Consider the following 70,913-nt stretch of genomic DNA (forward strand, 5'->3'; position numbering starts at 1 on the left):
GCAATTGGGGGTGTGCCAAAGCTACAACACGGGTTTCGTGTGAGGCTGTTCTGAGTCTTTCACTCACTGACTTGTAGCAGAGACTGCTGTATGTATGCTCAGCCCTCTAGGCTCCTCAGTCCATGGGATTCTCCAGGCAAGAATACTGGAGTGGGTGGTCATTTCCTCCTCCAGGGGAATCTTCCTGACCCAGGGACCGAACCCTCATCTCCTGCATTGCAGGCAGATTCTTTACCCACTGAGCCACCAGGGGAACCCCACAGCAGAGACCACTAGTTGTCCCAAAGCATACTAGTTAGGATAGGCTTGATTATGTCACAGTAATAAATTATTAATAGCTCCAAACAAATTAAAATGATTTGACGTATTTCATGCTGCACGCAGACTGTCAGGGCAATTCCACGCAGTCTCCAGGATCCAGGCTGACGGGGACCCCTGGGTCTTAGAGCTGCATCACCTACAACATACGGCTTTCTCGGTTGCTGGGGCAGGAAGAGCTACTGCAGAAAGATGTGTGGTCTTTTCACCACATCACCGCCTCCTCGTAACTAACTGGCTAGAACTTCTCATGTGGTCTTACTAGGAGGCTGTCTTCCTGCCCAGATGGGAGAATCAGATAGTCATGTCTAACCGCAGCGTGTATCTGTTCTTCTTTCCTCAACAGCAATAGAACTCCGTGTTAGCTGGACATGGGGCTGCCACTCTGCCAATGAAGATTCCATTTCTAAATCTAAGGGGCTGTCGGGTGTAATGTGATGTGAGGTGTAGGAAGTGTCCTCAAGGAGAGGTGTACCCTTCTCTCTTTTCGTCCTGCTTGCTGGCTAGTATACAGACACATGTCCGGGCCTCTTCTGGGTTCTGAAGAGACCTTGGGATTGGAAGCCATGCCTGAAGGAACTACCTGGAAGGAGCCCTGGTCCTTGTCCCTGTGGAGGCCACACCAGCCCTGACCATCTGAAGTGACAGATAAACTGCATCTTTTATGCCACTATAATTTGGGGGGCTGTTTCCTGCTACCTGCAGCTGAATTTAATCCTAACATGGGTTCCCCAATGCAGAGTCTGTTACGGGTTCTTTTCCCAAGAAGTAACCTCCCCCCTCCTGTTCCATGCTCAGAATTAACTGATAGACATGGGGGTCTGAGAGATGGAGGTTGCAGTGGCTCTATCATTATTAATAATGCTGATTGGAGACATGGCTTTACAATGGTGGACAAAGGTTGTGCAATTTCCTAAAATCAGAGAACAATGAAGTTGACTCTGGCTTTCATAATGACTTCTCTGTAGCAGGCAATAGTATTTGCTAACGTTTTACCCACAGTAAAGTGTCTTTCAAAATTGCCGTCGAGCTTCTCAAACCCTGCTGCTGCTTTATCAACTAAGTTTATACAATATTCTCAATCCGTTGTTGTCTCTTCAATTTTCACAGCATCTTCACCCAGATTAGATCCCAACTCAAGAAATCATAGTTTCATCAATAAGAAGTAACTCATCTATCAAACTTTTTTTTATAACAAATGTTAACAATATGAAAAAAATTGACATACTGCAAGAATTACAATGTGACACAGACATGAAATGAGCAAACACTTTTAGGAAAAGTGCTCATGGACTTGCTGGACACAGGGAGGCCAAACCTTCAGTTTTTAAAAATCACAGTATCGCAAAGCATAGTAAAATGAGGTATGCCTGCACACAGAGATGGGCAGTGCTGTTCAGGACAGAGTGGGGAGGAAGAGCCTGGAGGCCAGGTTTAACGATGTTTAACAGTTGTAAAAAGAAGAGACAAAACACCAGAAGTTGGAGTGACAAAAAAGATTCGTTTATGTAACATGCCTATAATTTAGAGGGCTTTCGTTTACATGATCTCACTTTACTCTCAGAATGATTTGCAAAGTAGAACACTTTGTCACATTTCACAAGTAAGGAACTGCTGCTTAGAAAAATGCTATCACCTGTGGCCATGCTTCCTTTGTGGGTTTTGGGGGCATCACCTTTTTTAGCCATTTTTTCCCTCCTCCTTTTTCTCTCTCTTGGGAAAGGCTTTTTCTTTGGTGAAAGTGTTAAGTTGCTCAGTTGAGTCTGATTCAGTGACCCCATGGAAATCTCCAGGCAAGAAACTGGAGTGGGTACCTCCCCTTAAAATAAATGCTAACGGGCCTTTCCTATTTTCCTCCTGGAACCCTCTCCTTAGGTGGCCTCATCCACTCTCATGTTTAGCCATCACACGTAACTGACAGCTGCCAAATCTACAATGCAGAGCCTGGAATCCTCTGCAGAGCACTTGACCTATACACACTACTTCTGCCTCGTGGCCAAGGCCTGCAGAGGCAGCTGGTAGAACTGTGAGGAGGGAAGAGGCTGGTGTTCAGCTGAGGGACAGGACTGCAAAAGCCACTGGAGCTTGGAAGTGTGTGAATCCTAAATACTAGGCATGATTTTCCAGCATGTTGATTTTTTATTCCTAAGCTCTTTTTTTCTACATGGTCCTAATCACACGTTGCTTCATTTCTTTGAAGGCAAGAAAAGTTTAAAATATGAATCTGAATGATATAAGAATCTTGTATGGTATGAGCCAAGTATTATCAGTCTAATTCTATCATTCATTCACTCACTCACTCACTCACTCACTCACCCACTTATTTGTTCAAACATTTATTGAGTGCTTTTCAACTGCCAGGAGTGGTGCAAGGCGCTGGGCTTAACAATGATTAAGACAAAGTCCCTCAAGGAGCTCACAGTCTAATGGTAAACTACTGAGTCAACTGAGGCACAGAGTGGTAAGGACTTACCCGATGAGGTAGAAAGAGCGAGGTGCTCGGGAACGTAGGACTAGAGCTGGATAGAGGGCAGGGGACCACTCACTCATTGTAAATAAACCCCTCTGGTTGAGAAGCAAGGCTGCGTATAGAAACGTCTTACAAAATCTTGCAAGAAAGGTTAAAATAGTTTTCAACTGTCACCATAACTGAATTAATTCATGCCTTGCATGGAATTCAGTCATGAGCTGATGGCATTTCTATACCTGTCTCCAAAGCGCGGCGCATGTCACCAGTCTGCTGGGACACAACGACTCTGTAGAGAGCCTGAAGTCCAACTTTAGCACTGGGAAACCATACTGAAATACTTGCATTAAATCCACAAACTTTTAACTGCACACACACATTTATGGTACTTCTACACGTAGAAGTTAGGGAAAAAACTCTCCTCTAACGCTCATTCAGAAGATTCTAATAAGTTATAGACAGACCACAGAAATTAAGAGAATATGTCTGTTTCTTTCGCTATTTACATTATTTTGGCTGTACAAGGGTGAACAGTCTCACTCAGACGTACTTCACAAGTGATCTAGACATTATACAAATATGTACAAAGACGTCACATCAGGTGCGTGCGCACACCCGTCCACGCAGACATGACCCCGTGTAAGGCAACTTCTTTTGTGACGACGACACATGATCTGTGCGGCAAAGGGCAGCGTCCACGAGGAGCTGTCCACCCCGCCTGCCTGTCTGTTTCACAGTTGTGTGATTCAGTAATTTCAGTAGGCAAGATGACCGCTTCACTGGCAAAAAAGCAGTGAATAATTATAAAAAGAGCTGCTTTCAAATGCAGAAACCGCCATTATCCAGAAATCTAAGAAGCAAAGTGCTTGGAGGCACTCCTGGCCTTCTTGTGGCTACCAAGAATGAGAAAATGGCAGGGATGATTTATTGCTCTGAGGATCTTTGTCCACATAGGAGTCCAAGAGACTCAATGCATGGACCCTCAAACACCATCAGTTGCTCACTTCAAGCACTTCTTCACTTTGCTGTGGAGGATTTTCTTCTGAAAGATAACAAACATGGGAGAAATCTTCCTAAATGATGGTCTCAAAGGCAGGCAGCTAAGAGAACTTTCGAGATAAAATAGGAAGACCTCAGTCAAGAACCATATTCTTACGTGAGTGGCATAAGGCTAATGTTTCCAGTCTCACAAGAATAATAAACCAGGACTCAAGCATGAGCCTGAGGGCCTGCCTGGGTCAGAGGATCAGACAGCCTGCTCTACAGAGACCACACTCCAAAACCAACAATTCTAACTTTTCACGGATATTAAAATTACATGGATATAACAACAGGGTTGTTAGAAACAGTAAGCAACTATAGTATAATTTTTAACTCATGTTTTTGTAGCTAGGAAGAGTAAAAATACCTCTAAGGCCATAATATTCATTTTATATTATTAATTTTCATATTCACAACATTCATTTGTAAAACTATATACATTTTAAAAATCGTTAGAATCTTAAATTTTCCTAATAACAAAATCGGCCTGTTTACCTTTCTCAGGTTGAGGGTGCTCCAAAGGCTTACTTTTGGATGAAGAGGTCCCTACACTGTCTGAAGTTTTATTACTTGAGTGGGAACCCTGCTCCACTTCACATAAATAGACATCAATGGGTCCTTTGGTGCTCCTGATATGTACTGTGATAGAATCCTAGCAAAAGACACAGAAAGCATTAAGATGAACGAGAACATTCATGAATTACATTTTTTCACTTATTAGAACTGTTAAAGTTTCAAGGGACACTTGGAAATTCTCATCCAGGTAGTTTCTTTGCTGTCATATACTTGAGAATATCATGTACTTGCTTAGACTGAACCACAGGAAGCACTCACTAGGAAGTATCACTTCGAAGTCACAATTTGAGTGTGACTGGAATAAACAAAAGGTGCTCCTTAACTGTCTGTCATACACTGTCCAGTTAACAGCTAGGGTCTCACGTGCACTGTGGTCTTCTGGGGATAAAAGGGAAGGTGGGTAGGAGCTGCTTCACTGAGGGAGGTTAAGTCCCCTATTGCAAAGAAGACGACACGACTTCAGTACTTCAGCACGACTTCAGTCTATCAGGCCATCAGCACTCCATCTGTCCTGAGAATGGTCTCACTCCTTGGTTCTGATTCCACCCTGAACACGCGTCTTCAACAAGTATCTTTCAACACAAACTTTCCTGTAAGCAGTGGACAGTATTTCCACACACGTTAATTTTACTTTTCATTTTAAATGTTTAACTTAGTGTCCTCCTTTCTCTGTGAGTCTTTTATGAGTTTGGCTAGTGAGCTAACTCCCCAGAGCCCTGTTTGACACTGGATCTTAACACTGAGGCCAATTCTTGGTGATTCCTCTAAGAGCCCATGATAGTATGATGGCTAAGAACAGACTCTGAAACCAAACTGTCTGGGTTTGAATTCTGTTTCTCTCACTTACTGTATGATGGTAAGAAAGTTTATCGTTCTGTGCTTTAGATTTCTCATCTGTAAGAGGACAATAATCATGACTACTGAGTTTCTGTTACTCAAAACACATTAAACACATTAAAATGGGTGAAGAGCCTTGAGCTGTGGATCAGGGATGCAGCTAACATGCACACTAGTTATTAAGTTACTGGGACTGCAACAACGCACAGCCGACACAGCTGGCTTGCCTGCCTTTGTTGTTGTTTAGTCACACAGTTGTGTCCAATTCTTTGTGACCCATGGACTGCAGTCCACCAGGCTCCTCCGTCCATGGGACTTTCCAGCAAGAACACTGGAGTGGGTTGCCATTTTCTTCTCCAGGGGATCCTCCCAACACACGTACTGAACCCACATCTCCTGCACTGTAGGTGGATTCTTTACTGCTGAGCCACCAGGGAAGCCCGTTTCCCTTTAAACCTTCTTAGGAACGGGAGTGGGGGGTGGGGTGGGGTGGAGAATTCTTGCTTGGAGAATCCCCACGTACAGAAGAGCTTGGCGGGCTAAAGTCCATAGGTGGCAAAGAGTCAGACGTGACTTGAGCAACTAAGCACAAGCACACACACACAAACATGCATGCACGTAGGTGCGCGCATGCACACACACACAAAAGCAGGGCTACCTACCTCTTTGGGAGCTGGAACATCCAATCTGGTTTCTGCCGGCGCTTTAACTGCAATTACAATCTGTTCATGGAAGGCTTGGATGCTGTGAATGTCTTGATATGTCACATATGCTAGTGTAAAAATCAGTTAAGGGTCTCTAAACAGAGGGTGGAGATTAAAAAATTATTTCATATGTAATTCTTACTATTTCATCAACGATCCTTAGGATTTTATGAAGTGTTTTACAATATAACTCAGAAGAATTTCTTTTATCCTACTGTGATAGTGATGACACTTTCTGGAGAAAAAATAGTAATAAAGTCTGGGTGTTTAAAACAAAGACACCACACGAAGGTATTCAAATCTCCCTGTACTTTTCCCTATCATTGCTACATCTTATGAGAACCTCTAGGGGAAAAAAAGTGTTTTGATGAGAATCTCCTAAAATGTAAGGGAGAAAGAATCTGTTTGTTAGTAGTAGAAACAACTTAGAACCAGTTTTTCAGGACTATCACGTACTCATGGGAGTGCTCTCATCCCAAACTATTTTCCATCTTGCTACCTGAATTTTTCTCATTTTATTGTATTGCTTGAAATTTTACCATTTACCTGATTTAAAGGGTTTCCCCAGCATTTTTTTTTTTAACTCCACAGACCTTTTTGACTGAGTCCAGTGACAGTATTTACTTTCCTTCCAGTAACTATATTGTGGAAACAGGAGTTTTTGACTGGTGTAGAACCTCAGTAAATTTGAAACGTGGACTAGCTCAGTATCGGTGCCACCTCAGAAAGGTGCTGCATGGGGAACACGGCAGCAAAACTGTCTAGGAGACTAGAGGGGAGATCAGAATTAAAGACAATCTCCCCCTTTGGTCCCAGAGACACTAAACTGAAGAGCATGACCATCCAACTGCGTCAGGCTTGGTGGACTGGAAAGGCAGTTTCAGTATCATTTCTATAGCAGTTCATTCACTTCTAAAGCTCTGGATTTGTATCTTAAATATATTAATTAAATTTCCAAGCTGAGCCTACTATTTAAGGTAATTGCTTTGGGAGATTATTTTTTAGGGTACAGATTAAAGGATATCTTTCATTTTCTTTGTCATCTGTTAACTCAAACAACTGCTGAGCACAATCCTTGATTAACTCATCCAGGGCATCTTCCATTGCTGATAAGTCAGATAGCTCCTCCTGCAGCTTCTTCTGTTGGGGCACTGCTCCAAAATTGCTAAGATCAGATCCTCTTTAAAAGAAAAAGATCACTATCAACAACATCTGGGAGATTACAAATTAATACAAGTTAGGTTACTGGAATGCTCCAGAAGTTTACACCTGGTGTCTCCCTCAAGAACAGACAACAGGTAACAAACTCCACTCCTGTTCTTCTGTTATTCTAGACAACCATTACTTCTCTTTGGTTTTTGTCACTATTTCTATTCTCTGACACAGAAACTTTAAAAACAAAACCAGCATCGTGACCCTCTGGAAATCAGAAGTTCTATGGAAAGCTTACTAAAGTTCAATGAGCAGTGAACTGAGTTAGCAGCAGCCAGTTTCAGCCCAGCTCTACTTTCCACAGTGTAACTTTTGACAAGTTCCTGTCCATCCGTGTTTGTGCTCAGTCATGTCTGACTCTTTTGCGACCCTTCGGACTGAAGCCTGCCAGGCTCCTCTGTCCGTGAGATTTTCTAGGCAAAGATACTGGAGTGCTATCTCCTCTTCCAGGGGATCTTCCTGACTCACAGATCGAATCAGCGTCTCCTGTGTCTTCTGCATTGCAGGTGGATTCTCTACCTACCGAGCCACGGGAGAAGCCCTTTTGACAAGGTAGTCTTTTAACCCTTCAGTTTTTACACATGAAAAATAGCACATACTGGCCAAACGACAGTTCATCTGCTAAAATTCTGAGTCTTAATTTTTCCCTACAGTGCATATTTAATCTGGTTCTACCTGAATATGATATTTTTTAAAGATTTATTTTCTTTATTACAGTCTGCCCCAATATGATGTGACTTGAGCAGCTACTGATACTCATTCTTTTCTTCGATCTTTATAGAAAATTAAGAGGGGAGAGGCTGTTACAACTTTACCTTTTGCTTGCTAGTTCTCAAATCTGGTTCTAATTAATGATTTAGAACACAATCCAACATTAGCCCCTAGAATGTTAGTTATTATTCAGCAAACATGTTCAAATTAGAATTCAGTTTGCATTTCTGTACTACTAAAAAAAATAACCTCCTTTTTGAACCCCTTTCCTCTAATAGCAAAGTTAACTACTGAGAATCATTTAATGATCTTTGCTGGTAGATTTTCTTTTGCCTGCAAGGTATCTAGGTACTTATATGCTGGAACTGTTTCTTACTGATTCAAAATACTTGTGTGTTGTTAAGTATAACAGCTCCCTTCCTTTGCGTGTGTGTGTGTGTCCCCCACACTTATCTATACATAATATCTACATTTATACCATAAGGTCTTCTTTCCCTGAAATCCTTCCTAATCATATGCTAAGTCTTTACCAATTGACTCTGAGATAGGCAGCCTCCTGAATTTTTTTTTTTTTTTTTAATATTCAGGGGATTGTGTTTCCAAGCCTGACCTGCACCATAACCACTGGGGGTTGCTGTTAAGAAGGCGGGTATCTGCCTTCTCCCAGAACTGAATTAAAGCTCCTTGGGAGGAGGCCTCTCTGTGTTCACACTCCAGTACAAGAACCACTGTTTTACCGCCTTAACTGATTTATCTCCTGGTATCAATGATCAATGGAACTGAGGAAATTTTTATTTTTTTTAAATTCCTACACAATCAGATGCCCACTTATCTTGAAAAGTGAAATTCCTAAAACTAATCATGGGACTTCCCTGGTGGTCCAGTGGCTAAGAGTCCGCGTTGCAGTGCAGGGGCCACAGGTTCGATCTCTGGTCTGGGAACGTCCCACATGCCACGGGGCAGCTTAAGCCCACGTGCCGTAGAGCTGGTGCTCCAGAACAAGAGAAGCCCGAGCACCACAGCAAAGAGTAGCCCCTGCTCGTCCCAACTAGAGAAAGCCCACGTGCAGTGATGAAGACCCAGAGCAGCTAAAATAACTAAATAAAAAATTAAAAAAAAAAACAACTAATCATGACTCCACTCAGCTTTTCCATAATATTGGGGTGATATTATATGGCCTTTAATTGGCACCAAGTAGAAAAAAAAAACAACAACACTGATAATATCTAGTTTAAGCACAGTATTGTCACTTATTGAGGAGGAAAAAAAAAAAAAAACCCCATGAAAAGTTTGAAAACAACTCACATCCATCTAATATGGTTCTTAGACTTCTTTTCAACCAGGTCGATTCCATCCAAGACGTTGGTGATGTCGTACACTCTTCGTTTTCGCACTCCCAGTTTCGTTGCAACCTTGTTTAAGTCAAGAATGCCCCCAGGAGCAGATCTGACAAGATCCATAAATTTTCGAGTTAAATAAACCAGTGATACATCAAAACGAGGTCTCTTCACTTTTAGTGCTTCTGGGAAACAAAACAAACACAATTCGTAAAATTTTAAATAGCATTTCTTTCTCAATTCATTAAAAAGACCATTTATTCCTTCTTGATCAAAAACTACAGACACCTACAGATATTCTACCCACTGACCAAATCATAGCTAATTTTTACAAAATCGACTTCTCAAAGTGGATGAAAACTTACTAGCCTAATCCAGGCAAACAAAGGCTTTAGACTTAAAGGAGTATTTGAAATATGCAACCAGTTTCCACGGAGTATGTCAATCTGAACGGCATCATACCAGACATAAATGGTGAGCCTGCATTTGTATCCATACCACTCTCAGGAATAGGATTAGAAATGATGTTTAGAATCAAATTTCTCATTTGGTCCTCAAGTCAAGAAATTCTTTATGAAGCAAAGTTAGAGATTTAGCTTTAAAAAAAATGTTTAACATGTCCCTATACATGTTATAGCCTAAACCAACCTGATGAAATCTGGAAAGGACTCAAATCAGTCTTCTAATTAGCATGGTTAGAACATACCTTGAGGGAAAGTGGCGTGACTATTTTTTAAAATATTCAGTACCCTATATTAACAGATAAGCAAATGAATAGGGAAAAACCTCTTTAATCCCCTCATTTATTCATTACTATGGTTTTCTAGATACCCCGACACTATGCACACACTTTCACATGCTCACGTAAATATGTAAATATACACAGTCTTAAAAAACGAGAATAGAAACATACCACTTTTTAACATATTGTTTTTTAATTCAGTATTATGAACATTCTGATATGTCAACAAATTTATTTCAACTTTATTCTTTATGGCTGCATGTTTAACTGCACGGATATTTGCTCAACTCGGCTCAATGCTGGAAATTCAAATTATTTCTAATTTTACTATTTTGCACAATACTTCAACGAATCCCCTAGAAGCTAAATTTTTGTATGCGTCTTTGTTTCCTTTAGATAGGTTTCAAGATGTGGAATTGTTAAGTAAAAACGTATTTTTAAATACTGCCAAACCTGCTATTCAGGATGTGGGTTCTATCAGTTTTACAAAGTTTAGAAGGGCCTCCTCTCTTACCCTTGCCAAAACTGAATATTATCATTCTTTCCCTCTTTCCCAGTTTGATACTAAAATAATAGTTCTTAAGGTTTAGTGTGCAGAGGAAATAAATTCTATGAATAATTAGCTGTCCTCCTGGTGTGGAATATGTGATTACACTTTTTTGCCTACTTCATAGCACACCACAGAATCCTTCAAAGGAAACAGTCATCCTACCTTTAATCAGAAATGCTCTTCTCCAGAACCTCTATATTCAACTTAAAGACCACTGGTGGTTACTCCAAGAAACAAAAGGACATATTTTATAACTTAAATGTCTTCTATGTGGAGACTACTTCTACACTTAAAGATTGAACAGGATTAGGTAAGAATTAAATTTTTTTTTTTAAAGTAGAAGATAGTCACCATTCTATAAAACCATGCAAGTTTACAAATGAGAAATTCTGACTTTAAAAACATTTACATCTGACTCTTGACCAAGGCAAGAGTTAACCGGTGTATAATTTATAGAATTTGAACCCTATCTGCAGATTCAACCAACCCGTCTGTTTGGCTAAGTGAAATCACCATTGTGTTTCTGGGTTAGAGAGACCCCATGGGCAGCAGGGAAAGCCTGGCAGAGATGACCAGAGTGGGCTGCGCAGGAAGCAGAACCTGACCCAGGGATAAGACTGCACGCTCAAATCTGAGCAAGGGGATGAATCCTGACTGGACAAGTTACTTAATCCCTCTGGGCCTCCGTTTACTCGTCTATTGAATAGGAATAATAATCCATACCTTTACTTTGAACGGTTGCTGGGATAATCCAAGCAAAGAGCTGAATACAGGCCAGGCACTGCATGAGCTCAATATACGTGAGACATGAGTCTAAGTCATGGCATGGGGCAGACAAAGGAAACGCTTCCAGAGGAAAACTGGGGGCCAGATTATTGGTGGGACTGTGGGGGGTGCCGAGGAGAAATGAAAGCTGACGTTAAGATTCATACTGGGTGTCTAGGCACCGTCTATCCCCTGAGATTAGGACAGGAGTAGATGGAAAGAGCACAAGGAACCCACAGGAAACCAGGAGGGCAAAGACTGTCCTCACATTTGTGGCCAAACCTCCTTCAATTCCACTGATGACAATAACTGCTCTCAGATCTCTGGGAAATATCCCTAAACATGGACCATTTAGAAAAAAAAAGACATTTCCTAAGTAATGAGGAATAAACTGGCATTTGTGCAGTTTTGTGTGCACTGACAGCCTACAGCCTCAGGAGTTTTTGCCGAAATTCCAAGCTTGACATTTCAGTCTACAAACAGTACATTTTATTTAAGTTACTCATCAACTCAGGTACCTTTAAAATAAATCACTGAAATCATAAAACAGCACAACCTAAAACCTATTCAGGAATCAACTTACTTCTCATGGACACATATTGTACATTATCTTCTAAATTAATCCTTATTTTTGATGGCTGGAAAAGAGAAGATACAGAAATTTAACTTAGTAATTTAAATACAAGCAAATGAATAGCAAAAAAAAAAAAAAGGCAAATGAACAACATTTTACTGGATAACACAAAGGTTTGTCTTTTTTTTCACCCTGGGAAATAATTATGGTGTGAGGAAACCAGTCCTTCTCCTAAACTACATTTATGCTGTCATCACATCTGACAGTGTTTACACACTTGCATTTCTGAAACTGCACAGGCCTCCACAGGTATGGAAAGTAGAAGTGAAAGTCGCTCAGTTGTGTCCGACTCTTTGTGACTCCATGGACTATACAGTCCATGGAATTCTCCAGGCCAGAATGCTGGAGTGAGTAGCCTTTCCCTTCTCCAGGGGATGTTCCCAACCCAGGGATCAAACCCAGGTCCCCCTCATTGCAGGCGGATTCTTTACCAGCTGAGCCACAAGGGAAGCCCACAGCTATGGAAGCAGGAGTTAGAGAGATGGGGTAGGGAGAGAAAGGAAGGGTGGTGCCAGTAGAGGAGCACGAATACTGGCATTTATTACTACATGGACATTAATTTATTGACTGCATCAGGTACTGGGGATAAAGGGGAATTCAGAGGTGATCAGGACTCTGTCTCTGACTCTGGAAGGTACGGGAGAGATCTACACCCAAACTAACAAATGCTCACCCTTTGCTAACTCATTGTTAAGTGGCTCCAGAGAAATGAGCTCACAAACTTTCATTTTCACAAGCAGCCATGCAGTCCCACGATAATTAATATAAAAACAGCATTTCTAATCATGGAAAATAATGCATGTAATGTAACTGGAAACTTCGGTGTTAGATTAATAAAACACTTCTTGTAAATCCCTGAGGCAACCACGAAATTAGTATAACAGGGGCTCCACTGCCAATGCTCATCATTTTACTAGCTACCTGAAGGCTATGAAAGCTTACATAAACTTGTAACGTTTGCAGTACATTTTAAAATTGTTTTTTGCAAAACATATAAATTCTAACCATGAGGCTAATAAAGAAAAACCCATATTAGCATTTCGCTTAAAACAAAGTGTAACGATGTCATGTGTCTCCAGACAGGCTGTGGGCGGGTTTAGCTTCCGTTTAAGTGAAAAAACTGCCCTCAATGGGGGCCCAGCAAAACTGGGGGAAGAGGATTTCATGAGCAGCTCTAAGAGAATAGTCACCAGAACTCTGGGTGTAGCCAGGAATTCTCAGGAGGGACCCCCAGCCAAGCCTTGGAAGACAAGCCAGATTTTGCGGAACTTGTGGGAGGTTGGGGAGAGAGGATAAATAATTCTTGGTGCAGGAAGTGATGTGACTAAAGGTATGGAAATACAAACCACCTGGTCCCTTTCGCAAGGCAGCCTGACTGGCTAGTGTGAAATCGACTTGTCACTGAGGTTGGAAGGGCCTGCCAGCACCATGCTTGACATGGAGGACTATGAAAGTCATGCCCTGGAGTTTGGCCTTTAGGTTGTAACCAGCGCAGAAACGCCACAGATTTCTGAGCAAGACATGACATCCTTGGGCTCATGGTTCAGAGATCCAAGCACGGTGGCAATACAGCAAAAAGACTGAGGAATGGGGAAGCCTGAAGGCGAGGTGAGCAGCTAAGTAGCTCTCTCCTTGCTGGTGTTACTATACAAGCCTTGGCACAATGGTTCCCTTACCATTCATGACAAAATGATGGCATCTGTCAGCAAGCTAACTTGATATGGAATAACTCCTCTGAAGCAGAATTCCACTGTAAAATTAATTCAGTTGTCGGAACTTGAACACCTGCAGGTATATCTGCTGGGTGCAAAACCAGAGTGGGGGGAGTCCATCAGGGACTCTGCCTGGCTGGCTCTCAGCGCAGTGCTGACAACAGGGACACACTGAAACAAAGTGAAGTTCCTCAGTCGTGTCCAACTCTTTGCAACCCCATGGACTGTAGCCCACCAGGCTCCTCTGTCCATGGGATTCTCCAGGTAAGAATACTGCAGTGGGTTGCCATTTCCTTCTCCAGGGGATCGTCCCCACCCAGGGATCGAACCTGGGTCTCCCACATTGCAGGCAGACTATTTACCCTCTGAGCCACCAGGGACACGTTGAAGGGCAGTCCTATTGAAGCCAACCTTCAGACCAGGGTGACCAACTGTCACTGCTGTTTTTACATTCAACCCTTCTGCTAAAAGACTATGAAACAAGAGTTGAACTATTGATGCAAGATTCTTAAAAGAAAAAAAATCCATCCTCATCACAGGGACCTGAAACACCCATCAACAAACACCCTAAGTTGCTGCACCACTTCAATCACTATGGTGTCACAATCAACCCTGAGAATGCACATGGACCGGATTAACAGAGCAGCAGCCCTCGGGGTCGTGCTGCAGATGAGACTCCTGTTCTCGGTTCAGAGCAGCAGGGCCCAGACCCCCACCTGGACTACCTTCCCTATCTGCTCTCCGCATGTGCCCCTCGGGCACCTTCCCTGATCCAGGCCCCTCCCTCTGGTCTCCTTATCTAGAAGGCTGCTATTCATGGCTTGGCTCGGAGATGGCAGTACCTCAATTAGTAACAAGAGAACGTACAACTTTCTTTCCCCCACATTCTTTGCTATAAACCACATATTGGCTATATTGAGATCTGTGGGGAAAACATCATCCATTCGTTTTGGTCCCCACCCCCCCAACCGAACAAAGAAACCCTCTCTCTTTATTCTGGAGGACTCACGATAGCATCATGGCCTCTCAGGGGCAGACCTCCCAAGTAAAGATCGTGTAAATCCCACAGACCTACAATTCAGGAGATTTCTGATGTGTCACAGCAATGACACATTCATCTCATTTACACTCAACAGTTCTTGGCTTAAGATGGGGCTCAGGACCACCAGGACTTCTCAGGTACTGGGAGACTTCTCTCATCTGTAACACAGTGTAAGGACAGACCTCTATTAGAGCCCACTTTCCAGCTATTGTGAAGATCAAATGACCAATTCTGTAAACTGGAAAAAATCCCAAGAAAGCATAAGAGACTATTATTATTGTTGTCCTGTTTGAACCAGAACAGTTCTTGGCACATGCAGGCACGTGGTAAACATTTGTTAAACTTATGAATGGAAGAGTGAAATAGGATCTTGTCACAGATGACGTTAACTGGTAAACAACACTGTGTATTTACAGACATAGGGACACTGGGAAAAGACGCCCTCTTGGATACCCCATCTGTAAGGATCACTGAGACTAGGAGGCCTCATGTTCTGTTTTCTAATACAAATTTATCACCTGGGGAGACAGTCTGACAATCCTGGTGAGCCTTTCCAGCTATGCTAACTCTAGTGAACCACATTCGACAGACAGGTGAGGAGCTTTTCCTTGTCTCACAGGCCTAAAGATCTGGAGGAACTATATTTGAGGCTATACTTAATGAGCTACACTGAAGGAGCCTGAATTCCTACCTTATTCTGAGCATAAAATCTGGTATTTTGAGGTTCAAATTATCCCAGATTCAGCCAATGGGAACCTTTTCAAAGCGGCTCCTGCACAGGACACATCTCTTACCTTCTCGGTGTCTCAGGGACGGCAGTCCTCAGAGGAACATCCTCAGACTTCTATGGCACTAGATGCTGCTGCTTCTAGTGCAGACAACCCACCCCGGGGGGCACTGTCAACATTTCTGTTCCTTCATGGAAGTCTGCCTGAGAGGCCATGCTCAGGCATTTCCCTGAGGACCTACCCATGGACAGCCTGCTCTGCTCAGCAGCGTCTCACTCTCTGTGACCCCCCAAACTGTAGCCTGCGCGTCTCTGTCCATGGGATTTCCCAGGCAAGCATACTGGAGTGGGTTGCCATTTCCTCCTCCAGGAGATCTTCCCGACCCAGGGATCCAACCCGCGTCTCCTGCATTGGCAGGAGGATTCCTTACTGCTGAGCCAGCAGGGGAACCTAAAGGAGAGCCTGGTAACAGCCAAACCTCAAGACTGGGCTTCCTAAAAAAGCTTGTGGTTCAAACACTCAAAATGCTCTTCTCACTTGTTCGGGTCTATAGTCTGCTTCCATCTTGGCAGAGCCTCCACCTGAAACCACCGAGGCTGTCAAATACTCAAACTGCCCCTCCCACTTGTTTGGGTCTACTAGTCTGTCTCCATCCTGAAACCACCGAGGCTGCTCTAGGCGCACACAGCTCTCTAGGAACCAGCAGCTCCTGGTGGGCCGGTCAGCACATTCCAAGTCATTTCACTGATGCTCCAAGTTTCAAATCTCAAAACCTACACTTTGCAATTTGAGATCTCAAAGGAGAAAGAAATAAAAGGTGAGTTTTAGGGGCTAAAATCTTAAACACTGCTTATAAATTGGTTAAAAATGTCTCTATACAGAGATGCTTGCTTGTCCGAAACAGCCTGTTTGGGGGAAGTCATATCCCTTTAAGAGCTCTGCAGACACACACCTTTTTCCAGGGGTCTGCTCTCTAGTCACACGTGCAAGTTTTCCTTATTTTTCAACGTGTAGACTAAATTCTATCTCTAATCATGTTGTGCCTTCGTAAAATTCCAGTTTTCAAGCCATTTATCTCGGGGGGAACATCAAATTCTCAGCTGAACACATAACTATTTTTTTGCATAGCATTTAATAATACATAGTCTACTAAATACTTCTAGTCATTATCCAATTTTTCTCAAAAATGCTGAGAGAGGTGTTGAAATCACCATTTCAAAGCCAGAAAAATAAACATTCATGCATTCAAACATTTAGAGAGTACCTACTTCATTCACTTAACAGCTATTTACCAAAATAGCTTTTCTGGTTTTGCAAGAAGCCCCAGATATGCTGGGGACGTACCAATGAAAGGCCAGAGCTGCTGCCCAGGGCGTGAAGTGCCCCCATGCTGAGGAAGGAGTATGTAGGAGGCTCACAGGAGGGCCCAGCACAGCCCAGAGGCTGGGCCAGCAAGTCAAAGTGAAGTTGCTCAGTCGTGTACGACCCTTTGTGACCCCATGGACTGTAGCCCACCAGGCTCCTCCGTCCATGGGATTCTCCAGGCAAGAATACTGGAGTGGGTTGCCGTTTCCTTCTCCAGGGGATCTTCCAGACCCAAGGATCGAACCCAGGTCTCCCGCATTGCAAGCAGATGCTTTAACCTCTGAGCCACCAGGGAAGCCCGGGTCAGCAAGGCTGCCCACAAATGACCTATAATGGGAACCATGGGAGGTAAAAAGGGAAAGTGTGCTCTAAAGAAAAAAATTTTTAAAGGTGGAAGTGCAGATATACAGACGTCCAGAAGAATACAGACATATGGAAAATTCAGTAACCATAAGCAGTTCAGCAAAGATAAACTCAGGAGTCTGATGACATTAAGAAGTTTCTCCTCTATGATGAGAGCAGCTGGGAACCATGATAGATTCTTTAAGCCAAATGACGTGATCATAAATACACTTTAAAAAGACCATTATGGTTAGTTACTATGTAGAGATTATATAGGAAAATCAGGGGCAAGATGAGAAGCAGAAAAACTAGTTGAGAAGATAGCAATCTAAAAGGCAAATGACAGCTAGAAGTGGCAAGTACAGGTGACTAATTTCTATTAGACAGGATGGAGGGGGTCCATTTGGAAAAGGTAAAGATTATACGTAGGATACCAGCTAAGGCAATATGGAGGGTGTGGTACCATTTGTTGCAATATGAGATCGAGAGTTGTTGCTTAAGCAAGACATGAATTCCACTTCAGGTGTTGAGTTTGAAATCTAGGTAGAGTTGTATAGTAGACAATTGGAAAGCTCTGAGCCCAATTTACAGATTTGGGAGTCATGACATGGTAACCAAAACTACCAGAGCAGATTGTTATTGTTTAGTGGCTAAGTTGTGTTCCACTTTTGTGACCCCATGGATGTAGCCCACCAGGCTCCTCTGCTCATGGGATTTCCCAGGCAAGAATACTGGAGTAGGTTGTCATTTCCGTCTCCAGGGGATCTTCCCGACCCAGGGGAATGAATCTGTGTCTCCTGCACTAGCAGGCAGATTCTTCACCACTGAGCCATCAGAGAAGCCTGACCAGAGTGGATAAGACTCTCTGAAACTCCAAGGGATACGTGTATCTTCTGACATTAAATGCAAAATAAAGTTTTTTCTATAGTAAGAGTTCATAGCTTTTATCAAATTCTAAAATAATGAGGAGAAAGTCTATGATAAACCTAGACAGCATATTAAAAAGCAGAGACATTACTTTCCTGACCAAGGCCAGTCTAGTCAAAGGTATGGTTTTTCCAGTAGTCAGGTATGGATGTGAGAATTGGACCATAAAAAAAGCTGAGCACCGAAGAATTGATGCATTTGAACTCTGGTGCTGGAGAAGACTCTTGAGAGTCCCTTGGACTGCAAAGATATCCAACCAGTCAATCCTAAAGAATATCAGTTCTGAATATTCATAGGAAGGGCTGAAGATGAAGCTGAAGCTGCCAATCCTTTGGCCATCTGATGCAAAGAATGGACTCAGTGGAAAAGATGCTGATGCTGGGAAAGATTGAAGGCAGGAGGTGAAGGGGACAACAGAGGATGAGATGGTTGGATGGCATCACTGACTTGATGGACATGAGTTTGAGCAAGCTCCGGGAGTTGGTGATGGACAGAGAAGCCTGGTGTGCTGCAGTCCACGTGTGGCAGAGAGTCAGACACGACTGAGCTGAACTGAAAAGAAAAAGACCACCAGTACAAACAGTAACAGAAGTCGCAAGAGTGCTGAATGACACCCCACATGAAGCAACTGTGGAGAAGGCTGAAGAGCCGAGTAAGACCAACATGGAAGGGATGGGAAAAGGCAGAGTTTACAAAAGAGAACACGAGAGGCCAGAGAGGCAGGTGGAGTGCTGAGAGTATGTCCAAGGGGACACAATGGTGAGTTTCCAACAGAGTGAGTGGCCCATCGTGTTAAAACCACATCCGCTGGACCTGACAAGGTTGCTGACGACCTTGTTTAGGACAGTCGTAGAGTTGTGCTTAGGGCTGAGGTCCCCCAGCAGCAGGTCAAGGTGGTAATGAGATGTGAGCAAGAAGACTCAGAGTGCAGACAACTTTTTCAAAGAGTTTGGCTGTGAAGGGGAAGTGATATAGTAGGCAGAAAGGCATAAGGGATTAAAGGAGGGATCTCTCAAGAGGGAAATGGGATTTAGAACATTGTTGGGTCGGGAAGATCCAATGGAGAAGGGATAGGATACTCACTCCAGTATTCTTGGGCTTCCTTTGTGGCTCAGCTGGTAAAGAATCCACCCACAATGCGGGAGACCTGGGTTCAACCCCTGGTTTGGGAAGATCCCCTGGAGAAGGGATCAGCTACCCACTCCAGTATCCTGACCTGGAGAATTTTGTGGTCTGTATGGTCCATGGGGTCGCATGAGCAACTTTTCATTTCACTTTAAGTAGTTGAGAATTTACCATCTGGAGTCAGACACTGGGAGGTTCAACCCAGGCTTTTCTACTTACTAACCACAGAAAAACCATTTAACACCTCCAAGTCTATCTTGACAACTGTCAAACAAGAATAATCCCTTAGGACTGCTGTGCGGAATTAAATGAGATGGCGCTCATCAACTATTTTGGAGCACTGAGTCCTCCTTGTGTCTGGATAATCTGACTTCAGGAAATGTTTATTTACTAGTAATGGGAAGAAAGCAGCAGAGAGGTCGAGAATGCAGGGAGAAATGGGGACTGATGGGTTCCTTCCATGGAAAAGTGCTGATAATCAAGAATACACTGCATGCAGTCCAGAGCAACAGAAGAATTGAACGTTTCACAGAGAGTCTTAATCTCCCTTGCGTTTTCGCTGTCAAACAGGATGGAAGACGTGCTGAATGGGGGGAGCTGTGGGGTGGGATGTGTGGACACGGTTTTAAGCGGCTGCAGCTAAGTAGGAGCAAGGGAGAGGAGGCTGCAGAGAACACGAAAAGAGAGCTTGCAGACCCACTGAGATAAAGATGGGCGAGCATGCCAGTGTCAGGCAAAGCGGTGCAATTTTCTCCAACACTGCTTTGTGGCCGGAAGGAAAGATGGGGAGCTGTGGGGTGGGACGTGTGAGGTGTGGACAGGGTTTAAAGCGGCTGCAGCTGAGTAGGAGACGGGCAGAGGAGGCTGCAGAGATCCACTGAGATAAAGATGGAAGAGCACGCCAGCGTCAGGCAAAGCTGTGCAATTTTCTCCAACACTGCTCTGTGGCCCGAAGGAAAATTCGAGGAGGCTGACAACGTTGTTTTGGAGCACATGGAAAGGATAAGGCAAAGGGTTTCAGCGGACGACGACGGCTCTGGTTCAGAGGACGTGACAAGCAGCGCGAGAACCCGGGAGCCCGAGGGAGCAGCCCCGGGGCCACCCTAGAGCCCGAGGACCCCTCACGCGCACGCCGTTCCCCGCCCCCAACCCCGGGGGGGCTTACCAGCAGGCCCTCCACGTTGATGGGGTCGCGGCAGCGACGGCGCACCGCCTCCTCCGCTGGGTCCACGAGCAGGCTGGGCAGCTTCCGCGCCGGTCGCTGCTGACTCATGCTGACCGGCCAGTCGCTCCTCGCCTCGCACCCCCGAGAGCTCTCCCGCCTTCTCCCGCTCCGCTCGGACGACGCACCCCCCAACACACCACGCCGGGTCCCGGGGGCTGGGGGGGCGGGAGGGGAGAAGGGGGCGTCGTCAAGCACGAACCGGGCCCCTGGCCGGCTCAGAGGCGCCGCCTAACTAGACCGGCTGGCGGACCAGACGCGACCCCGGGACGTGGGACGCGGGCGGGCTAAAGAGCACCGTGACCCGCGCAACTCAGGACGCCAGTCCCGCCATCTTCCCGCATGCGCAGTGCGCCGCCGCTCCCAGTGCGCAGGCGCGTCCCCGCCGCCGCCGCCTCTGCCTCTGCCTCTGCCTGAGCACTCCCCGCAAGCCGCACGCGGCCCTCAGCCGGGCGGGACGAGGGAGAGCCCAGGAAATCCCGGAGGGCGGAGTCCGCGGAGAGGACAGCACCGCGAGAGGAAGACGCTGCGCGGGAGGTCCAGACGGAGGGGTCGGGGCGGGAGGCCAGGCTGCTGGGACAGCTCGCTTGTGTCCCTCGGAGTTCTTGACACTAACCACACTAATAACTGAAAGTTCTCAGCGCGCAGGGAGTTAATTTACATCTCAGGCACTTGCCCAGTGCTGATGCTTTTTCGTCAGTGTTGGACCGTCGTGGAATTATTTACTGATGTGCACCTTTTTTTTCTTCTTTTTCTTCTTCTTTCTTCCTTCCAAATGAAAATTTGAGAAATAAATGATTCCCTATGGTGTCGGAGATCGTGCTGAGCACAGGAGTTACTCCTTTGAATTTGGCACAATCTCCAATTCCAGTGGAGGAGAGAGATAAAGGAAATGTTTAAAGCTGGAAGAATTGATGCTTTTGAATTGTGGTGTTAGAGAAGACTCTTGAGAGCCCCTTGGACTGCCTTAGCCAACAAAGGCCCTTCTAGTCAAAGCTATAGTTTTTCCAGTAGTCATGCATCGATGTGAGAGCTGGACTATAAAGAAAGCTGAGCGCCGAAGAATTGATGCTTTTAAACTGTGGTGTTGGAGAAGACTCTTGAGAGTCCCTTGGACTGCAAAGAGATCCAACCAGTCCATCCTGAAGGAAATCAGTCCTGAATATTCATTGGAAGGACTGATGCTGAAGTTTAAATTCCAAAACTTTGGCCACCTGATTCAAAGAACCGCCTCATTGGAAAAGACCCAGATGTTGGGAAAGATTGAAGGCAGGAGAAGAAGGGGATGACAGAGGATGAGATGGTTGGATGGCATCATCAACTCAATGGACATGAGTTTGAGTAAACTCCAGGAGTTGGTGATGGACAGGGAGACCTGGTGTGCTGCAGTACATGGGGTCGCAAAGAGTGGACAGGACTGAGTGACTGAACTGAACTGAAAGCTGGAGCCACTTTGCTCGATAGCAGTAGTTAATACAGTGTTGCTTCCCAGGTGGCACTAGTGGCAAAGAACCTGCCTGAGGAGGCAGGAAACTCAGGTTTAATCCCTCGGTTGGGAGAGATCCCCTGGAGGAGGGCATGCAGCCCTCTCCAGTATTCTTGCTTGGAGAATCCCATAGTCAAAGGAGCCTGGTGGGCTACAGTCCATAGGGTCATAAAGAGTCAGAGATGACTGAAGTGACTTAGCACACAGGCATGTAAATTAACTCAACTTCCATTACAAAAAGAAAAGAAAGTGTTTCAATAAGAAAATTTATATGTGCCACAAATCCAGGAAGCAGGTAATAAAAGGTGGAGTTAAAATGCCTATATAAATAAATGATAAAACTGGAGCCAGACGATGTGTTTTCTGATCCTTGCTCCCCGTGCTTAGAAGTTTACCAGACCTGAAACAAGCTGTTTAATCAGTCCCTGCCTCAATTTCCTTATTTGTTGATTGGGATTAATGACTACTTTGGAAAAGACTGTGATGCTGGCAGGGATTGAGCGCAGGAGGAGAAGGGGATGACTGAGGATGAGATGGCTGGATGGCATCACGGACTCGATGGACGTGAGTCTGAGTGAACTCTGGGAGATGGTGATGGACAGGGAGGCCTGGCGTGCTGCGATTCATGGGGTCACAAAGAGTCGGACACAACTGAGCGACTGAACTGAACTGAATGACTACTTACCTCCTAAGATTGTTGTGAGGATTAAATGAATGAATGAATGAATGTAGCCTACTTAGAACTGGGAATAGCTAGGATTTGATATAAAAAGGCATTTATTGTTGTTGTGTAGTGGCCAAGTTGTGTCTCACTCTTTGGAAATGCCTTGGACTGTAGCCCTCCAGGCTCCTCTGTCCATGGGATTTTCTAGTCAAGAATACTGGAGTGGGTTGCCATTTCCTTCTGCAGGGGATCTTCCCAACCCAGGGATCAAACCTAAGTCTCCTGCATTGGCAAGCAGATTCTTTACCATCTGAGCCAAAGACAGCCTAAGGTAGGGCAGGAAGGCTTCTAGAGGAAGGTGGTTTCCCAATAAACTTAAAAAATTTCTTGAGAGCGTAGATATTCTTTAATCTTTGTACCTCTGGCATCTAGCACAGTTCCTGGCAAATAGTAAGTGCCCCGTAAGTGTTTGCTAGATGAATGACTTTAAATGAAGGATAATCTAGAGGAAGTCTCTAGAAGAGTGGGTTTTATTGCAGAATGGAGAATTTCCCAGAGTAATTAAGTGACACCTTCACCAACTGCAGTCTCTGAGAAGGCAAGCTCTGGAGACCAGAAATGGCTGTTTTTAATTAAAAAGAGACACAATCCAGCATTTGCTCTGTTTTGCATTCTGCTAAATGTTTTATCACTTCATGGGAAATAGATGGGGAAACAGTGTCAGACTTTATTTTGGGGGGCTCCAAAATTACTGCAGATGGTGACTGCAGCCATGAAATTAAAAGACCCTTACTTCTTGGAAGAAAAGTTATGACCAACCTAGATAGCATGTTGAAAAGCAAAGACATTACTTTGCCAACAAAGGTCCGTCCAGTCAAGGCTATGGTTTTCCCAGTGGTCATGTATGGATATGAGAGTTGGACTGTGAAGAAAGCTGAGCGCAGAAGAATTGATGCTTTTGAACTGTGGTGTAGGAGAAGACTCTTGAGAGTCCCTTGGACTGCAAGGAGATCCAACCAGTCCATTCTGAAGGAGATCAGCCCTGGGATTTCTTTGGAAGGAATGATGCTAAAGCTGAAACTCCAGTACTTTGGCCACCTCATGCGAAGAGTTGACTCATTGGAAAAGACTCTGATGCTGGGAGGGATTGGGGGCAGGAGGAGAAGGGGACGACAGAGGATGAGATGGCTGGATGGCATCACTGACTCAATGGATGTGAGTTTGAGTGAACTCCGGAGCTGGTGATGGACAGGGAAGCCTGGCGTGCTGTGATTCATGGGTCACAAAGAGTCGGACATGACTGAGCAACTGAACTGAACTGAAATGTTCTGTACACATTTCCTTATGTCAATCTTACATCAAAACTGAAAGATATGTATTTTTCTGCCCAATTTACAGATTAGGAAAATAAAGATTAGCAAGATTTGCAAAAATTACCTGAAGTCCTGGCTAGACAGTGGCCGAGGCAGGATTTGACTTCATAACTGATTGATTTAGTATGGATCCTTGGGAAGATTCTTGAAGGGTGACTAGATTTTCTACAGCCACAGGTGGGGTCAGGGAGTGAAGGTGGGTGGGTCAGGGTAGGGGTGGTCAGCACTGCACTTCAGGCTCAAGGCAGAACAAGAGTCAGGGCTGTGACTCTGCCCTGCAGACACTTAACAGTACCTGTGACTTGGCTTTACTTGTAGGGAACAAGGTATAAAGAAGGTTGAGAAGTGCTTGCAAACGAGACTCTCAACCAGGGCTGAACATTCTTGCAAACGAGATGTTCTGCCCAGTGTAGGGAACTAGGTTTAAGGAAGGTTGAGAAGTGCTTGCAAACGAGACTCTCAACCAGGGCTGAACATTCTTGCAAACGAGATGTTCAGCTAAGAATCCTGTTTGTTCCCGTGGAAAAAGAACATTTCTTGCACACAAGGATGTTTCTCTGATTCCTCAAAAGGAACAGACCCTGGGACAAAACGGATTCTAAGTTGATAAGGAAGTTCCCCAAAACAAAGTCTTAGCTGCAGTAAGTAAGTCAAGGTAAAGGTTATTTTGCCCTGCGCCTGCGCACTGTATAGTCTCGGAATCATAGTGCTTGGCAGCTTGCCCTGTAGGTTGTTGTGCAAGGGATATAAAATAAAGCCGCTGTAAGAAGCAAGTCTTAAAAATATAAAGATTTAAACCACTCTGCAGTGTTGGTGTTTCATTCCATCGCCGGCATTTACTCAGTCTATATGTACGCATAAAAGGATGGATGGGTGATGAACAGTAGAATAGAATGGCTTGAGAAACATAGTATCTGGGGTTCCACCAGAGATTATATTACCTCTGCAGTCCATGGCTACCCCACAGTGTCTCTGATGGACATATCCTCATATGAGAATTGTGGAAAGAGGAGGGTATATAAAACATGGCCAAGGAGAAATGGTGGGAGTAGGGACCATTCCCCATTAGTTTTCTATGTCATAGAAACTTAAGCAGAGAAAAAGTTCTTGGGGATGATTTAGTGAAAATTTCTCATCTCACAGGGGAAGGAAACAAGACCAGAGAGGCTAAGTGACTTGCCTAAGATAAAAATAATGGTGTCTATGATTTAAAAAATGGGCAGAAGAACCGAACAGGCATTTTTCCAAAGAGGAAATGCAGATGACCAATAGGCATATGAAAAGATGCTTAACATACTAATCATCAGGAAAAAAAATCAAAACCACAATAAGATATAACCTCACATCTGTCAGAATGGTTATCATCAAAAAAGAACACAAGTTAGAAATGTTGGTGAGAATGTGCAGAAATGAGAACCCTCATACACTGTTGGTGGGTATATAAATTGGTGTGGCCACTGTGGGAAGCAATATGGAAGTTTTTCAAAAAACTAGAAGTAGAACTACCATGTGACCCAGCAATTCCACTCCCAGATATAACCAAAAAGAACAAACACATTGACTCTCAAAGGTACGAGCCTCCCAGTGTTCATAACAGCACTATTTACAATTGCCAAGATGTGGAAGCAGCCTAAGGGTCCATCAATAGATGAATGGATGAAGATGTAGTGTATACACACACACACATATACACACACAATGGAATATTACTCAGCCATAAAAAAAGGATGAAATCTTGCCATTTGCAGTAACATGGATGGCTTTACAGGGTATTAAGCTAAGTTAAATAAGTTAGACAAAGACAAATACTGTATGTTATCAGTTATATGTAAAATCTAAAAAATATGACAAACTAGTGACTAAAAAGAAGAAGCAGATTCACAGATATAGAGAGCAAACTAGTGATTACCGGTGGTGAGAGGGAAGGGGGAAGGGGAAATAAAAGGGTTGGGGGGGAAGCGTTATTATGGGATGACATGAAATCATGTGCATGAAATTCTGAAAACTCTAAAGCACTCTAGAATTTTAAGAAACTTTTATTCAATAATCACCATAAAAAAAGATGTTTTCTGGTCTTCTGCTTTCCAGATCAGTACCTTTTTTAGGGAGGTGATGTGGTGTCAGGACAAACATGTAGCAGCAGAGGATTGTTCTAGAGATGGAAGGATGCTGAAAGGGGAGCGGTGGGATGGAAGGAGGCACAGGCAGTGCTGGGCTGGAGTGAGTCCTGCAGCCCTCATCAGACTTGCTGGCAAGCATCTTAACCTGTAGGACACTCAGTTTCTGTATTTGTAAACTGAGGGTAAACCTACCTGCAGTTCTGCTGTATTAGAGATAAAGGACGTCCAGTTTCTGCTGCGTTGAATCCATCTTCAATGATAGTACAAACTTCTTAATTTCACAAGGGCTGTCTCTAACCAAGTCTCAAAGCTCCCTACTCCAGAGACTAAAAATGGGTCTCAAATGACATCAAATGGAACAAAGAGCCGGGCGCTGACTCTTTGTTCTGAGGTTTTGTTCAGAACTTGACAAGCCTTCCTGAGAGCTCCCGGGAAGCTGCTGGCCCACAAAAGCTTTCATTGGTCCAGACGAACGGATTCAGTCTCTCCACTTAGCAACAGTATTTGCCTCCTGCTTCAGAAAAGGAAACAAAAAAGTAAGCCTGCAGTTAAATACACCCACAAGGGCAAATCCCCATGAAAGCCTGTCAAAAAAGAGCTGTGGGAAAGATGAGCTATAGCTCTACGCCTGGGTGAACTCCAATGAGGAAGCCACAAAGGGGAGGGAGGGTGGGCACACAGGCTTGTCAATTCCAGCCCCCCAAGGGTTTCAGCTCTTCCCTCCTCCTAACTCCTGCTGCCCCACCGCTGCCCTCACTGTCATTGTTCCAGAACTATTTTAACTGCTTCCTAATTCATCCCCCTGTCCTTCCATCTACAAGGCATTCTATACTATCACTGTCGAATTAAACAGCTGCCTTTTAGGGGGTGGCTGTTGACCTCACATGGCAGGAGAACTCTTTCTAAAGTGCGGATCTGATATCATCACTCCTCTGCTTAAAATCAGTCTGTGTCCTTTGTCTGTATTATGCTCCAGGTTAATATTGTCCACTGCTGCTGCTGCTGCTGCTAAGCCGCTTCAGTCATGTCCAACTCTGTGCAACCCCATAGACGGCAGCCCACCAGGCTCCCCCATCCCTGGGATTCTCCAGGCAAGCACATTGGAGTGGGTTGCCATTTCCTTCTCCAGTGCATGAAAGTGGAAATTGAAAGTGAAGTCGCTCAGTCGTGTCCAACTCTTAGCGACCCCATGGACTATAGCCTACCAGGCTCTTCCTTCCATGGGATTTTTCCAGGCAAGAGTGCTGGAGTGGGGTGCCATTGCCTTCTCCGGTTTTCCTCTGGGCACTGGTCATTTGTCTGCCTGGCTGTCTCCAGGAGGAGACAGACTTTTGGAGGGAGGCCAGGGTTGGGTTGTGGGGACTCAGGGGTCCCTACCATCTTATCAGAGCCGTTCTATGCATCGTTTTCTCTGGTGCAGTCACACTAATCTTCCTTCGATTCCTTGAAAGCCTTCCCTCACTGCTCAGTCTTCTCACATATTGTTTTCTTTGCAAGATCATTATCCCTTTGATGCTTCCCCTAGCAAGTGTTTCTTCCTTATTTTATACCTTCTCCCCCCAGAAAGCGTTCCCTGAACCCCTAGATGCTGCTAGCACCCCAGCCTCATCCCCTTGTGTTGTCTGACGGGCCCACAATGTGGACTGATGCCCTTAGTAATCTTTTACCACCGGTAGGTATATTACATAAATAGCATTTGGAAAAAATGTTGTCTTTGCCATGTTGACTTTGAAATGTAAGTACTAAAGCAAAACATGACAACCCAAAATATAGAGGTAATATTTTGTCTTAAATCTTCGAAGCATACCTTACAATGGATTTTCGTTTAATTTGGCATTATCAGATTATTGATGAGTTTAGCAACTTTTTCCTTCTACCAGATTTTAGGATGCATGATACTAGTGTTCTTTGTAGGTCTTGAGTATTGTAGATGTATATTAGTTTCATTTCAGGGAAAGAATATTCATTTTATTAATTGTGTTATGAATTGTGCTATTGTAAAAGCCATTTGTATTAATTGTGTTGGAAGGAGAAATACAATCAGTAAACTTAAACTTTTTGTTTTATTAGGTAGTTACATATTTTTATAATGAAAAAAATAAATTACAATACCTTCCCCTAAAAGAAAAGAAAGCTGCCAGATATTAGAGAATAACCACATTGGTTTCAGTTCAAAACAGTTCAAAAACATCATTAGACCTTTGAGAAATTTTACTTGACGAAAATTAAGCAGAAAAAACTTAATTTTTTGAAGAGTTTCATTTGTATGACTCAAAATTCAAAAGGTACCAAAGAGTAAACAAGAATGTCTCTTCCACTTCCACACCTGTCTCTCAGTAGTAAAGTCCTCTCTTTGAGGCTATTGCACTGGTTTTGTATGGATTCTTGCAGAGATATTTTATGCGTAAATAGACATCTATGTTTCTTCCCTGACTCTTGTTTGAACACTGGTAAATCATACTATTTCTCAATTTTTTTGAACCTACCAAAATATCTTACAGACTGTTCCCTAACAGCCCAATGAAAGTTTTCCTTACTCTTTTTTTTTTTTTAAATGTCTACAGAGTATTATATGTGTATATGTGCTATAAATCACCCAAGCCTTTCTCTGAGTCGAAACAGTTGGGTTATTTCCAATACTTTCCAACCATAAACAACACCGAATACAGAACAACCGCATTCAGCCTTTCTTTCACATAGGTGGGATAATCTAAAAGATAAATACTTAGCAGTGAATGATGAGGCCAGAGGTGATAGATAGTCAAATTACCCTGCAAAGAAGCTGAATCAATTTACCTCCCCTTCAGCAAGAGCTAAGGTGGGAAAATATGACAAATCAATTTTCCCTTGGCCTTTAAGAAGCAGCATTGCTTCCTCTGTCTTAATACATTACTTCAACAAAAGCATCATTATTCTTCAGGATGGTAAGAAACTACATCAAGAGGCTATCAACTGCTAGCACACTAATGTTTGTTTGCAGACGCTGTCAAAGTTTTTTCCAGTCATTTTGACTAAAAGGCTGACATGTTGGTGAGATATACGTATGAATTTGGGAACACATCCCAGTAATCCAGGTCTGCCGTACATTGGTCTGCTAGAGGCTTCCCTGCTGGCTCAGATGATAAAGAATCTGCCATTACAGGTCTGCTATGCAGGAGACCCGGGCTCCATCCCTGGGTCAGGAAGATCCCCTGGAGAGGGAATGGCTACCCACTCCAGCATTCTTGCCTGGAGAATTTCATGGTTACACTATTACATTCCTGGAGGAATGAACTCCCAAGAGGAGTTTTTTGGGGAAAAAGACAATGTGTGTGGTTAGTTGCTCAGTTGTGTCCAACTCCTTGCAGCCCCATGGACTATAGCCCGTCAGGCTCCTCTGTCCATGGGATTCTCCAGGCAAGAATACTGGAGCAGGTAGCCCTGCCCTCCTCCAGGGGATCTTCCCGACCCAGGGACTGAACGCAGGTCTCTTGCATTGCAGGTGGATTCTTTACCATCTGAGCCACCAGGGAAGCCCAGGTTAAATGTGATGGCTATGGTGTTGTTGACATTCTTTGCATTTATTCAGTCTTACATAATTTTGTTCTGTAAATGCCATATGGGATTATGAAGGTGGTCCTTAAATCTTGTTGCACAATTGGCAGGTGATTTATTTCTATACATATTATCAGACAAAGGATCTTCTCCATCAAACTTTTATATAATTTTATCCTTTCTGGTTATGAAGGGTCAGTGTTACATTGCTAGTGTGTGCTATGTTGCAGCCCGATTATTAGGGTCCCATGAAAGTGGAACTACATTTTATTTCACCTGAATTTTTCTATACAAATTCAATTTAGTTTGTTTGCTGATGTGTTACTGTTAAATGTGTTCGACTCAAAAGTTCACCTCCCATGCACTATCGCTATGAAATACACTGGTTACACCAAATTTGTTCTGCCCCTCTGTTTCTTTTCCCTTGTTTATCTGATATTTAGTACCAGAGTGCTAGCTGCCCTATTACAAGCAGGGCTACCCTTTGCTGGCATGTAGTGCCTTGACATTCCACCAGGTGGAGCACTTTCACCTCAGGGAGAGCAGTGAGTAGGATCTCTGAATTTGGGGTGGTCTAGAAGGCCCTTGGACTGCAAGGAGATCCAACGAGTCCATTCTGAAGGAGATCAGCCCTGGGATTTCTTTGGAGGGAATGATGCTAAAGCTGAAACTCCAGTACTTTGGCCACCTCATGCGAAGAGTTGACTCATTGGAAAAAACTCTGATGCTGGGAGGGATTGGGGGCAGGAGGAGAAGGGGACGACAGAGGATGAGATAGCTGGATGGTATCACTGACTCGATGGACGTGAGTCTGAGTGAACTCCGGGAGTTGGTGATGGACGGGGAGGCCTGATGTGCTGTGATTCATGGGGTCGCAAAGAGTCGGACACGACTGAGCAACTGAACTGAACTGAACTGAGAAGGCAATGGCAACCCACTCCAGTACTCTTGCCTGGAAAATCCCGTGGATGGAGGTGCCTGGTAGGCTGCAGTCCATGGGGTTGCTAAGAGTTGGACATAACTGAGTGGCTTCACTTTCACTTTTCACTTTCATGCACTGGAGAAGGAAATGGCAACCCACTACAATATTTTTGCCTGGAGAATCCCAGGGATGGGGGAGCCTGGTGGGCTGCCATCTCCGGGATCGCACAGAGTCGGACACAACTGAAGTGACTTAGCAGCAGCAGAAGCAGCAGCAGCAGCAGCAGCAGCATGTCCACCTCACATGCAAGCAAAGTAATGTTCAAAATTCTCCAAGCCAGGCTTCAACAGTATGTGAACCGTGAACTTCCAGATGTTCAAGCTGGATTTAGAAAAGGCTGAGGAACCAGAGATCAAATTGCCAACATCCACTGGATCATTGAAAAAGCAAGAGAGTTCCAGAAAAACATCTACTTCTGCTTTATTGACTACTCCAAAGCCTCTGACTGTGTGGATCACAATAAACTGTGGAAAATTCTGAAGGAGATGGGAATACCAGACCACCTGACCTGCCTCCCGAGATATCTGTATGCAGGTCAAGAAGCAACAGTTAGAATCACTCATGGAAAAACAGACTGGTTCCAAATCAGGAAATGACTATGTCAAGGCTGTATATTGTCACTCTGCTTATTTAACTTATATGCAGAGTACATCATATGAAATGCTGGGCTGGATGAAGCACAAGCTGGAATCAAGATTGCCGGGAGAAATATCAATAACCTCAGATATGCAGATGATACCACCCTTATGGCAGAAAGTGAAGAAGAACTAAAGAGCCTCCTGATGAAGGTGAAAGAGGAGAGTGAAAAAGCTGGCTTAAAACTCAACATTCAGAAAACTAAGATCATGGCACAGGGTCCCATCACTTCATTGCAAATAGACGGGGAAACAATGGAAACAGTAACAGACTATTTTCTTGGGCTGCAAAATCACTGCAGATGGTGACTGTAGCCATGAAATTAAAAGACACTTGCTCCTTGGAAGAAAAGCTATGACCAGTCTAGACAGCATATTAAAAAGCAGAGACATTACTTTGCCAACAAAGGTCAGTCTAGTCAAAGCTATGGTTTTTCCAGTAGTCATGTATGGATGTGAGAGTTGGACTATAAAGAAAGCTGAGCACCAAAGAATTGATACTTCTGAACTGTGATGTTAGAGAAGACTCTTGAGAGTCCCTTGGACTGCAAGGAGATTCAACCAGTCAATCCTCAAGGAAATCAGTCCTGAATATTCGTTGGAAGGACTGATGCTGAAGCTGACACTTCAATAGTTTGTCTATCTGATGGGAAGAACTGACTCATTGGAAAAGACCCTGATGCTGGGAAAAACTGAAGGTAGGAGGAGAAGGGGACTACAGAGGATCAGATGGTTGGATAGCATCACTGACTCGATGGACATGAGTTTGAGCAAGCTGTGGGAGTTGGTGATGGACAGGGAAGCCTGGCGTGCTTCAGTCCATGGGGTCCCAAAGAACTGGACATGACTGGGAGACTGAACAACAACAATAATGTTCCTGGTAAAATGGAGGTGGAGAGTGTGGGATGCAGCTGAAGTCTGAAGTTTCAAATGAGCAAGTGCCACATCGAGGTCTCAGATGCATCACTGGTCCAGGTGAAGTTCAGCATCTCTGTGTGAACCACCTGTAGAAACAAGTCAGATCCTACTGTTAGGGGCTGAATTGCATTCCCCATTCCTGCCTCCTTCCAAATTCACACACTGAGGTCCTAAACCCCAGTACTTTAGAATGTGACCTTATTTGGAGAGAAGGTTTTTGCTGAGACGATCACACTAAAACAAGGTCACTAAGGTGGGCCCTAAGCCAATATGATTGGTGCCCTTATAAGAAGGACATTTTGGACACTGACATACCTAGAGGGAAGACAGCCATGGGAGTCAGAGAGAAAGGCCTGGAACAGATCCTTCTCGCACCACCCTCAGAAAGAACCAACCCCACTGACACCTGGGTTTTGGGTTTCTAGCCTCCAGAGCTGTGGACCATATATTTCTGTTGTTTAAGTCTCTCAGCTTGTAGTATTTTTGTTATGGCAGCTCAAGAAAACCAACATACCCCCCCTCCTCACATTTTGGGAGAATTTAAGTGAGCTGAGTTTAAGCATTTAATAGGCTAGAGAAGTATTTGCTCCACAGAAAGTAAGAGCTAACAATGTAAACTGAATTATACTTTACAGATATTTATCAAAAGTGAATAAACTTGATGTACAGAAAGCCATGCAGAAATCCTCTTCATATGGAAACAAGCAGTAAGCTCACAATAAGTAACTCTATATTGCTTGACGCACACAAATGGGAGCTGCTAAAGGCTCCAGCCAGCTCGTACTCCGTGGCATTTTAACTGCACTGCTGTGATGGAGGTGAAAAGAGGAAACTGTGCTTAGGCAGGAAATTAAGGAGATTGTGTATATATTTGTATGTGTGATGAGATAGTTGGATGGCATCACTGACTTAATGGACATGAGTTTGAGTAAGCTCCAGGAGTTGGTGATGGACAGGAAGGCCTGGCATGCTGCAGTCCATGGGGTCGCAAAGAGTTGGACACGACTGAGTGACTGAACTGAACTGAACTGAACTGAACTAAGATAAGCAAATATACATATCTATGAAAACCCATGAGAGAATGCATTTGGGTCTGGGTGTAGTCGTGTGAAAATATGTGTATGTTAGAAAGAAAAACTAGAGAAGAGTTGGATTTGTAAGAAACAGATATGGGAGTAAGGAGAATGTATGTGCTAAGGGGAGAGATGTTTGTGTGACAAGTAGGTAAGAGAGAGAAGAGAGAGAGGAAGAAAGAGAAATCTTTAGTGTTGGTGGAAAGAAACACATGTGAGAGACGTATGTATGTGAAGAAGAGCCACGTGCGTATTTTAAGTGTGTGCACTACGTGCATTTAAGGAAGCAGATATGTTTGTAAGGAATACATGTGTGCAGCACAAGCACAGACGTATAAAGCAGATATGTGTGTGAGTATGTGTATGTGAGAGGGAGAGAAGACTGTGCGTGATTCTTTGGGATACGCTGGTGAAAGAAAAAATATGCCCAGAGCCATGTCTAATTGCCTTCCTGACCCCATGGCCTCCGCGAACCTTGCTTACTGAATGAGCTCCGAGATTGACAGTGCCTTTGTAAGTCTGAGGTTGGCCACCATAGTTTTTTAGTTTGGTCCTGTTTTTGTCAATATTTTAAACTAGGTTAGAGTCCCCTCATGTAAGAAAATTTCTTGAAATTACTGTTTTCAAGTTTTAGTTCAAGTCCAGTAAAGACAAAATAAGTAAGTCAGGTTCATTTCAGGAAGAAAAAGCTAATTATTTGTATTTGTGTGCTCGTGTTTAAATCAATGAACTAGAAGCAGAGAGATGATTCCATCAGACAGGAAAAAAATACACAACAAAAAATAAAACACATTCATTGAGTGTCATTTCTTATCTAATTCTTAATTGATAGGAGTCTTTCCATTTCTAGAATTTATTATAGATTTAAAAAATAGGATTCAGTGGTTTCCTCAAAGTCATTGTATCAATCAGCTGAGGCATGGGACATCTTCCGAAGAATTTTTCCCTAGCAGGAATCTCATATTCACTTCGATTCTTCTGGTGAATCAAATATTTTTGTCTTTATTAAAAGTGACTTCCTGAGGACTTCCCTGGCAGTCCAATGGTTGGAAATTTGCCTTCCAGTGCAGGGGGTGTGGGTTTGATCTCTGGTTATGGAGCTGGCCTCTCACATGTCTCATGGCCACAAAACCAGAAAACAAACAACAGAGACAATATTGTAACTAATTCAGTGACTTTAAAAATAGTCCACATCCAAAAAAATCTTTAAAACTGACTTCCTTTTTAATATTGGTTTTCAAGGAAAGGAATGCATTTTTTGAATGACTTTCATATAATGGTGGTTAGGCAGACAAACTATGGCCCATGGGCCAAATCTGTTCCGCTATCTAGCTTTTTTGTGGGCAAGGGTATCTTTTTTTAAGTCCCATGAGGTAAGAATGGTCTTCACATTTTTAAAAGATTATACTTTAAATGGTTGTATAAGTACTTATATAATCAAATAGCGTGAATTTTGCTTCCTGGTTGGCCTAAAGCCTAAAATATTTCCTTTAACCCTTCAATAAAAGGTTTCCTGACCTTGTTCTGTAGAATTTTATTTGCTTGATAAAATTTAAGCTGTCAAAATGCAAGGGAAAAAAAGTAAGTGTAGTGATGATTCGTTTAGCAATTGTACTAAGTAATCTACAGCATAGAATCATATTAGTTAAGATTAACACAGTTATCCTACACGTTTTTACTGCAGTTGAAAAACAGTGCATTCCCTAGACACACAAATGCAGTCGAGAATGTCCATTGCAGTCTTATTTCTTTTCTTTCTTGTGTGTGTGTGGGTGTGTGTGTGTATGGTCATGTGGTATGCGGCATCTTAGTTTCTCAACCAGGGATTGAACCTGTGGCACCCTTCAGTAGAAGCGTGGAGTCTTAACCACTGAACTGCCAGGGAAGTCCCACAACAATCTTATTTTTAATCATGAAAAACTGATCAACTCAAACATCGATCAACAGGAAAACGTCTATACAAGCCAAGCCATTCATGCAATGGAACAGTATCCAGCAGGTAAAATGAAGAGCCTAGGGTTATATGTGTGACGGGCTTCCTAGGTGGTGCAGGGGTCAAGAATCCGCCTGTCAAGTAGAAGGTGTGGGTTTGATCCCTGGGTGGGGAAAATCCCCTGGAGGAGGGCATGGCAACCCACTCCAGTATTCTTGCCTGGGAAATCCCATGGACAGAAGCACCTGCTGGGCTACAGTGCACAGGGCTGCAGAGAATTGGACACATCTTAGTGACTGAACAACATTTGTATGATGAGATGGCTCTTAACCATAACATTGAGTGAAAGAGCATAAAACATACTGCCTGGGTTACACAACGAAATGCAGAACATAACACACAGAAAGCTGTAAAACTGGTAGACATGTTCTATTTGGACACGTGTGTATGTAGTAGTAACATGAACACACGCATATGTAGTAATGGTATGAAAACATTGATGAGATGTTTTAAAAACAGGTGCTAGGGTTATCGGGAGAGAACCGGGATCAGGGAGGGCTGTCCAGGGGCTTTAACTGTATTGTGATATTTATTTCTTAGGAGAAAATCTGAATTAAGTATGGCAAGAGGTTAGGGTTAGCTGGTTCTTGGGCACACACGGAGGGGCTGACGAACTTACTCTCTCTAGTGTGCCTCTGAAATATTTCATAATAAGAAAAGTGATGGCATTGCCAACCAGAAGACAGGAAATCTACAGAGATTAAGGCAGTATTTTTACCCAGAACCTGGAGTGCTGGCACTGGCTGGGGGCCAGACCCTCATTCCCTCCCTGAATGTAATGATTCAGCTCAGTAAACTGTGGCTGTCTTTCCCATCCTCAAGGACAGTTTCAGACTGGCCCAAGGCCACGGTGCGAGTCGTGGGGGTGACTGCCCCTGAGGTTTCAGGGCTGGTCTTTGACTCTACCTCCGTGCCAGGCACGCAGGTTCCTGAAGTCACAGGGGCCCCTCATTTGGCTTAAAAAGATTAAAGAAATCTGGAGTTTTACTCCTGTCCTTTGCTCATCCCTCGGGCTACATCAGCACTAGTCTCCCCGGAGAGGTCTGCTAAGATTTCTTGGAGGTTCGTGAGTTCCTTCCTTCCTTTCATTCATTCTACCCGACCCTGGGGCCAGGGAAGCTTCCACCCGCCAAGTGCCTGGCATTTCAGAAGCTTTCTCTTCTGCTGGCTTCAGACAGGTTCCCTAGTGGGAGCCTCCCAGGCTCAGGCGGGCCGCTGGCGGTTGGGGACCCTAGTCTCCCATGCCCTGCTTTGAGCCGTTGGCAGAGAGAAGGGCGCGGGAAGCCGGTACCGCGGGCGCCCAGGACGGCGCCTCGAGTCCCCGACCGACGTGGCCCTCCGCCGGCCTCAGTCCGGGGGGCCGGGGTGCTTGGTGGGGAGCCTTTGCGAAGCCTGGGCTCCGCTCCTGCCGCCTCCGACTTGCCTGGTCGCCTCGCCACTGGGCGCCTGGGTCTCAAGCGACAAAACGATCTGTGTTCTCCCAGGGTCCTCCCAACGCCTGTCCAGGCTCTCGCCCCTACTCAGCCTCCGGGGGCCGGAGGGGCTCCCAGTGTGGCCCCGCGGCACGGTGGGCGGTGTGCTGGGGGCGGAACGGGGAAGCTGCCGGAGGACTCCCTGGGGGAGATCGGAGAAGAAAGCCGGCGGCGCCCCCTGGTCTGCTGCTGGGCCCGGCAGGTGGGGAGGTCGGACTTCGGCGAGGAGGGCGCAGGGGCAGGGCGAGGGGACCCGGCCCAGGCCGGGGGCGCCGCGTCCTCGGCGGGGCGAGGACCCGGATCGGCAGGCAGGCGCCGAGCTCGGCTCCGGCCCTCGAACCTCCTCCCCTCGCCCGACGCCTCCCGGCTGCATCCCCCGCGCCGCCCTCGCCGCTGCCCTTCCCCAGCGGGGTCCCGGGGGCGGCCGAGCCCACCGCCGGCCCTCTTCAGCTGTCGGCCGGAAGACCTGGAGAAGCGGACTCCGGGGGCGGCGAGGGGTCAGGGGTCAGTCCCGGGCTCCGGCCGCGCTCCGCAGATCCGGGCTTTGCCGCGCGCCCCCCGGCCGGCTGAGCTCGGGAGCTGGGGAGTGAGCGCGCGGGCGGCTGGGCCGGCCCTCCGACGGCGGCGGGAGCACAGGAGTGGGGCCGCGGCGGCGCGAGGACAAAGGGCCGCGGTAAGAGCTGCCGCGCGCCGGCCCCGGGGCGAGCCGGGGTACCGCTCGCCGCCCAGAGCCCCGGGGAAGAGCCTGCGGGGGTACGGGTGGGTGGACCGGGGCACTTTCCCTGCTCTGATCGCCGGAAGGCTGCGGAAGTGTCTGGGTTCAGCCCCGAGGGCGCGTGAGGATGTGGATGCGTGCGCGTGTGTGTGTGAGTGTGTGTGTAAGAGAGAGAGGGATCGGCCAGGGTTAGAGTTGGACTTGGAGCGCGCGCCGAGCGCGTGGCACAAGGTCCCCGCTCGGTAGGTGAGAGCTGATAGAAATGACACTGATGGTGGTGGTCACTATTTTGAGGGTGTGCACGCGCGCATGCATGCGTGTCCACGCCTCTGTGTTTGGAGAAGGTGGAGCCGGAGGTGGCGGCTCTAACTTCCCGGCCCTTGGGACGCGGCAGAAAAAGGGGCTTCTTCCCAAAACCGCCCTGGGACCTTCCTGGAGGGGCTCCGACCCTTGGAAAGGCTGGTTCCGAAGAGGCGAGCGCTTAGTCGCTGGATCCCAGTTTGGGGTCTTGGGAACAAAGGCTGCTTCCCTGAAGTCCAAGAAGGTGTGTGTGTGTGTGTGTGTGTGTGTGTGTGTGTGTGTGTGTGTGTGTGTGGCCGCCAAGGCGCCAGGCGGGGTGGAGGCGATGGTCATTCATGGAGAAGGATGTTGGGCCATTTTGCTGTCAAAGCCTCTTTTGATCCCTGGTCTTGAAGACCAGCAAAAAAGAGGAACTGCTTAATTTGTGTACTGAAGCTTTGTTTAATAAACTTTGCTTATAGAGGTAAGTGTTACTCAGGACTTGGAAGATTTCAAAACCATGTGCAAATTTGATTTGTTAAAAACTTTTATTCCTAGTGAGAGCATTTTAACACTGCTGTGTTAGATCTGGGGGAAGGGTAGAGGTCTGGGAGGGTTCTGACCTTCATCTGACATAAACCAGTTGTTTTAATGTCACCTGGTTTGCAGCATTTTGTAGGAAAACGTTATTGGAAGTTTTAAAGGCCAATTAAACGCCTACCCCTGACTTAGAATGTCTTAAATCTCTGGGCAGATTTGAAGAATTCCTTATATCCAATCTGTTGCTTCTAGAGCACTGTTTTGGGTTTGCTCAGAAAAGTTTGTTTCTAGGAACCGAAAACCAAATTAAAAATGTGAGACAATTAAATGAAACACAGGTGAGGAGCTGTTTCTAGGAGACTTTTCATACTGAAATCTGGGTGATTTAAAGTTTGCATTTGTGGTCTGTGACATTTTCCATCCCCCGCAGCAGTGGACGAGGTGGGCTGCTGTTCATTCTGGAACAAGTTTTTTTTTTGGTTGTTTTTTTTAAAGGAAGTGTAGTTGACTTACAATATTATGTAAGTTTCAGGTGTACAATATAGTGATTAATAATTTTAAAGGTTATACTCCGTTTATAGTCATTATAAAGTATTGAGTATATTACCTGTATTGCACAATATATCCTTGTGGCTTTTTTTATACCTAAGAGTTTGTACCTCTTCATCCCCTACACTTCACCCGTCCCTCATCACTCTCCCCACTGGTAACCACTAGTTTGTTCTCAGTATCTGTGAAGCTGCTTCTTGTTTGTTATATTCCCTAGTGTGTCGTATTTTTTAGAGTTCACATATAAGTGATGTCATACAGTATCTGTCTTTGACTTATTTCACTAGCGTAATACCCTCCAGGTCCTTCCATGTCACTGCCAATGGCAATATTTCATTCTTTTTATGGCTGAGTAATACTCTACATCTTCTGTGTCTGTTCATCTATTGACAGACACTTAGGTTGCTTCCATGTCTTGGCTGTTGTAAATAATGCTGCTATGAACATTGGGTACATGTAGTTTTTAGAATTAGTGTTTTTTGGAAGAAGTATTCTTTAAAGGGAAAGAAGTAAGTTCAGGTTGAAACTGAAATTCCATTCTAGCCTTTTTTGTAATTGCTTAACAAATGGCTTATCTGTGGTTTAAGTTGTTTTTAGCTAATGAAACAAGCCACTTGCACCAATGCCTCTAATCTTTTACTGGGTGGGTAATTTGAAGCTACACTTTAATATCTGTATTTTTGCCTTGTCGTTTTTAATAGAAGAGTTTATAATCTAGAGTCTATCTAAAGATTTCTATGCTTAGTATGAAGTTGATTACTTGTTCATTTAACAAGCAATTGGCTGCACTTTTATGGTATTACAGATGTTTGGTGTACTACTACCATTTTAATTGACACTAGAAAGACTCATTTTAAGAAAATCGTGTCTAGTTTGTGGATTCAAAATTTGAATTAGTTGGCAATTCCAGAATGTTCAGAAGCAATCTCAAATTAAAGCTAATTAGTGATGAAAATATTCAGAATGAAAAGAAGACAGACTATAATTTAAAGAGAGAGGCAGGATCCTCGCACCCTGCTCCCTGCCCAAGCATAGTCCTCACGATTGAATGGGACCAGGATATTTAAACAAAGAATGTGGTATGGATGCTTCATGTTTTAAGCAGGGAAAGGGAGCTTGCTTTTAATAACCCACATTTCCCTGTCCAGCATGCTTCAGTGGTTCTGTTCTGTTTCCCCTAGGAAGCCTCTAGGGCTTTTGTGGGGTAACTGACTATTAGGGCTGGCTGAGGGTAATGCATAGAACCCTGGTCTGGCCAGTCCAGAGAGTCCATGGACTTTGAAACCCTTCATATCTTTGCAGTTTGTACACTGCTTAATGGGCACACTTATCTTTTAGGTTCAGTTTCTGAGTATACAGCTGAATTATAGTACTTTAGCTAATTACCCTTTTAAAAAACAGTACAATGAGGAAGACTATTGTAGAAGTTATATTTGTGACATAAAATTGAAAAACCTGCAGAAGAGTTTTAAAAAAGAAGAAAGTCGGAAATCTATGATCCAGATATAATTACTAATTCTTTGGTGTGTTTTTTCTGGTCTTAAAATTAAGTTCTGTATGCTTCTGAACATTGGCCAAGATTATGTGTATATATTTATCCACATAAGAGAATAGAAAATTATAATTTAAAGCAACATCAATGAAATAATAAGTGCAATCCATGCCATTTTGTCATTATGATGAATATGGCTTCCCTGGTGGCTCAGTTGGTAAAGTGTCTGCCTGGATTGCGGGAGACCTGGGTTCAGTCCCTGGATAAGGAAGATCCCCTGGAGGAGGAAATGGCAACCCACTCCAATATTCTTGCCTGGAGAATGCCATGGACAGAGGAACCTGGTGGCTATAGTCCATGGGGTCACAAAGAGTTGGACACGACTGAGTGACTAACACTTTCACTTTTCACTATGAATATACTTATTATTTCATTGATATTGTCATTTTAAATTACAGTTTTGTATTCTTTTGTGTGGATAAATTATATATTGTCTAGAAGACTCTTGGGCTTTTCCTTTTATTTGTGCTTTTGATGTTCTTTCCATCTTGATAAAACATAATTGATTGATGGTAATATATATTTCTGAAACTTGACTGCCTGTTTGTGTGTGTGTGTGTGTGTGTGTGTGTGTGTGCACGTGCGCTGTTGGATCCTTAGAAAATGGCAAAAAAGTTTAACTTCAAGGATATATAGTGGGAAAGGATGCAGTTTTGCCTCAGTCTTCTCACTCTCTTAGTCTCTCTTAATTATCTTTTATGCCGTTTATTTGTCTCTGTAGCACAATAATTTGCATTTTCTTTACCCCACCAAATTATGGGCTTGAGGATAGCAATTTGTGTCTTCGTTTTGTTTGACTCCCTCTAGTGGTCAGCCAAGGCCTGGCATGTCACCCATATTCAAAATAGCCTTTTAGGGGGAGTATATTTCAGGGCCTTTGTGGGAACCCAAGTCCTCTTAAAAATGTGCAATGACAAATCTTGATCCAACTGACTCCTGTTACCTTTTTATTGTGGAAAAACGTCAAATGTCTATGAAAGTAGAAATGTTGTCTAATGAACTTCTGTGTGATCTCACCCAGTTCTACAATTGTGAACACTTTGTCAATTTTGTTTTTTCTGTCTCCTCCCTCCCCACACTGCAACCCTTCTGAAATACCTTGAAGTAAATCCAAGACATTGCAGCATTTCATACCTCAGTTCTCCAATTGTAGTTGCTGGACCAGCAGCTTTGGCATCACCAGAGAATGTGTACAAAATGCAGATTCTCAGGCTCCACACTCAGCACTACTCAGAAGCTCTGGGAAGGGGGAGATTGGCCAGCAATCCGAGGTTTAGCAAGCCTTCCAGATGATTCTGATGAATAGCCATGCTTGAGAACCACAGATCTATGAAGGTAGCCAAGAGATCTATTATATAAGCTCTAAAGGCCAGAAACAAATACTGCCCCCACCCCTGCCCCGCGCACATACAGGAGCAAAAACCTGCTGGAAATTGTGCATTTACCCATCACGGAGTTTGATAACTCAGTCCTATGTCATTTTCTCCCGTTTGTGCAGAGTGATCTTAACCATGGGGTGACTGTGAGATCTTTTGTTGATCAGGAACTCTGACTGATAGTTATAGTTCTTGGAAAGGAAATTATCAGATAAAATCTTTCTGAACTGAGGTATATGTAGGCAATTTCATTTCAAAAAATACGAAAAGGTTGAAAACCACTTCGTGGGACACACCAGATTTGCAATTCCATATTTCTTTGTTTGATGTCTTATCTCCCACATGGCACATGGTAAGTGCTGTGAAGGATCAAGTCTGCCTTGCTCACCATCCTGCTCCAGCACCCAGCACCCAGCACCCAGCACCCAGCACAATGGCTGGCCCACAGTATGTGCTCAGTAAATATTTGAGGAATGAATGAGCTTTGTTCTTTAGGGAACTTACAGAACTCTATACTGGTAGAAACAATTGGAGAACTATTAAGGGTTCTATTTTGAGGTCTTGACTACAGTGTAGGAGGAGAATTTGAGCCAAAGGGTCAGTTAGTTTCGAATCTGTCAAATGAAAGTATTTATTATGTTCTTAGCAATGTCCTCTGGAGAGATGTATGGAGGGCAACACAGAGAAAAGTAAAACAAGGAGCTCATGCATATGAGAGTATCTCATTGGTTGGTAACTATGCTGCATTCCAGTGCTCTCAGGCACAAGAATTAGCTGAGTAACATTAAATAATAATCATTATAGCCACTACAATCCTTGGGCATCTACCAGGTAAAAAGTACTTTAAGAAAATTACCTAAATATCTGTTCCTTGATATGAACTAATTGGTACATTTTGAAATTTTGTATTTTAACAAAATAAATTAAAAACTCATTGATGTCTTCACTTGTAAAAATTAAAAACAAGATTAGAAAGTTGTTTCCAAAAATTTTAAATCTGTTGGCATTGGTGGTCTGTAAAGGCAACAGAGGTTTCAGCAATAAAATCCCATCAGTTATTTAACTCCTAGGCTTTCCTGGTGGCTCAGTGGTAAAGAACCCACCTGCCAATGCAGGAAACATGAGTTTGATCCCTGGGTTGGGAAGATCTCCTAGAGAAGGAAATGGCAACCCACTCCAGTATTCTTGCCTGGGAAATCCCACAGACAGAGGAGCCTGGTGGGCTACAGTCCATGGGGTTGCAAAAGAGTAGGAGATGACTTAGCAAATAAATGAAAACAACAACATTTAATATATAAGTATTTATTGAGTTGATATTTTGTGCCAAGTACTGGTCTAAGTGCTGAAGATACAGTAGTGAACAAAAGAGACGATTCCTGCCCTGATGTAACGTATGTTTTAGCAGTAAGACTGGCAGTGAACCTCTGTGCTGTGATTTTCCTTTTCATAGAAAATACGGTAAAGGTGCTGTTATCTAAGATTACAAGGTGGCCACATATAAGCTATAATGTGTTGCAATCCATGGAGACTAAATGGAGAGGTGTGGGCATTCTACCAGCCTTTGAGTTGTGGGATGCCCATTCTATCTTCATGATGCATTTCCTGCTGTATGTGACGCGTGCATTGGGGGTGGCGGGTGCCAGGGTCAATGCATTACCAAGGCTTAAAGTACTTATGATTTTTAAAGTAAGAGATACATAATAGTAAAGATCCACCATTTTTTGCTTGCACTGCCCTGAAATAGCTTGGGCTGTCATAACAAAATACCACAAACTGAGTAGCTTAAACAGCAGAAATTTGTTTCTCACAATGCTGGTGGCTAGAAATCAAGATCAAAATTCTGCTTGATCTGGTTTCTGGTGAAAGCTTTCTTCCCGGCTTGCAGGTGGCCAACTTCTTGCTGTGTTCTCACATGGTCATTCCTCCCCTCCTCTTCGAGGGTGGAGAGAGCGTCCTCTGCTGTCTTTTTCTAATAAGGACACTAACCCTATTGATCAGGGCCCCACCGTTATGACCTCACTTCACCTTAATTACCTCCTTTTAGGCTCTTTCTTCAAATTCAGCCACACTCAGAGGCAGGGCTTTCATATATGCATTTTAGGGGGATACAAGTCTTCAGTCTAGGGCACACTCCCAAGATTGCCCCCTCAGGTGAGCTCAGTTTTAGAGCCTGCAGCTTTAGGGTTGGTTTGCACATAGGGTCTCCCAGCACTGGTTTGGAGGGCTTAGAGGAGGAGTGGGATTCTTATTCTGAGGCAGGTGGGGTGGGAACACATAGAGGAGACTCTATTGTTGTCAGTGATTTTTTTTTGTGCCTGGCACAGACTGAGTGTGTATACCTGTGTGCAGCCCAGGGCCGGGTACTTACCTGTAGATGTCTGTGGGTTGTTGGTAGGTAGTTTTGGACTGGAAACAGCACACAAAAATTGCTAAGTCCTTCAGAAAGCAAGCACTCCTGGATTGGAACCATCTGACAAATTCCCTGCCACACTAATAAGATTTCCCACCGTTATTCGTACATTTCTTAAAGGTACTGGTTTATTTTAATGCTGAAGGCACAATATACACCATCCTTTACAAAGGGTTCTGATTCATGGTCTCTGCTTCTGTCCTGAGAAACGATTCTGTGCCTCTGCTTCCCACTTGACATTCTTGTCTTCTGTTAGACTTGAATGTGACTCAGTTTAGGAGTAACATATCAGGAGACCCATCTGGGCCTTCAACTTACTGGGACTTCTTTGCTCTGTAGAATCTATTGTTTCTATGTTTTAGATTGAGAAGCTACTACAAAACTGGTCAGTTGCAAAAGTGGGACCAGATCCTCAAACTCTATCTCCTAGGTGGTGAGGGGTGATCTCTGCATTTCTGTGCATTTCTCTTCACCCACATTCACTCTGAAAGTAATTCTGCAGATGGCCATCCTGTTGCATTTCTTTTGCAGTTTTGACGCCCAAAGGTGATCCTGTGTATCAGGGATTAGAAACAAGAAAATGGAAGCCCAAAGAGTGACCCTGGGATCGGATTCAAGTAGCTAATTCTGGCACATCTCGTAAAATTTAAAACTTAAATACCTTTTAGTTACTCAAAGACATTAAGATAACAGAAACAGCGTCCAGCAAAGTTAGTCACTCATTCTGTGCTCCGTTGAGTTTGGTTGTATTACCACGTTGTAAGAGTTTCACAAGAGTTTTATGGGGCTCTTCTGGCCGGGTTCTGGCTTGGGCTGATAGTGCCCACGAGGTGTAGTATTGTCATTCTCATTTTATATGTGGGAAAACCAAGTCCAGAAACTTGGTTCAGGAACTTGATCCAGGTCATATAGAGATAAGATGCTGTGCCAAGGTTTGATACACATCTATCTGACCACAAAGCTATACAACTGTGAAGCCAGATCTTAGCACCAAGAGAAGAGAAATGTTTTGTTCATTCTGTCATCTGTTTCAAGTTAATTTCTACTTGGACTTTTTTCATTTGTCCATCATTCAGTCTCCCTTTCTCGGCCCCGGGGCTGGTCGGAGGAACACCCGTATTTCAGGATAAACATTCTGCCTTTTTCCTTTCTAGCATCTCCCTTGGTTCTTTCTGAGGACTTGCATTTTTTCATAGGCTCTTGTGGGGGTCCCCCCAAAATCTTTGTTTGACCTTTTCTTTGACTAAGATTTTTGTTGGCTTTGTCTAGAGAATTAGGCATTATGATTTCTGTAGCTTCCGTAAACCATAATGGAACAGAAATGTAAAAGAATGTGTAGATGTATAACTGAGTCACCTTGCTATGCAGCAGAAATTAACTGTTAATTAAGTATACTTGAGTAAAATAAATGTGAAAACATAATTCATTCCTTTTCATTAGTGAGTTATACTCCAAGCTCTGAACATAACCACAGTGTATCCGTTAAAGGATATCCAAATTGTTTCTGGCTTGGGGCTATTATGAGTAAAGCTGGTATTGACATTTGTGCACAAGGTTCTGTGTAAACATAAGTTTTAATTTCTGTGGGACAAATATCCAAGAGTGCAATGGCTAGTTCTTATGCTAGTTAGAGGTTTAACTTTATAAGAAACTGCACAGCAGTTTTCTAGACTAGCTATACAATTTCCCACCAGCAATGTGTAAATATCCGGTTTCTCTGTACCCTTGGCCACACTTGGTATTGTCACTTTTATTTTAGACCTCTGATGGTTGTGTTGTGATATCTTATTATGGGTTTAATTTGTATTTTCCTATTGGCTAATGATGCTGAACAGGTTTTCATGACTTACATGCTTTCTATTTATTCTCTTTGGCAAAATGTCTCTTTATGTCTTTTGCCCATTTCCTAACTGGATTTTTAAAACTATTCAGTTAGGGAGTTAAAAAATGTGACAGGTGCTAGTCTTTTGTTGGATATGTGGTTTGCAAATACTTTCTTCTGTTCTGTAGCTTATCTTTTAATTTTCTCAACAGGATCTTTTGCAAAGCAAAAACTTTTAAATTTTGATGAAGTCCAGTGTATCAACTTATCATTTTAAGGGTTGTTCTTTTAGTTTACATAAATATAAATAAATATAAAATTAATAAAAATAAATATAAAAACTTTTTGCCTAGACCTGGATCATGAAGATTTTAAACTGTTTTCTTGCTTTTTTTTTCACTATAAGTTTTATAGTTTTGTTTTATGTGTAGGTCTGTGATCCAATCTGAGCTGATTTTGGTATAGAAGTTAAAGTTTAGGTTAAGATTCACTTTTTTGCCTCTGATATCTAATTATTCCAATGCCACTTGCTGAAAAGGCTGTCTTCCATTGAATTGCTTTTGCATTAATTTCTTTTCAGAATTGGTGCTTTTTATTATCAAGGCAAATATATTGGGCCACGTAAGTGCCTACGGTTTGTACAATAAATTTGAGATGCTCCTGTCGCTGATTACAGTCAGGAGATCCATAAGGAGGGTGCAGCTTAGGGACCCTGGGAGTTAGGACTTAATGGCAGTTGGGGGGAATAAGAGTCAGGCCAGGGAACTCTGGGTGGGAGACTGAGTTCCTCTGAAGTTTTGTTGCTGTCGTGCAGCTGGGCAGCTTCCTCTTCCAGGCAGGGGTGGTGACACTGGGTGTTCTGGGGCAGGCTGGGGCAGGCTGACCTGCGGGTGGAGTTGACCTTCTGGAAGGCTTGGGCATGACCGGGTTAGGTTCCCACTTCGTCTCTTCCGTCAGTCGCAGCCCTGCCTGAGCTCCGGTGATCTCAGCTGTCTGCTTCTGTGAGGTCTCCCCAACCCAATCCCCGTGATGTGTGACCTCCAGCAGCTGTTTCAAAACTCGTGTCCAGAACACACAGAACTCCAGAGCAATCTTGTTTGGGCTTACATGGAAAAAAACTGTGATTATTTTTAAATGTTTTCATAGTACACACGTCGTCATTGGAGAAAGAATAGAAAGCACAGTTCAAGAAAATGTATCTGTAATCTCCATACCCTGAGGTATATAAACCCCAAATTCTTAATTTTGGAAGAAAGTTTTTTGTTTTTTTATTTTCGCTTGTTTCTTTCACCAGCTGGACCATCAAGACACAAAGCTGGTTTGGAAAAAAAAGAGGAAAGAAATAAAGAAAGAGTCTTCTCTTGGGTTGAATGTGGAGAGAGGTTCTGACACTGCAGGTCACACTGCCGATGAGGCCCATGTGTTGGGGAGCAGAGGTCAGGCCTGGGAAACACAGCCGCTCCGAAGGGTGGGAGACCCCGAGGCCGGTGGGGCCCGTGCTGCCGGAGCATTCTTTTGTTTCCCTTGCTCCAGCTGTCCAGGATCCTGGCTGAGGACATCAAAGACGTGGCGAAACACTGTTATCTGGCTCTGTCATCTGCCCTGACTCTGGAAGGGGCCTTCCCACAGGGAGTCCTGCAGAGCAGAGCCCGTGGCTTCTATCCCACCATTAATTCCAGGCAAGAGCAGATCAATAGTATTTGCATTAGCCACGTACACACCTCCCCACTCTGTTTTGTTCTGAGAAAAATTTATTTATTTACTTTACCCGATTAAAAGATTATACATTTTATTCACATTTCAAACGTTACTGGTGTAAATTGCTGGAAACTTATTAAACAAAAATGCAAAACCTAAAAATGATAGTTCCTCTACCTAGACACAGACATTATTCATGTTTTGGAAAGTTCTTCTTGTCTTTTTCATGTTTATATGCAATAGGAATTTAATAAAAGATGCTATCATCCTGTGACTACAGTTTCCCTGTAAGTGTGGTTAGGGTTTGTCAACCATGTCATTGCTGTAAACATTCAACTGCCCGAAATTTGTATCTGCAGAGTATTTGATCACATCTGCAGAGTATGTAAATCACTTTTACATAATTTCTTTACACTTCAGAACTGTTGCTTAAAAGAAAAATCAAGTTGGTATTGCTGCCTTTTCTGCTTAGGAAACAGTTCTTATTGTAGAAGCTAAAAGGTTGTATTTAAAATTACCTGCTTTTGCTCATGGGAACTTCCTAAGTAGATTGTTACTATTTTAGTTAAAATGGTTCTGGCAGCTTGAAATAAGGGAACCGCTGAGACTGACTCAGTTTTGCTGAGCAAATAATGGGTACTTGACATCTTTACAGCAGGGAATGGATCCTGGTCAGACTTCTGAGCACGTGGGCACCTCTGTAGGGGAACGGTGATGAGGGGCCAGTAGGTCAGTTGCCAACCTATTTTTCTAGGCCAACTTTTTGCTAAGAAACACTGAGAGAAAGGGTAGAGAGTCCTGGCAAGCTAGTTTGATTTCAGTGTTAGCCTGAGATGTAAGGAATGTTAACAGAGCCTGAGAAACCATTTTACTCCACGTTATCATCTGTGATGTGACTTGGCCGGGACGCGGGGCTCAGGTTTGTGGTCCCATCTTGAGCCACATGCTGTGCCAGGCTCTGTCTTTGTCCTGACCACCCTGCTTGTCATGCCTATTTGCCTGTGGCTTCCGTGCATGGATTGACCAGTGTTTGAAGGCAGGAATCCAGGCTCTATCACTCGGGCACCTGCGGGATCCCAGTGGAGTGCTGCAGCCTCCTGGCCAATGACCACGTACAGCCCCATTAATTCAGCAGCGTGCCCTAAGACTCTGCAGTTTATTCCCTTCAGTCCTAAGCTCTTTTGAGTAAATTGCCATCGTAGTTGGGATATGAGAGGCAAGAGTGTGTGACTGAGAGGGGGAAGTCTTATTTCCACAGTGGGATTCTTTCCACAATGGTATGTGAAGTATTGTAGGCAGGTCTCCTAAGTTGGTGTAACCCAGTTCATTACTAAGGGAAGTTGCTTTTAGATTCTATATTATACTGTACTTTTACTAAAGGAAAAGGTCATTTTGAGTTGTGTCCAACCACAAACACCTGTGAAGTACCTGCTTTCTGTCAGGCGTGCTTTATCTTGTTTTCAGGAATCAGACTGTTAGGGTCCCCTTTTTTATTTATGTTTGGGCAGAACTGATTTTTTAAAAAAAATTAGAGCCTGATTTTCCTCTCAAGTTTATAGAACGAGGACAACTTGGCGCCTTGCTCCGTTCATCTGTATGTTCCATTATTAATCTGACTAAAGGCAATGATGACAAATAGGATGAAAATACTTACTGGCCACAAACATTTTATCAGGTTCTTCGTCTGGGCCTCCGTCTACATGATGCGTCGTTTCATCTGTACCCACTTTGTATAATGAAGGCTCATGGGACTGAAGGAATGTAAAACTGGATGCTTTTAATGAGCCCACAGAGGTTAAGTTTTATTGTCTCCTATTTCACAATTCAAGACCAGAGGCTGAGAAAGCTTCACGGACGGGGTCATGCTGCTGGAAAGGGTCTACTGGGATTAAACTGAAGTCTGTGCAATCTCAGGGTTGTGTTGGTGCCACTGGGTTGTCCAGCTTCCAGGGTGGGGTGCAGGCTTCACAGACAGAGCTGGAAAAGGAGGGGGAGCAGCGCTGACTGACAGGAGAGATCTCCAGAGGATGGAGGGACCACGTGGGTGTGGGGGTCTCATCTCAGCCCCCAGCTTCGATAGAGGTTTCATGCATGCCTTAGGTCACAGGTGACCTCTCCAGCTGAGACACTCTGGTAGTTTTAACGTTTTTGTTGTTAGGTCGCTAAGCTGTGTCTGACTGTTTGCAACTCCACGGGCTGCAGCACGTCAGGCTTCCCTGTCCTCCGCTATCTCCCGGAGCTTGCTCAAACTCAGGTCCTTCAGATCAGTGATGCCATCCAACCATCTCATCCTCTGTTGCCCCCTTCTCCTCCTGCCCTCAGTCTTTCCCAGCATCAGGGTCTTTTCCAGTGAGTCAGCTCTTCGCATCAGGGGGCCAAAGTATTGGAGTTTCAGCTTCAGCATCAGTCCTTCCAGTGAATATTCAGGACTGATTTCCTTTAGGATTGACTAGAAGATATCATTTACTCTTTTATTGGTTTCCTCAGAAATTCTCTGAAGAACTTCTGTGGGGAAAAAAGAATAAAAAAGGGGCTGCTTCCTAACCCCAGTAATTCCTGATGTGGTAGAAAAAAATCAGTCCCATGAGCCAGAAAAGTTTCAGATAGCAGCAGCTGCCACTTCTCATCTTAAAATTACCTTTAGATGTTGATCTATTTCAGCAGAATGACAGTATTTCCTTCCAACTTTTAATTTTTATATAATAGTCTTTTTTCAGATAACACAAGAACATTTCCAAGTCTCTGAATTATATATGATGAGTTTAGACAAAAGCACACATACATCAAAATCACGATCAATAATAGACACAGAACCAGAATATTGATTTTTGTCCTTGAGGAAATCCAATAATAACAGATCAATTCATTATAACACATGGTAAAAGTGATTCCCCTTATTTGGAAGCAGATATTGGAAGGAAAGCAGTAGAAAGTATGCTACTTGGTTATCATTTTAGTTGCTAAGTTGTGTCTGATTTTTTTCAACCCCAGGGATTGTAGCCCACTGGGCTCCTCTGTCCCTGGGATTTCCCAGGCAAGAATACTGGACTGGGTTGCCATTTCCTTCTCCAAGGGACCTTCCCGACCCAGGGATTGAACCCAGGTCTCCTGCATTGCTGGTGGATTCTTTACCATAACTGTTAAATTGGGGGAAATGATAATGTGTAGTGTTGGCAAGCTTCAGTGTCCAGGGGGCAGAGAGAGCATTTGCAGTTCTGCAATGAAGTGACAGACTGGCATTGAAGCTGCTGTGTTTGTTTATTACTACAGTAATTATTTATTGAGCACCTGTTGTGTGTCAGGCACCAGGGAAAGACTGGTGAAGCCAACCCCCAGCCCCACCCCGGCTTCTGTGTACAAGTCTGTTTAGCCAAGTTGGGGAGACAGACTTTATCACACCATCCCTGAAAGAATGGGGAAGGAGGCCCTCAGTTAGGAAGAGAGCTCCAGAGAGCAGAGACCAAAGAAACCCGACCTAGATTGGAACTTGATCTGAAGATGACTTGGTGGTCACTGCAGGGCTGGCAAGGGGGTTTATTGGGGAGGAGTGGCGTGGGGAGGGTTTGTCCTGACCCAGGAAGCAGTGTGAAGGAAGGGCTTAGCCATGTGGCACGTGCCCGATATCTGAGCAGGTGGGAGACTGCACAGCCAACCTTTAGGGGGTTTATTAAGATGAGAGAACTTAACCACAGAGCAATAGGAAACTACTTCCCAGGCCTGAGAGCGTGGGGTGGGACTGAGCTGGCTGTATAAGTGGGTGGTTAACAAGCCAAAGAGCCAGGGAGGGAACTGGCCAGGCTGCATGTAGACAGTTTCTCTGGGGACTGAGCCTGTTTTAAGGGCCTAAGGGACACCAGACACACTTTCTCATCAGTAAGGCCAGTGATGACAGCCCCTCCAGCCTGTGAATCTATGCTTCTCTTCCCATGATTGATGGTAGGCCGTTCTGCACATCTTCCCCAGATCCGTGGTGTTTTGTTAATTAGGTTATGAGAAACCTACTGTGGCAAATGGAGACCATGAGGGCGCTGGATGGTGTATTTACTATTTTTCCATTAGACCAGATAGATGCCTTTGCAATCGGTTTGGAACTGGTGGGGTCGTCCCCTCAGTTCAGTTCAGTTCACTTCAGTTGCTCAGTCGTGTCTGACTCTTCGCGACCCCATGGACTACAGCACGCCAGGCTTCCCTGTCCATCACCAACTTCTGGAATATACTCAAACTCATGTCCACTGTGTCAGTGATGCCATCCAACCATCTCATCCTCCGTTGACTCCTTCTCCTCCTGCCTTCAATCTTTCCCAGCATCAGGGTCTTTTCAAATGAGTCAGCTCTTCACATCAGGTGGCCAAAGTACTGGAGTTTCATCTTCAACATCAGTCTTTCCAATGAACACTCAGGACTGATCTCCTTTAGGATGGACTGGTTGGATCTCCTTGCAGTCCAAGGGATTCTCAAGAGTCTTCTTCAACACCAGGCCTTCCCCTAAGTAGACAGAAATAATCGTATGGTCCTCCCTCTCTCTCATTCATTCATTTATGAAAAGTTTCTTTATGCTTAAATGTTGTGACTTGTGCTGGGGAGGAAAGAATGTGGCCTGGGGCTCACAGCTTGGTTAGTAGGAGAGGGGAGTGAACGTGCAAATATGGAATATGGGTGGAAATGTCTCAAAGAGCTTCATGGAGAAAGATCACCTGAGTTACTGCTTTAGAGAGATCACTTCATGGCAAATAGGTGGGGAAACAACAAGGACAGACTTTATTTTCTTGGGCTTCAGAATCACTGTGGACAGTGACTGCAGCCATGAAAAGACCGGCTCCTTGGAAGAAAAGCTATGACAAACTTAGACAGCATATTAAAAAGCAGAAACATCACTTTGCCAGCAAAGGTCCGTCTAGTCAAAGCTGTGGTTTTTCCAGTAGTCACGTGCAGATCTGAGAGTTGGACTATAAATAAGGCTGAGCGCCAAAGAATTGATGCTTTCTAATTGTGGTGCTGGAGAAGACTCTTGAGAGTCTCTTGGACTGCAAGGAGATCAAACCAGTCAAGCCTAAAGGAAATCAACCCTGAATATTCACTGGAAAGACAGATGCTGAAGCTGAAACTCCGATACTTCGGCTACCTAATGCGAAGAGCTGACTCAGTGGAAAAGACTCTGATGCTGGGAAAGACTGAGGAGAGGAGAGAAGCAGGTGGCAAAGGATGAGATGGTTGGATGGCATCACTGACTCAATGGATATGAATTTGAACAAACTCTGGGAGATTGTGAAGGACAGAGAAGCCTGGCATGCTGCAGTCAGTCCATGGGGTTGCAAAGAGCTGGAAACCACTGAGTAACTGAACAATAGCAACAAAAATATTTCATATTGTATATATATGTATATATATATTTCAGATTCCTTTCCATTGTAGGTTATTACAAGATATTGAATGTAATTCCCTGTGTTATAAGCTCTTGTCATTTATCTATTTTACATATAGTAGTTCAGTTCAGTTTAGTCACTCAGTCATGTCCAACTCTTTGCGACTATACACATATAGTAGTGTGTATCTGTTAATCCCAAATTCCCAATTTATCCCCCCAGCCATTGTTCAAATGTAAAGTATTTATGTCACTTTATATGTCTTGCATGAATCAGATATAATGATTTTGATACAAAATTTCACAATAATTAATAACTCATTTAATCAAGAAATTAAAATACATATACCAGCTTTGCTGAGTGATAATATAACAGACATTGACATTTCCTCATGCTAAGTCCATAGTAATTCACAGTAATGGTAGCAAAAATGATTGTCTACTCTGTTCTAGGCAGTACATCAGGTGCCTTATATTTAATAACAAGAAATTATGACAGTGAGCATGCCAACCATGTTTTACTATACTAAAGAAGTTGCCTAGAACTTGCAGGTCTGTGAAATGGGTATCATTATTTCTGATCCAGGAGTCCCCAGGCATGAAACTCCAAGACTCCATCTAGGCACTGGCCCAGTGCTTCTCAAAGTCCCTTCTGCCCTTTGAGGGTCAGGTTGAGCCACATGTCCAACCGAGCCTTTGGTTGTCCCCACTCAAGGCTGGAGTCCTGAAACCACGGAACTCGACTTAATGCTGTCATCACACTGGCCTTGGAGTGGGTGGGAGAGTCTATTATTATCTCCTTTCTGGAATTATTCTAAGTGGGGATGCTGGCCCTTTAATTCTTTTCATTAACTCATCGGAACAAGGACTGTATTACTTTCCAGCAATGAATTGAAGATGTTTTCTCAGGAGGGCACTGTAGCCTGGAAAACACAAAACCATGTCTGAGACATGTTTCCAGAGGCTTCTTAGAGTTTCTAGGCCATTTCTCCAGTAGTGGAGGCTTGTCCTCTTTGCCAGTAAAGGAGGGGTGTGGAGGGGGAGTGGAGGGAGAGAGAGGAGGAATAGGGGCAGGCTCTGCCAGGCTGTCCCCAGCCCTGTGTCCCAGGCCTGCTCTCCTGGTCCACTTTCCACACCTAGTGTCTGCTTTTCCAGAGATTCGTGGAAGTTACCATTCCTGTTTCCTTTGAGATGGACAGCCCCACCCTTTATAGCCAGGGTTGGCCTTGCCCCTCACCACCCCTCCCCACTCCCTCCAAGGGAATGTTTCCCAGAGTCTTTATTTTCCAACAAACAACAGGACCCCCACAGACACTTCCACAGAATGAGCTCTCTGGGTGTCGTCTCCCCTCTGTCCTTCACCTTGCCTGTGGAAGGCTTGTTTTCCTGTCCTTCCTGAAATTTTTGCATGGCCCCTCCAACTTTTACGTGCCTGTTTGAGAACACACAATCCTTCTGGGAGCAAACAGTTATTTTCCAGAGCCCTGAAGATTAAACTCCTATTTAGAATGGAAGAAAACAAAACATCTTTTCAAAGCCAACATGAACTATAGAGATTTGGTTTCAACGCATGGAAGCCCATTTCTCTTCAAGACCTACACCATTTCATATTATCGTTTGTGGGGTTACACCCTGCACTAACCCTTGCTCAAATATTGTGCACCCAAAATGCCCTTTGAAATTGTCTTCTGTACCCAGAGACTCTGCCTGAAAGGCGAATCCAAACTCTTTCTCTTTATCTTTGATTTGCCAGAATTACCAGTCCAAAAGTTCCAGGGCCAAATCAGCTTTTTTGCCTTTTCAGTCTTTTATTATAGAAAAATGTAAGCATACACAAAAGAAACAAGATTGATACATATAGTCAGGTGGCTTAGTGGTAAAGAATCCACCTGCTACTGCAGGAGATGCAGATTTGATCCCTGGGTCAGGAAGATGTCCTTGAGTAAGAAATGGTAACCCACTCCAGTATTCTTGCCTGGAAAATTCCATGGGCAGGGGTATAGTCCATGGGGCTGCAAAGAGTCAGGCATGACTGATCGTGAGCACATACTGTCTTTCCTCTGTGTCCATGGGTTCCAGATCCTAGGATACAACCAGCTGTGGACTGAAAATACTTGGGAAAAAAAATTCCAGAAAGTTCCCAAATGCAAAGCTTGAGTTTGCTGCTGTGATAACTATTTGCATTGTATCAGGATTATAAATTCTCTAGAAGTAATTTAAAATACTCGGGAGGATGTGTGTAGGTTATGTGTAAATACTATGCCATTTTCTAAAAGGGATTTGAATGTCTGTGGATTTTGGTATCTGGTGGGGGTCCTGGAACTAATCCCCTGTGAATACCAAGGGATCACTGTATGTACTTCCCATATTAAAAAATTAGCAACACATGGATAATTTTGTTTTGTGTATTTCCCCAGTAGTTTTCCTTTCCCTGATGGATTATTTCAAAGCAAATTCCAGATGAATTGTTTCGTGCAAAAACATTTTTGTGTTTATCTTGAAAGGTATTCTCTTTTCAAGAAACCATCGTCTCACCGAAATAAAAAAAAAAACAACGAAGAGTAATTCTATTTTATTCCAAATGTCCAGTTAGTGTTCCGTTTCCCCTAAAGTTTCATTGGCAAGTTTTGCAGCTGATTTGTTTGTTGGAATGAGGATCCAAATGAGGTCCATGTCTTCTGATTGATAACAGTTTTTCTCCCTTTGCCATTTCTTTGTCAAAACCACCAAGATGTCTTTGGCCTCTTGCGTTTCCCTACTTTTGGGGATTTTTCTGGTTACATCACTTGGCTGATGTTTACTTTGTACCTTTGTTTCTGTGTAGACTGTTGGTTTGATAGGTTTGGCATCTTCCCAGCCCAGGATTTGAACCCAGGTCTCCTATGTTGCAGGTGGATTTCTTACCGTCTGAGCCACCAAGGAAGCCCCTTCTTGGGAACAGAACCCGTTCCTAATTAAACAGCCCCCTTCCACCTAAAACACATGCCTCACAGATGCTCCCCGATCAGTATCCTCAGCTCTAAGCTGGGATAATCTAATAGTCCTGTCTCTTAGGGTTGTTGTGTGGATTCAGTGAGATAGTACATCTGATGAAGAGCTCCACAGACATCAAGGAGACTTTTCTCCCTGCCCATCACTTTGGCATTTGTGTTCCTATAAAAGCCGTCTTGCTTCAGTCTCATCACTCGCTCTCCCTCACCAGGGATCTTTAGCGTGCAGCTGGCGGAATTTCCATGGCACAGGCACCGGAGTTACACCTGAAAACAGTGCCAGGCAGAAGCTTCTTTCCCCCTAAATTGAAGTGAAATTTATATAGCATAAAGTGGACCTTTATCAAGTGAAAGATGTAGTGCTTTCGGCACACTCACCATTCCATTGCTTCCGGTACCACTAGCAACTCTGTCTTTAAATTCTTTTATTTTCATTTTTCACAGTTTTGGGAGGCACACAAATGTTACATTCCTGTGGATCAGAGTTAAACTTTTCTGTTCTTTATGTTTGTTCTCCCTGCTTTTGTTTTCTCCTTTGGGTGGCTGACCACGCCTTGCTTGGTAACCACAATGACAATAACAGTCTGGCCTTTCAGCCATACCCCCTTCCCTTTCCTCCCCGTGGACTCCTGTGGAAGAACTTGTTTCTTAGAACCATCCTTCAGTTAAGTAGAACTGGAAGACAGAAATGATCATTCTTATGGGGCTGAAGTGGAAAGTTGCTTTTTTAGTGCGGCATGTGGGATCTTAGTTTCCTGATCAGGGATTGAACCCACACCCCCTGAGTGGAAGCACAGAATCTCAATCACTGGACTGCCAGGGAAGTCCCATTAAGTGGAAATATTTTTTAAAAATCAAAGAAGCAGCTCTTCCTATAAATAAAATTAATTCACTCAATTGAGTGCTTACTATGTGCTAAACCCTGGGTATTTGTCCTGCATTAAACAGATGGGACTGTGCCAGGATTTTCTTTTCTTTTTTTTTTTTTCATTTCTGGACATCTTTAATTGCATGAAAGATGATCTTATATGATAGCTATTGGAAAATTCCAGATTAAAAAGGCAATGTGTAATATGGTACTGAGTTTGCAAAGAAATCACATATATATACATATATACATGTTAATGCAAACACATACATGCGTGTTTGCAAGTAATAAAGACAGTTTTCTACTGTCTACATTAAAATAATAATAGTTATTTCTGACAGGATAACAGGCGATTTATATTTAGTGTTTTTGCTGTATTTTTCTGTATTTTTTACATGTTTAGAAATGAGTACAAGCTATTAAGAAAAATGCATGCGATAACAAATAGCCTAAAATATTTTTTCCCTCAAGATACATTTTAAAAGAAGTGTTTACAGGCTTAAGTCTTAACTATCTTGACAGCTTCTGATAACTTTTATTTACTTAAAAAATTTAGGTTATTTATTTTAATTGGAGGCTAATTACTTTACAATATTGTGGTGGTTTTTGCCATACATTGACATGAATCAGCCACGGGGGTACATGTGTCCCCCTGTCCCAAACCCCCCTTCCACCTCCCTCCCCATCCCTTCCCTCTGGGTCGTCCCAGTGCACCGTCTGCCAGGAGTTTCTTGGCGACACCAGGGTGTGGGAGATTTGCTTGCATCCCAAGGCTTTAGAACGAAATTAGCCTTGAGCCGAGGGCCGAGCCCTTTGTTGACGGAAGGCGCAGTGAGGTGAGTTGATAACCTGCGTTGGGGTTGTCTGTCCCATCAGCCGTGAGTATCCACACGGAGCCCCTTTCCCCCGTGATCAGTGACCTGAGCGAGACTGGACCTGAAGGGTCCTCTTGAGAACAGAATGGAAGAAATGCCTCTTCCCAACAACTCGGAGACATTTTGCCCAGTTCAAGCTAGTTTTATGTTTTACTTGAGTGAATATGATGTAAGATTTATACCCAAAGATAATTGGGTCAAAATGGCCCTCCCTCAGTTGCTGGAGCCGCTTGGGTAAAGGCACCCAGGGACTGTGGTTCTTTCCTCAACCATCTGCCTGGGAACAGACTTTTTGATGAAGTCAGAGCATCTCTGTTTTTGGGCTAAAAGGAGAAGTTTAAAATTAATAGGTTTAATTGGACCTGATTGTTTTCCTGTTTGTTGTTCACAAACAGGACTGTGTAAGTGGATAGGGTGGAGTTCCAGAAAGCTCTGCAGATTCACCAAATTTTTAAAAATATATATACTTATGTCAGTTTTGTTTGATTTCAATCCTAAAATTTTGCTAAGTAACATGATTGCAACTTGCAGCTTCACATATGGGATTAAGTTTTTTTTTTTAATATTGAAATACAGTTGATTTACAATGTTGTGTTACTTTCAGGTGTATCTTGTCTTTTTGATTTCCCAAGGATGGATATTTTTTCATCTATCCATCCTGTGGGTTGATTAGAGACCCATAGCTCATCTCCCTGACGGAGTGGTGGGTCTTTAACTTGGTCCGTGCGGGAAGAGTAAGGGCCTTTATGTCACCCTTGAGGGATTTCAGTCCCAAATTGAAAGGATGGACTTCTCACGGACACCTTCCAGCTTTTATTTTCATGGGCTCCAAAATCATTGTGGACAGTGACTGTAGCCATGAAATTAAAAGACACTTGTTTCTTGGAAGGAAAGCTAGACAATGTATTAAAAAGCAGAGACATCACTTTGCTGTCAAAGATCCGTATAGTCAGTGCTCAGAAGGCTGAGCACTGAAGAACTGATGCTTTCGAAATGTGGTGTTGGAGAAGACTCTTGAGAGTCCCTTGGAGTCTCCCTGGAGCTCCAACCAGTCAATCCTAAAGGAAATCAATCCTGAAAAGTCATTGAAAGGACTGGCACCTGATGTGAAGAGCTGACTCATTGGAAAAGACCCTGATTCTGGGAAAGATAGAAGGCAAAAGCAGAAGGAGACAATAGAGGATGAGATGGTTGTATGGCATCACCAGCTCAATGGACATGAGTTTGAGCAAACTCTGGGAGATGGTGAAGGACAGGGAAGCCTGGCTTGCTGCAGTCCGTGGAGTTGCAAAGAGTTGAACATGACTTAGTGACTGAACAGCTTCTCAGGGAAGGAAGTTTGAAGTACCTCAGCTATTGAAATGAATTTTTCCAGAAGCAACATTTAAGATCTCTACCATAAATTGGACTCTGAGCCCTTAGCAGAGACCTGAGCTCCTAGGAATTCTCTTAGTCACCCATCAAAGCCTACTTCCTTCAGGAAGCCTTCCCTGTTCTCCTTATTGGATAGAATTTTCTCCTTTTCTGAACTTCTGTAGCCCTGGGTTGGAGTTCTGTTCAGATTTACCAGAAACCTAAATTAATAGGAGCATCCTATTTCCCAAGCATTTCAATTCATTGAGGGTTCTCTGTCTTGCTTTAAAAAATAGCAACAGTGGCTTCTTTGTAATACTTCACACTTATTTAGTTTTTGTGAAATAAACCAGTATTTATGAAACATTTTTCCAGGCCTGGATTTTCTGGGTACTGAGTGTGACATGTTAGTGGGTGTTTGGCCTGGCATGTCCCTCTGCACTCACGTGGGCTATAGCAGGACTGGTTACAGCAGTGCAATTTGTGGTTTCATTCAACCAGTATTTTCGGAGGACTAGTCTGTGCCAGGTACTGAACTGGGCTCAGGAGCAGAAGAGCTGAATAAGTTCTGGTCTCTACCGTTTAGGAGTTCATAGACTAGAGCAAGGAAACCGACAGAAAAGGAGTGAGAATAACTCTATTAAGGATCAGTTGGATCAGTGTGGGGCCTTCCCTGGTGGCTCAGCAGTAAAGAATCCACCTGCAGTGCAGGAGACATAAGAGATGGGTTTAATCCCTAGGTTGGGAAGATCTCCTGGAGGAAGGCATGGTAACCCACTCCAGTATTCTTGCCTGGAGAATCCCATGGACTGGACAGAGGAGCCTGGTGGGCTACAGTCCATAGGATCGGACACGACTGAAGCGACTTTGCATGCACACATGCACAGATCAGTGTAGAAAGGGTGGGGATGGATGTAAGAAGGAATATTTTTGACGGAGAGCCTGGGCCAGAGGTGTAGGGTTGAATCTGTACAGCCAAAGACAATGGGAAATGAATGGTGTCTCTAAAGCCCAGGACACAGATGATAAGCAGTTGACGTTGAGGGTCTAATATGTGTGTGCTGCCTACTGGGCTAGGCTTGTTTACCACAGTCATCCTTTAACCAATCCTATTGTGTAGGTATCACCATGCTACCTACTTCATACTGGGGAAACCACAGAATTAGAGAAACGTATCTTCCCAAGTTATCTCCTGCGTTGCTGAGCCTGTGATTCAACAGCTGGAGACACTCCAAATCTGCACCCGTCCAGTGGGTGTCCACCTCTTTGCTCACATACTGTGGCCATATTTGCTGTTATCAAATGTCAGTGTTGTGTCTTCAGATGTGTGTGCAGTTTAACTGCTTTTTCTGGGAGGGAGTTGGCCCACAGAAATGCTTGTCAAGAAAAGGGGGAGGAGTATTGATTGATTGCAGGGGGTTCAGTAGAGGGAAAGACCTGGAATTAACTCTTTGGAGATTTCATGTGGGCCAAAGGAATGCCTGTGAAGTTTTGGGAAATCCTGTGCTGAATACAGTGTCCAAGAGACACTTGTGCATCTTTCGGGACTCAGTCTGTACAGCCACTCTCTGTGCTGAGACCATTGCTCCTTCCCTTTGTTATAGCTCTTATCAGGTATCGATTTAGTAATATGACATCTTGCCCTGTTGGACTGTGAGTTCCTTTGAAGATGAGAGCAGGTGCCAATCATCTCAATACTTCCAGTGCCTGGCGCTGTGCCTGGCACAGGGTGGGTACTTCAGAGTTACTTGTTGAATCCATTCATCTACCCACTCAGCCATCTCCCCATCCACATCTATCCATTCATCCAACCAACCATCCAGCCAGCCATTTGTTCATTATCCATCAACGTACCAATCCATCCATCCATTCACCCATCTATCTACCTGCTCATCCATCTACCCATCCTGTTCATCCAGCCAGCCACCTACTCACTTACCCACTCGTCCATCTTTCTATCCATTATCCACTCATCCATCCATCCATCCATCCATCCATTCACCCACTCACCCTTCTATCCACCTACCCATCCATGCGCCCATCCACTTATTTATTACTCTATTTACTGACCCATCCACACATCTGCTGATCCACTCACTCATTGGGTACTCTCTGAAGAGTACGATGTGCCTAGCATAATAATGGCTATAATATCAGAGCCTGGTATTATGGTTGTATCACTGAAGTGACAGAGATTGAATCAGATACAGACCATGCTCTCAAAGAGCTCAGAATCTAAGGATAATGAGAAGAAAATAATGCAAGTAGAAAAAAAATTCTCATTGTCTCCAAGTCTAAGATTTTCCAAGAAGATAGTAAGTTGCTTTTATTTTTTTAATCTTAAATGATGTAGATATGAGCAAGATGACCCCTCCTTCTTCATCCCATCTCCCTGATATCTCAGCCCCTCTGAGGGTTTCCCTGGCACCATCTGGCAGCTTCCTCTGCTGGAAGCCCTTTGAGACCTGAGGCTCTCCGCAGGAGCTGTATGCGGAGGGCAGGGCTGGGGGTGCTGACCTGGTGGCTTCAAGGTAGCCCTATCGCCATCCCCTCCCATGTCTCCCCAAGAGGAATGCTGCCTAAAATGACAGAGCAGATGTTCTCTGGGCAGATCATCATTCATCAGCCCCTCCTCTGGGAACAGGAGGTGACTGCACATTTATCTGAGAGCAGAGGCGAAATCCTCTGACCTTCTTGATTCATCCATCCCAGTAGCTCTTGGGGGGACACTTCAGACTCCTGAGGGGCAGAGTGAACCCGCTCACCTTCTCCAGGCTTTGTGGTTGAGATGCCACGTGGAGATGCTTAGGGACGCTGAGTCAGCCTTGCAGGACATGTGCTTCAGGCACGCTTCGGAACCCAGCCCCAAAGAAGCCTTGTCAGAATCAGTGTTTTCAAACTGTTCTGGCAAAGCCATAATCTGGGTGCTTTAAGGGGAAGAACAGGTTTACCTGTCCTGCAGGACTTGGTGGGTTTCATGGCAACGGTAGGATCAGTGCTGCCTGTGTTCAGACTTGGGTCTCCCTGCCTGCTGGTGGCCCGAGTGTGTGCCATCTACAGTGAACTCCTCCTTGTCTCCTTGTTCTGACTTCTCGTGAATGCACTGATTCCGTCCACCCGGAACGTGGGCATCTTTCCTTGCCTCCAGCCCCCGGTGGTCAGTGATGTAGATCTCCCTGCCATCCTCTGTGTTTGGGGGAGGGGCTGTCCTCTCTCTCCCCGTGACTGCTCTGGTGAAGTTTCTTTTCTCTGGACGAGTCTCCATGGGGGTTCACATACCCATCACTGCACCCCCAGCTTTCAGAACCCAAGTCCAGTCATGTCCCTCACAGTTTCCAGCCCTGCTGTGCTTTCCTGTCGGGACTCAGGGGCTGATAAGACCCTCTCCTCTTTACTTGTGTTCCAGCTGCCATGGAGGGAGGACCAGGTAGATGGAGAGAAGGGTCGCACCTTCATTTCTGCCGAAGCTGTTGGTCTATGTGGATAAGGCATGAGCCAAGAAGCCTGGCTGATTTCCCCTGGCTGCCCTGCCCCTGGCTAGACCCTGGGGAACAGGGCATCTCATCAGTGGCGTTGAGGACACTGTGACTTGGCCGCAGACCACGTGTGCCTCCTGCTTCCCGGTCTGTTCACACTCTGCATCTCTCGGGTTCAGACTTAACAAGAGAGAAATTTGGCCCAATGGCTCCTTTTGAGTCATTCCATGCAAGTTCCTCCTCCCCACGCTGCAGGGGAGGCAGAAGCTGTTGCTTGAAATGGGGATCCTATTACACAAGTGGGGCAGGAGACCCCCTTCCTTGGGGAACTTGGTCAGTGGAATCTGAAAAGTCTCTTGGTAATGATAAGGCTTAAGCCATTGCTATGGACTGAATTTCTGTGTTCCCTAAAATTCACATGCTGAAGCCTAACCCCTGGTGTGATGGTATTTGGTGGGAACTTTGGGAGATGATTTGGTCATGAGGGTGGAGCTTTCGTGAAGAGGATTGTTGTTGTTGTCCAGTTGCTCAGTCGTTTCTGACTCTTTGTGACCCCCATAGACTGCAGCATGCCAGGCTTCCCTGTCCTTCACTATCTCCTGGAGTTTGCTCAAATTCATGTCCTTTGGGTTGGTTATGCTATCTGACCATCTCATCCTCTGCCACCCCCTTCTCCTTCTGCTTTCATTCTTTCCCAGCATCAGGGTCTTTTCCAGTGAGTCAGCTCTTCACATCAGGTGGCCAAAGTATTGGAACTTCAGCTTCAGCATCAGTCCTTTCAGTGAATATTCGGGGTTGATTTCCTTTAGGATTGACTGGATTGATCACCCTGCAGTCCAGGGCACTCTCAAGAGTCTTCTCCAACACCCCAGCTCAAAATCATCAACTCTTTGGCACTCAGCTTTCCTTATGGTCCCGCTCTCACATTCGTACATGACGACCAGAAAAACCACAGCTTTGACTAGATGGATCTTTGTTGGCAAAGTGAAGGGGGTCCTTGCCCTTATAAAGGAGACCTCAGAGAGCTCCCTTGCCCTCTTCTGCTGTATGAGGACCCAGTGAGAAGACAGACAACCGGAAGAGGGTTCTCATCAGAACCCGACCCTGTTGGCACCGTGATCTTGAACTTCCAGCCTCTAGAACTGAGAGAAGTAAATTTGTTGTTTTAAAGTCACCGACTGGTCTTTTGTTGTAGGAGCCCGAATGGGCTAAGTCAGTCACTGTACCAGCTTCCCTGGGCTGCCGTCACGGCACCACAAACCACAGGAGTAGCGTATAACACAGAAACGCGGCGTATCTGGAAGCCAGTTTCGGGGTGGCTGCCGACCTCCCTCTGGAGTGCCGGGGGAGGGTCTGCTCCAGGCCCCACTTCTAGCTTCTGGTGATTCCTTGACTGGTGACAACAGAGCTCCGCCCCCCACACGCTGTTCTCCGTGTGTGCATGCCTGTGTCCACATTCCCCTTTTATAAGGAAGGACACCAGTCAGATTAGACTAGTGGCCTCACCTCCTCCAGGATGACTTCATTTTAACTAATTACATCTGCAATACACTCTTTCCAAATAAGGTCACATCCTGCGGTGCTGGGGGTCACGGGTTTTAGAGACGCAATTCATCCCATTACAGTTACTGTCTTGGCTTGAAAAGTGCTTAAGACTTTGACAGGCAGTGACATGGAAGAAGGGTATTCCTGGGGGGCGAGGGAGGAGGTGGACAACAGGGGTGAACGCACGGGGTTGAGGGTGGGGGGCTTCTGTTTCTCCCAGAGCGGTCAACCACCTTGTACTTGATCTGTGGTTCACTTTATCCTGCTGAGAAGCTTGTCCCTGGAAAAAGCTTGGGCTTTTAATTACATGTATTACTTTAGATTTATGGGACTTCCCTCTGCCTCCCTAGCTGGACCTAAGGACTTCCCCAGATTGCATCTGGGCAGCATAAAGGGGGTTAGAAACATGGTAACTGAATGCCCCATTCGCTGATAGGAGATGCTTGGTTTCAGCCTGCATTTTGTGTTAGCTCGGCAGTCCTGAGTTGACTGTCTCTACTGATAGAACCAAGAGGATATGATCAAATGCCCATGTTACTGGGAGCCGAGTTTTCAGGAGTGGTGCTGGTGTCATTGGGAGAATTTGCCTGAATGGAGAGTGAGCTGGTCAGTGGAGCGCTCTGCTCGCTGGGGGTGGTGGGCCGACATGTGGGCCCCACCCCACCACTCACCTGCCGAGAGGACGCACGTGGCTCTGGGCACAGCGCTGTTGTCTCCCCAGCCTCCCGGGCTCCTGTGGCCACAGCATCCCACTTTTCTCCAGGATTCGGCTCTGTCACACCACAGTCACTTGGCTCCATTTTTCCTGCCCTTGTTCACCGGCGCTTCCTTGTGGCAGTTTTCCCGGGGAACTGAACTCGACATGGGGCTCAGACCAACCTGGGTTTTAGTGGCAGGCCTCCTCTTGGAGGGCCCTGAACATTCCTGAGTTTCGACTGCTCAGACTGTAGATATCCCCACTGTGGCACTTTCCTCAGGTGGTCCATCTTCTGCTCCATCCTCCTGGGGGTCCCAGGCCACTGTCGCAGGCATCACCGAGGCAACATGTGCAGGGAACTGCAGGGAGCCCTTTACCAAGACCTTGCAAGGAGCATGTTCACTCATCTGTTCTCCAAGAAACTATCTGGTTCACAAAAATCTGTGCGTTCACATTTTTTTTTTCCCTGGCTTAAGTTTTGACTGATGCTGTTCATCGGGTGAGTGACTTTTCCAGCATGGCCTTATTGTGTTTGCCAATATTTTTCCGCTTGCTTCTCCTTTTGGAAGTGAGCAAAAGGTTATGGCTCCCTTACGAAATATCTATAAAATAGCATTTTATTGAAAACTTTTAGACATTTGGAAAATTTGTTATTGTAAGTGATCAACCCCTGGACATTCCCATTTTGTGAATTTTTTTTAAACCGATGACAGTGGAGCAGGGGTACCAAAATACAGCCAGTTACACCCTTGATTCTACTATTATTTCCCATGTGGTCCTGCTGTGGCCAGGCTCAGTTTCTCTATCTGTAAAAAAAAAAAAAAAAAGGTGCTAATGATAGCCAAACCCTCCCAAAAAAACCACCTTCCCCACTCAGCTATTGAAGACTAAAGCTTGGTATTTTATTATCGCCCAGGATAAGCTGGCTTCCTGCCCTGATAGCAGTCTTTGTTCAAAGGGACCTTCCCCCACACTCATCTGCCCTTATATGTCTCACTCTTTGCAGACCTAGGTCCTCTTGTTTTAATGTGTTAATGTAGTTCTTGTTTCTGTTACATTTAACAACTGGTAGCAAAATACTGAGGAGTAATTAAAAGCTGCTGAGAACTTCACAGGACGCAGAGAGCTCGCCTAGGAGTGGTTGTTTTTATTTTCCTTGTCTGTGGGCATTTTATTGGAGAAAGTGATTTAGTGCTTTTTCTTCTAAAAGTGAAGGAGAAAAAAGGAACCGGGACTCTAACAAAATGGTGCATGCATATTGAATTACTGGCAGTAGCACTCTTTTATCTCCTGCAAACGGGAGTGGATGACATGCCCAGGAAGCCGGTGGCCTCTTTCCAGATAGGCGTCTCCTGTCAAGGTCATCAGGAACAGGAGAGTCCAGTCAGGGTGGGAGTTTATGACTTGACCATCATTGAGAGTTGAAAATGAACACTTCAAAATAAATTCAGTACAGGAGACAATCACGCTCATTTAAAGGTCAGTTTGGATTGTCCAGGTAATTGACGGTGTTTTCCTTTTCTTCTCAGTAGGAAGAGGTCTCTGGTCTCTCTGGGACTACTCAGGGGTGCCCCAGGCTGTCAGCTGAGAGTCTCAGAGGTTTAGGGTTAGGGCGTCGGCCGCAATGAGGGTTATCTGCAATTGGAAAGTTGCCAGGGCACTGATTAACCTGGGTCATCTATCCGGCTTGCCCTTTGGCTGGTGTTCTTTATTTCACCAAGGCTGAAACCTACAAAGACAGCTCCTTTAGACTCAGAGGGGATCTGACAGCTCTGCCTGGCTAGGCATGCAGACATCTGGTGGGGAGGACAGAGGCAGCATCTCGCCCAGCTCCTCAGGCCCATGTCCACTATCCAGAGGTTAAACTGGACTAGAGGAGAGATGGAATGGCTGTAGGCTCAAGAGCATGATCTGTCTGCATTCGGATCCCATCTCTGCCTCTTACTGGTTGTGTGACCTTGGGCAAGACCTCATCTCTCTGGCCCTCACGTTTCCCCTCCTGCTGGTCTCACAGGAACTGCGTGAGGATGCAACAAAATGATGTCAGATGCCCGGTTAGAAGGATCCTTTGGGGGCAGTTCGTGTGCCAGCCTTATCAGGTGGATAATCAATACCGAAAATAGCCACCTCGGCAGCCTTGTAAAATAGCGCTTTGATATTTTTGCATTTGCCTTGTGGTATTGTGTTCTGTCTGAACATCCACATCTCCCCAGAAGGTCAGCATGACCTCACTGTCTGGGACAGATTTCACCTCGGTCTGTTTTGGTCTTATCATTACTTCTCATTCCGTGCTTTCCAAAACACAGCACCCGTCTTCTTGTTACTGGCTGAACCAACGCTGGGCTCAGTGCGGCCGTGGCAGATAGCTCTGTCCATCACTTTCTTTATTCCTGATTAATGGAACCCGATTAATGGTTTTGTTCACAATAGCAAAGTGCCTGGCTAAAAACCCAGTTTTCTAGGCTCTGTTGGAGACAAGGTGGCCCTAAAGACAGGTTCCGGCCAGTGTTTTATAAGCAGAAATCTACTGGTTGGAACTTCTGGGAAAACGTTTGTTTTCTTGCTGAAGAAGCCCTGCTCCTTTTATCTTTGCTTTTCTCCCTTCTGCCAGGCTGGACTGTGAACTTCACAGGCTGCCTTCCATGGCAGAAGGAGCTTTGGTCTTGAATTGAAAAAAACAAGTAAAAGTGTTAGCCGCTCAGTTATGTCCGACTCCTGGCAACCCCATGGACTCTATGTAGCTCGCCAGGTTCCTCTGTCCATAGACTTCTCCAGACAAGAACACTGGAATGGGGAGTCATTCCCTTCTTCAGGGGATATTCCCAACCCAGGGGTTGGACCCGGGTCTCCTGCATTGCAGATAGATTCTTTACCGTTTGAGCCAGGGGGGAATGCCATTATCCAAAGGGTACCCTGGCTCTGGACTAGCTGTCTGCAGGTTTCCTCGTTATGTGGGAAGAATGAGCTGCTCTTGGGCTGAGCCACTGTGGCTGGGTTTCTGTAACAGACAACCTAATATGGTGATGGGTGTGTGAGATGCTTGGTTGGGCTCACACTGACATGACTGTGTCAATTTACACGTTTCATGTGGCCTTTTTAAAGATGTCTTGGTCACATTCGCTTTCTTGTGCCCATTTCCTTCCATCATGGCATATCCTGTAGATTTACTTGGGCCTCTTTCTTTAGGCTTTTGGCAAAGACATAGGAATGGGGAGCGTCCCTGATGATTCAGAAGGTAAAGAATCCACCTGCAATGCAGGAGACGTGGGTTCGATCCCTAGGTCAAGAGGATTCCCTGGAGGAGGAAATGGCAACCTACTCCAGTATTCTTGCCTGAAAAATCCTATGGATAAAGGAGCCTGGCCAGCTACAGTCCATGGGATCACAAAGAGTCAGACATGGGTGTGCAGCAGACATGGGAGGCTGTGTTCACACAGAAATGCTGCCTCTAGTGGTGAGGGGAAGCATCTGCTTGAGGGTGCAGTGACCTCTCCTCAGGCCAGGACTGCCCATCAAGGCGGAGACCAGCCCCATAGAATGTGGTACCCAGTCACCTGGAGGGGTCAGACTTGGCAAGGTTTTATCAGAGACTCACTTTTATAAATGCCAACTTAGTTTGTTCTAGTGAAAAAAGATCCACTGAGGCCTGGAGTTCATGTGGATTAATTACTAATGTAACTTTAGTTTTATCAATCGTTTAAAGCATTGTCCTTCACTCTTCCTCATCTTTGCCACTTTTTTTTTCTTTCTTTATATCATATAGCATTTTATGAGCCTACGGGACTCAGAGCTTTCTTCCTTTATGTCACAGGTTCCTTTAATGTAAGAGAATAAGAGACAGACCCTAATGTAGTGGGAAGACTTGGTGGCTTGGATTTCAGTGAGCCTGCACTAAAATCTGAGCTTTACCTAGCAGCTGTCCAATCTTGGTTAATGTCTACGAGCCTTAGTTTTCTCATTAGTAAGGTAAGAATTTTCGTGGAGATTAAATAAAATTATATACATTGAATACTAACGACAGTCTTATTCTCTGTAGCTGCCTGCTTCTTCCTCTCTTATCTTATCCTTGGAAGGCAGTAGCTGTCAATCCTTTTAATGGATTCTTTTAGTAATTCCCCTGCCATTTCTAAAGGACATTTGTTGTTACTGGTTAATTGTTGAATTTTAGGTAATATTCATTAACTTCCCAATTTGGAAGTTTCACGTTTGCCCCATTGTTCCCATATAGATACACACGTCCTGCCCTCTACCATCCCAGTACAGTTATTTATAATGTTTGATAGCTGGACTCAATTAATGCATGAATATGGCCAGGTAAACAGTTTGATGGCTGAGCCAGGTATGTGTTAATATTACTATTAGTTATTATCTTTTTCCTGCTAGCTTTTGTTTTCTGTAAAAATAGCCATTGCTTTTTTTTTTACCCATTTGTCAGTTTATCTAGTTATTAGCACAAAATGGGGAAATGATAAATGCTAGTAAGTATATTAAAAGAAAAGAAGAAACATGCCAATTCTTCAGGACAAAGGTCTTCCCTTCTGTTACTTCCCTCCCCCCATTAAATTCTTAAGTCAATGTCTATTCTGGGACCTCATAAAAATAATATTGTGACACAGTGGACCTAATTTGTTAGTAAATGCCAAAGCCACTTCCACATGGCTCGTTTCCATGATGGTGTTGAAAAAATGCCAGTGCTGCAATATCACAGAGTAACTCTGGGTAGATGATTCCATGAGGAACTAAGTTAATGGAGCTGAAAATGTCTCGTGGTGAAACTTGATCCAAAAGTCAACTTGGGCGCCTGGTGGGCTGGGTGTACAGCATGTCTCCTGACCTGTCTTTTCTGCTGGTCAGCCTCTCTAAATAGCAAGTTCATTCAATTACGCAGTACTGGTGGAGACAGCCAGGCATGGGCTGGACTCTGGAGAGTCTGTAATCAACAACACAGATGTGGTCTTTTCCCTCAGGGAGTTCACGGTCTAGCGGGACAAGACACTGTAGCGTGAATCGTTGGTGTGGGGAGTGTTGTGAAGGAAGGCAGCATATGTCACCATCTCCCAAGCCTATCAGTAGTTGAGCAGAGACTGCCACCTTGTTTGTTCTGCTGATAAGCATCCTCCAAATCCCTTAGTTTCCCTTTCCTTTAACTTTTTTGAAGGCTTATCTATCTCCTTTCTGCATTGACACGAAAACAGCTGTTGAGTAGAGTGAAACCCACAAGATCTCAGAATCCATCTTTCTCAGGCTGTAAAATCAACCTCCATCCAGTAAGAAACTTGCTCAGGGAAGCAGTGCAATGGACATGGGGCTGGATACTCCAGTAAGAAACTTGCTCAGGGAAGCAGTGCAATGGACATGGGGCTGGATACTCCTGTTCCCAGCTATCCACACTAGGAAAAGGCCCTGAATTCACGTGCTTGCTGCTGTGTCTGAGAAACAGATCACAAAAATCCAGGGGTCACTATTCCGGTAGAACAGAAGTATGACGACTCTTCAAGGCTGGGACCTACCACTACTCCAAGGTCACATTACATCAGAGTTAATGAGTGGCCAAAGCCTCTTTCAAACCCATCCATAAAAGGCAAGAATTTATAACGTGCAAACACACTAGGTGAAAGTAGGAGAGTTATTTGTTTGGATTGAATGTTCTAGTCTTTGTTTTTGAAATAATATAGCAGTTTCTTATTATAAGGCAAAGGATTGGACTGGGTGACAGTTCTAAGCCCCTTTAACTGTAAAACTTGTTTGACTGTAAAACCCTTTGCCAAGCAATGCTGTCTGCCAAGAGTACTTGGAACTAAGTCTGTATTTTCTAGGAGAAATCTTCAACACCAGTACTCATATGAAATGATATATGTTTGTCAAATTTCACTGTTTTCTTTGCTAGCTATAGATATTTATTCTAAAAGAATGACCAGATAGCTTTTTTTAGATTGAAAGTAATTAGATTCAGTGACTGGGCTTCCCAGGTGGCTCAGTGATAAAGAATCTGCCTGCCAATGCAGGAGACACAGTCAGGAAGATCCTCTGGAGAAGAGAATGGTAACTCACTCCTGTATTCTTGCCTGGAAAATTCCGTGGGCAGAGGAGCTTGGGGGGCTACAGTCCATGGGGTTGCAAAGAGTCAGATTATGACTGACAGACTAACACTTTCTCCTACTTTATGTGTTTATTTTGCACAATGACTTTGAAAATTCCC

The 70,913-nt window shown here is 44.4% G+C and overlaps 1 protein-coding gene across 1 annotated transcript; it reads right to left on the bottom strand.

Annotated features, from left to right (window-relative positions):
• Nucleotides 1-1,880: 1,880 nt before the first annotated feature.
• Nucleotides 1,881-20,674, bottom strand: E2F6 (E2F transcription factor 6). Its single transcript, XM_068974495.1, has 7 exons — nt 20,301-20,674; nt 11,844-11,898; nt 9,172-9,388; nt 6,968-7,123; nt 5,902-6,016; nt 4,322-4,478; nt 1,881-3,827 (listed from the first exon to the last, which is right to left on the bottom strand). Exons 1-7 carry the CDS (start codon nt 20,406-20,408, stop codon nt 3,778-3,780), a joined length of 858 nt encoding a protein of 285 aa, XP_068830596.1. The 5' UTR covers nt 20,409-20,674; the 3' UTR covers nt 1,881-3,777.
• Nucleotides 20,675-70,913: the final 50,239 nt, after the last annotated feature.

The sequence above is a fragment of the Capricornis sumatraensis genome, chromosome 1, assembly GCF_032405125.1.
Source record: "Capricornis sumatraensis isolate serow.1 chromosome 1, serow.2, whole genome shotgun sequence".
Taxonomy (NCBI): domain Eukaryota; kingdom Metazoa; phylum Chordata; class Mammalia; order Artiodactyla; family Bovidae; genus Capricornis; species Capricornis sumatraensis.

Bases quoted from the DNA above. Each gene is read 5' to 3' on its own strand.
- E2F6 (XM_068974495.1), bottom strand. From the start codon at position 20,408: ATGAGTCAGCAGCGACCGGCGCGGAAGCTGCCCAGCCTGCTCGTGGAC. The intron at 7,124-9,171 runs GTGAGTTGTTTT...TTTCTTTTAAAG, and splicing joins AAGAACCATATTAGATGGAT to AGGATCTGATCTTAGCAATT. The intron at 6,017-6,967 runs ATATCCTTTAAT...ACTGATTTTTAC, and splicing joins GATGACAAAGAAAATGAAAG to ACTAGCATATGTGACATATC.